The following is a 62,571-nucleotide window of genomic DNA, read 5'->3' as shown; positions in this document are numbered from 1 at the left end:
ACGGATTAAGCGCCCTGCATCTAGCGCAGCAAGATTACCAGCTGAATTGCAACATAAAAACCGTCGATGGAAAAGGCGCAACGTGAAAACAGAAGGAGTTACATGGGACGCACACCCATCAACTGAATCTGGAACATATCGACAAAGTGTCATCTAGCACTTGGCTTGTGAGGTGTGACCTTTTCTGTGAGACAGAAGGTTTCATGGTAGCCATCCAAGACCGGGTAATTGCGACGTGGAACTATCGGCGGTGTATATTGCGTGAAGACGTGGAGGACCGATGCAGAAAGTGCAACTCAGGAGGAGAATCGATTGAGCATGTCATTGCCGGCTGTCCAGTGCTAGCTGGGTCAGCGTATCTCGATCGCCACAACGACGTTGCCAAAATTGTTCACCAGCAGCTTGCACTGAGGCACAAGTTGGTAGAGCGATTTTTACCCTGCTACCGATACCTCCCAGATCCGGTCCAGGAAAATGATTGCATAAAGCTGTATTGGGATCGCGAAATTATAACGGACATCCTCATCCGTGCCAATAGTTAACTGTAACGTTACACCAAAATGTTCAGACAACATTTTCCACCAAGGTGACGAAGTAACAGGTCGGCTGATAAATGTTTGGCCTGACATATGCTAAATTTTAACGGGTTGAAATGACCGTCCTCAGGGTGAACACAGTGGACGCCCAAAAGAGGTGGTTACAGACGAAAACATTAAAAAAATCCACAAAATCATTAAAAGTAACCGTAATGTGAAGTTGATCGAGATAGCTGGCACCCTAAAGATATCCAAGGAACGTGTTGGACATATCGTTCACGAGTATTTGGATATGAGATAGCTCTGTGCAAAATGGGTGCCGCGCGAGCTCACATTTGACCAAAAACAACAACGAGTTGATGATTCGCAGCAGTGTTTTGAGCTGTTTGAGCGTAATAATTCCGAGTTTTTGCGTCGGTATGTTACCATGGATGCGACATGGCTTCACCACTGCACTCCAAAGTCCAATAGACAACCGTCCGAGTGGACTGGTCGCGATGAACCTGCTCCAAAGCGGGGAAAAACGCAACAATCAGCTGGCAAGGTTATGGCGTCAGTTTTTTGGGATTCGCAAGGAATAATCTTCATTGACTACCTTAAGAAAGGAAAGACCATTAACAGCAAATACTACATCAAGTTGTTGGAGCGTTTGAAGGACAAAATCGCTACAAAACGGCCACATTTGAAGAAAAAAAATTGTTTCATCAAGACAACGCACCGTGCCAAAAATCAGTTAAACAATGGCGAATATTCAAGAATTAAGCCATGAATTGCTTCCCCATCCCCCGTATTCCTCAGATCTGGCTCCCAGCAACTATTTTCTTTTTTCAGATCTCAAAAGGATGCTCGCTTGGAAGAAATTTTCGTCGGATGAAGAAGCGATTGCCGAAACTGAGGCCTTTTTTGAGGCAGAGGACAAATATTACTATAAAAATGGTATCGAAAAATTGAAAGACCGCTATACTCGGTGTATAGCCCTTGAAGGGATGTATGTTGAATAAAAAAAAAGAAAATTGCAAAAATTTGTGATTTACTATCGTAGGCCAAACAATTATCAGCCCACCTGTTATCATGATCTGGCAGAGGAGTTGAGGCAGATGTGGCATCTGGAGAATATCCGCATTGTTCCGGTAGTCATCTCGGCGACCGGAATTGTCCCTATGGCCCTCTTACGTTCCCTAGACGAGCTCGAACTGCAGAGAGAACTACCCAGGATTCAAAAGGCGGTGATTCTTCGAACATGTAGTACTGTAAGATGGTTCCTGAATCACCATAACTAACATCCGGTGCAAACTCATTAACATTAAGAAAACTGGTGAATGAGATCCACAGAGCCTAACCCCCTTTGGCATTTGAATAGCCCGGGGTAGGTGAAATGTTCCCAGCATATTGCTGAGAAGTGACAAAATTCGGATACTAATAATAGTAATAATAATAATAATAATAACCATTGATCTAAACTTGATGTAGGAATAGTTTATACTAAAATATTATTCTGTTCTCAACGTTCATTGAGTATAGTTGTGTATTTAACCCTAAACTCCTTTATTAACTAAATATCCCCAAAAAGTTCAACGATATCCAGGGTGGTCGAGAGCATGTGAGATTACCACCTGGCGTCGCGCAATGCGTTGCGATACGCTGCATCGGAACAAGTAAGAAGCCCTATCAGGTACACTAGCAGAGAAAACAATTGTAGTTATGTATTTTTACATTGTTCAACAGTAATTCTATGTGTAGCGGCCAAGGTCAAGGTGTGTGAACATGTGTGTGTGTGTGTGTGTGTGCATCTTACAGATCGCAAGTAAGAAGCCCTATCAGGTACACTAGCAGAGAAAACAATTGTAGTTATGTATTTTTACATTGTTCAACAGTAATTCTATGTGTAGCGACCTTGGCCGCTACGATTCGCATAACGTGTAATTGCGACTGGAGGTGCTGATAATGATGTGAGAGAGATTGGCGCAGATCGATTGGAGAGAGAGATCGGATAATCGAGGCAGAAGCGATGGCGGAGAGAAGGGGGACTTCGGTGACGGCTTGTGTGTAGTTCGGGTGTGTTTTGAGTGGCGGTTAAATTGTAGCGGGAAATAAAATTAATAAAGTTAGTTATAATCGTTAAAATACTAATCTATAGTTGTTTCATATGTTTTATTATAAGCACACATACACATCAATGGTACACTCTAAGGAACACTAACGAACATGTTATATTCATATGTGATATATGTAACGAAAATAGCATTTGGGAGCCCTGCAACGATAACTGGCATATCGGGCGAATAGTACCACGGGAGAAAGGTGCAGCGAACGAAGAAACAGCGAACCCGATCGTGGCCGGAACACGATGTATACCACACGCGTGTGTGGGTGAGTGTTCGAGAGGCCGAAAAGGATGCGATTCGGATTAGGGATATCTCCTGATCATTCACAAGAGCTGAGCTTTTTTCTTCATTATTTTATCTTTCTTTGCGGGGATTAAAGTGCGTAAATAAAGTGTGATTGAAAGTAAAGTTATACTAACAACCGCCTACTATCGCGCTTATTTGTGCTAACAATATACAATAATTATTTTATCGCTTATATTATACTATATTATATCATAGTAATGCTTTATCTTATTATACTTGGGCTTCGCTGCGAAATAAATAATCATGTTATTTCTTTTTTCCGTATCAATCTCGAAGATTCAGCTTTTTTTTCAATTTCTTCATTCAACATCGATCAGACAATTTCGGTTCCTTTTCAACTGTTTTCCATTGTCTTTAACATAATTATTTTCTTGCCGTTGTATTGAAATTGAACTTGCGTTTATAGTTAATTTGTTATCAGTATACAAAGCCCGATGGCAAAGTGTAGCTACAGTTGTCGAGATAGAACAATTGCTTATATTAGTGTTATGAGTCACTCGTGCAATACAGGTATGTTTTCCCGGTTTAGTTTCCTAAGTGCATAGCATTACAGGATACCCTCGAGGTACTACGATTCGGAGATACGACAATTTTGTTGTTGACAGATCTTCTTCTATTTAGCGAAATGTGCCGGCCTATGCAGGATTTCGAGACTTATGCATTACCACGCAGTTGGATAGTAAGGTCTTGCTAAAAGGGTACGGTCCATATGAGGCTTGAACCCATAACGGGCGTGTTATTAAGTCATACCAATTGACGACTTTACTATGGAACAGTTCACAGCTGTTTTTTAGCTGAAATTGATAGATTAGAACAAAAAAATCCGCATTGATACAAGGTTTTGCGGCAGAACTCAAGACCGCGGAACACTTTAATGAATTGGCGGAAATCAATCGCAAAACTGCGGAACGATACGCAAAAAGTTGACAATACCGGGATCGGAGGATTTGTATCGCAAAACTGCGGCACACTTTTTCTGGCACACTTTCTCACAGCCTAGGGACATATAACTTGGAGTTGGCAGTTGGAGGCTGAAATCATGTAAATACTCCATACAAAACCACACATAAATCTAGCCTGCAATTTACAGTCTAGATTATTCTAGCCTCAAAGCTAGAATTAGATTTGAGTACCTGCTCGAAAAAATGGCACGGTGGTGTTTACATTTACCCCAAGGTGCATTAAAGAGATCTGGTGACGGAATCCAAAATCAAAGTGTATGTAGTCCAGGGGGTCTCAGCATTTTTACAGGGTTTCACACTTTATCTCAAGACCGCGGGACCTCTTCCCGAATCTGTCTTAGCCAAAGCCAAGATTGCGGTATGATGCTTGAAATCGTTGATGATACCTGAAAACGTTGATGATACCTGAATTCATCGGATGCAATGCTGAATCTGCGGCACATTTCTCGAAACACACTGGTCCGCGCCGAGGACATGCGGTCGAATATTTTTTTACACGGATAACCTTTGTGTACATCAGTCTATTAGAAACACTCAATTATCCTTTTCGTTTTTTTAACCAAAAAAAGACAATTTAATAAAATGAGTGAATGCATATTTGTTTAATTAAAATATTTACAAATGTTAAGAACGTAGTTTGAACTGTTTAAATAATCTTTTCTGGTAAAAACACGAAAAAATAATTCACTGTTTTCAGTACACTGATGTACACAAAGGTTATCCGTGTAAAAAAATATTCGACCGCATGTCCTCGGCGCGGACCAGTGTGTTTCGAGAAATGTGCCGCAGATTCAGCATTGCATCCGATGAATTCAGGTATCATCAACGTTTTCAAGCATCATACCGCAGTCTTGGCTTTGGCTAAGACAGATTCGGGAAGGGGTCCCGTGGTCTTGAGATAAAGTGTGAAACCCTGTATAACCATTTTTGAATACCACTTTTTCTCAAGACGGGTGAAAGCTTTTACTCAAAGCTTTCTGGAGGCTTGACGAATACACAAAACTTGGGATAAGCCCACCTGTATATTAAACTCACTTAGATAGCTGCTCGAAAACTGCTATACAATGCATACAGCTGACAGGCTGAAATTTCAGCCTACGAACTAAAAACGGAAAGGGCCCCATTAATTGTACTTGCGTCTCAATAATATTTCTGTTCTTTCACGTGATTTGCAACCTGCTATAAACAGTACTGAGTTTGACAATTATTGGCAATGAATTAAAAAAGATGAGCATAAACCATTAAATATAGTCGCTTATCCGGGGGCGGATTAACTGGGTGGAGGCTTAACCATGCGCATGAATTTGACAGCTGTTCAATAGTGACGAACATTTGCAGAGAAAGTCAAGTTGATAAACAATGGTTTTGTTTGTATAGATATATTTTCGAACTTTATTATTTTTTTATATTAATTTGACATTTCGTGGACCGTAAACCGTTAACCGGCAACCGTCAGAATAATCGGATTATCTTTGTTCTTTAGTATAGCCGTACAGGGTTTTCGAAATCACTTTCCAATCTGGATAACATTATTCACTGCTTGCAAAATGTGTTTCAACAGCTGACACGTGTTGTATGTGCTTCACAATAAAATTTAAATTTTTATAAAAAGATTTGCTACATAATATAAATAATTTTCAAATGCCATCGAAATATGCAAAAAAAACTAAAACATGTGTGTGATACAAATGCAACATTTGACATCTGTTGAAAACCATGTTGTAAGTCACATTTGTAACAGACAACTTTTTAATAAAATCAAAAGATAATGGGTTTAAGTAAACCGAGACTACCCGGTATAAGGTAGTTTTGCAGGTCACAAATGACTTGCAAAGAAGAATGTGAGATTTTAAGTATAGAGTTGATTAAATTATAAAATGCGGCCAATCGAGGGGGGGGGGATGTTCCAGGTTGGGATTTTCCCGGTTCACTATTCACTTCGAGTGCCGATTATTCATACTTCAATTCCAAATTATTATATCATAAAGCGTTTTCAAAAATCGTTATCTAGAGGATGGTAAGTAAAGACGGGCATCAAGGGAAAGATGAACACTTGTCATAAATTATGATAAAAGTTATTAGAGAATTATTCAACAATATAGTATCCAATCTGGAGGTGTGAAAACACATTTTAGAATCATGAGCTATCGGAATGGTTGTTCTTCGATTCTCGGAAAAGGTGAGGAAGGCAGCAATGTTTATCCATAACGCTAATGAAGAATCGATGGGTTAATGCAAACCTCGTGAAAACAAAGGAGCAAAGATCGGACTACAGAAACCACGCCAGAAGCTCAACCTGCGCGTATCACTGTGGGAACCTCGTCAACCGAGCGGAATGAAGGTTGAGGCCCCAAACAAAAATGCAAAATACCAATGTACAGGCGATGCCCAAGCGATTCAAAACGCTGCGAAGTAGTAAGAAAAATAGAATATGAAGTAGCCTTCTACATCCCGTTCTACTTTGGTTGCTTAGAGTCAGAAAAATGTAAAACATGTGGGTTCTAGGAAAGAGCTAAAAATGAGTTCTCGAGAGTGTACACACACACACGCGACGACTCACTCACGCTTCCATTCTGTTCAACGCCCCCCCCCTCACTCCCCCACAGATCTATTTTTTGATCATCACTTCTCCATCGACGGCGGTCGATGTGACGATGTGTGTTGTCGCGTGTGTGTTGTCGATTTGGTCACAAAAACTTTTTCTTCACACCAAATCTCTTACTTGGAGGAGTGTCGGCGTTCCGATTGGACCATCGCGACTTTGATCAGTGTGCGCGGTTAAAACGACCTTTTGTATTGTGTCGTACGTAGCGTGCGCGCCAAAATTTTAAGAGTGCGGGGAGAGTGTATGTGGGTGTGTGGGGATGAGGGAGTGAGATACAGAGACAAATTTGACACTGCAAACAAAACACGAGTTTACAAAAGATGAGTGCAAGGTAGTACGAATTGGCACACCATACCAGAAATGCACAAGAACCGATATTGGTAAACGTAAATATTGCAGCAGTGCGAATGAGAAGTACATATATTGCGTATCATATGTGAGAAACGGGATACGGGAATTGGGAACAATAAACAAAACATTCCGTTAACTGAAAATGCATTTGGTACGATGGTAAACAGTGATCGCAAAAGTTTGTGATAATTTCCCAGTTTTTTTTTTTTTTTAGAATAGGGTAACTGTACCAGTATTCGGCAGAGTACTTTTTTGCGGCAGGGTAACTAAAAACGTGTAATTACGCAAAAACGCGTTGAAATTGGTTACAACACATATTTTTTAAATATAAATATGCTCATTTTTTGTTTATATACGAAGTATCACATCATTTCCTTACATATTTATCAAAATATCAAACAAAATTTGCAGTTTTTCGGCATATTTGCTGTCAGTCAATAGTTCGGCAGGTTTCATGATTAAGAGAACCAGAGTACTAACACAATGAAATTGTAGTTTTTATGAAAGATTCTATGGTTTTAAAATTTATTTTAGCCTGATTGGAATTTTAAAATAACGAAAAACAGATAATTATTCACTTTAAATGCTGCCGAAAATAGGTACACGGTGAATGTAGATTTTTGACAAATAACACCACAAAATTAATAATTTAAGTACTTGTCAACACCAATCTTAGGAAAGTGAGAACGTAAAATCGTATTGAACATTTATGTCTATCTATTGGCATTGATTAAAACATTTACCGACCCATATTCGAGTTGCCAAAAATAGGAGCACAGCCTGCCGAAAATAGGAACACACCCTGCCGAAAATAGGAACACAGCCTGCCGAAAATAGGAACAAAAACTTTAATTGCATTTTTACGAATGGCTGGTATTATTGAATCCGTTCGTAGCGGCGGCGTACGTCCCGACACTCATTTTTTAACGTACTAGATGGTTGCTACAGTTATTCACCGCGGCATTGTAGGAGCGGGCTCAAGAAATGTGTTGCTATCCCTAAAATTTTATGTGAGCGCCGTACGTTCCCGCTACGAACGGATTCAATAATACCAGCCAATATCTCTAAAAACTACATTAAAATCGGCAAATAAAAAATAGACACATAATCGGCCTCAGCACAATTTTTCGATCGATCCGGCTGTCATTTTGGTGTCAGTTGACACTCATTTCGCCGCCAAAATGTTCTTTTTAATAGTCTTTTTGAAAACTGGTATACCATGACACTCACGAGCAAAATGAACTATGCTACAAAAATTCGATCGTTACGCTTTGTATGGGGAAAAATCCGCGACGCATTGAACTGCGGAAATTAGCGAATATCAGAAAAATGCGATAGATCAAGGTTAATGGTGTTTAAAAACGTTATGTAAAAGCAAGTTGGTAATTGTTTTGGTTCTTTTTCAATATTTTGGGTGATAAAAAATCATTTACTAATTATATAAAAAAATGGTTTGCCGACACTAAATACTGAACTCGATAGGAATCGACTTCATGTAAGAGTATGAAAGAAATAGTTATACTGTCAGTTTTACGTGAGCGCCTATCGATTTTTTTCGATCGAAAAATTGCGCTGAGGCCGAATACGATAGTTTATCGTTAAAAATAATGTCACTTTCATGAAAAATAATAAAAATTATTAAAGTAGGAGAAGTTTTTATGAAACTGTTGTAATACTGGTACATTTACCCTATTCCTGTTTTACCGGGTTTTCCCGGAAAAATAAAATTCCCAGCTAATTCCCGGTTTTACCCGATTGAGTGGCCATCCTGTACTTATTATTGAATAGGTTAATGAAAATTCCATTGATTTTATTGGTTTTATCTATGATTCGCCTACACATTGTTTTTGAGTAAGGGTAATATTTTGAAATAGATTGATTATCATACATTTCCCTACATTTCTATAATAGAACTGATAAGCTTTAAGCTCCTTATCATATGACTTAGAAATACATTTAAAAATTTGATAATTTGGAAGTATTAATTTATTTTATCTCCCTTTAATTTCCAAAGCATATTGAAACAGCCTTGAACGACACTAAAATTATGTTTTTTACAAAGTATTCATAATTACTATATATTTATTAAAACAGGGGCTTCAAAACTACGTAGTTGGGGCCAAATGTAGCCATGAAAGTCAATCATGCGGCTCGCGATTGCTTTGAAAAGGTTGAAATAATTTATAATTATCAGTAATTTTTATTAAAATATATATTTTAACTATTTTAAAACGACACTAAAAGTATTAGAGATCTAAAAGTATAAGTCAGTATTAGAGAACTGTGGAAATATTACATTTTCAGTTTGAAATTTGTTATAATAATAAGATTTTTAATTTCGTTTAACTAAAAGTAAAGCCAAAATGACCCTCAACAACACTACTTGCGAAGCAATGCGGCCTGTGAACTGAAAAATTAGAAGACCCCTGTGTTAAATCATTCAAAGTAGCTTTAAATGAGGTACTGATTCATAGAAGGTTTCAAAAATAAAAATAAAATTTACCATTGAATAGAATACTGGGTACAAACTTTTTATTTGATTTGATTTCATAGGTTTGTGATTTTTTAAGGTGAACATTTTTCTGTAAAGCTGCCTAACATGCTTTCAGGGACAATTCAAAATGACCAAGAGCGTTAGCATAAAAAAATATAAAAAATGCCTAATTTATATGGGTTTGCCATCGCTCGCATCGGCAAAACGTTCATGCACTATCATTAACAGTAACCCACGAGCCAATTTGACAGTGATAATCTATATCAGTGGAATTCTAATCGTGGTGGCCAAAAAAGCAAAGTAACTCCGCTCAGAACCGTGTGCGATAAAAAAACGGTACGGCCGAAAACGGAAATCTTGCAGTAATTTGTGGACATCGGACAGCACGTTCCGGCACCTAAAAAATTTTGTCACTTTTAAACAACAATCGGAGCATCTAACGAAAGCTGGACTTCGGATGACCGACGACCCTGGGTGACAAAAAGCTCCAACAGATTCTAAACAGGAAGACCGTTGGAAAAGTAGCTTAATCACAGTATGCGCTTGGCCGCTAGGTCGATGCAACTGACCAAACAGTGAAAAATTAACTGTGTAATATGAACGCAGAGGCAGACAATGACGCCATAACTCGCAGTGATGATTTAGGAGCGGGTGAATATCGATGTGATACCCTAGTCAGCAAATCGGTTCAACTTCTCCCAGCTGCGTCTAATTGAGAATTTCTGTACTATGATACGTAAACAATCGTTAAACAATTTTGTCGTGAAAACTGCAGAGGAATTGATAAAAAAGAAGGTAGAACTTAAACACCTCCCCGCGTGTTTTCGTTTGCCATGGCGATGTTTCCGTTTAACTGCCGGACGGCAGCTCTCATAGGCGTACGTTTTTTTTAACAAATTTGAATAATAAACTTTCATGGGAAGTTTAAGAAAAACAATTATCTGTCTTAGTTTTTTTTCCAAAGCCATCTTATTTAAGTCCGTTTTATTAGGGTTTACCAAGTCACTTTGCAATGTGTGCTACACATATGATGTGCTATTCAACCCACTTTTTCTTCAATGCTACAGCGGAGTAAAGGTAATCTTTTATGTTATGCAAAACAATACGATTGTTTCAACAAAAATAAAAAGCACTTACAATTTGCAGGTATAATAAACATCGCGGACAATTCCAGCTAGGAACCCCAATAGGTACGTTCGGCACGGCATATCTTTATTCGCGAAACTTTCCCCTTCCACCAGAAACAAGTCCAAAAAAGATTCGCCAATATTTTTGCGTTTACACACCACGAATCTTACCAGAATACAACGATCGTTGAAAGAAATGCAAAATATACAACCGTTAGAACATAGAAAACTTGGAAGCAATCGAAAACTAATGTTTAAACACGAAAAACACGATATTTTTCTCGTCCTGTCAAAAGATTGCAGGCAAATATTTTTGTTATCCATCCAGCGATAGATAGCTTGCATTACCTGAAAAAGATTCACCACAGGCTGCTAGACTTCCCCTACCTCAGTGAGAAAGTGTGTTTGACAGATATTTTCTGGCAGAATATGCCGTGTCTGAACGCGGCTAATGAAAAAGCTTCTTAAATGCGATGAAAATGCGTGCGGTGGAATAGAACATTAGCCGGCATCGCGAATAAATGAACACATTTTAACAGTCGTTTAAAGTTCATTTTGGTTTGACCGAATTCATTTGTTGTTCATTCCTGTTAAAATAAACGATCGTCAAAACAGTTAACGACTGCTCAAAATGGCATATAGGCCAACACGGGGGAAAAATTCGAGCAGTACAATTAAACGACTGTTAATTTGTATCGGATACGCTCTTGACATTCGTTTGTTTAACGACCGCATAGGACCAGTCGTTAAAATTAACAAATGAACGTAATGCGTTCGCGATGCCAAATAGCAATTTTTAACGACTCTGGTTAATTTTTAACGACTGTTAATTTTAAACTATTTCTTTCGCGATGCCAGCTATTATTTCGAGCCAATTGAAGTTGCACATCAGAATATTCATGGAATGAATTGAGCAGCACACATCGCAAAGCGACTTGATAAACCCAGTAAAGCAAACATTAGCCGACATCGCGAAAGAAAGAGTTTAAAATTAAGAGTCGTTAAAAATTAAGCACAGTCGTTAAAAATTAACCAGAGTCGTTAAAAATTGCTAAAATTTGGCATCGCGATCGCATTACGTTCATTTGTTAATTTTAACGACTGGTCATATGCCACTGTTAAACAAATGACTGTCAAGAGCATATGCGATGCATATTAACAGTCGTTTAGTTATAATGCTCAATTTTTTCCCCGTGTTTGCCTATATGCGATATCGAGCAGTCGTTAACTGTTTTGACGTTTTATTTTAACAGGAATGAACAACAAATTAACTCGGTTAAACCAAAATGAACTTTAAACGACTGTTAAAATGTGTTCATTTATTCGCGATATCAGCTATGATTCGGCATCACAAATAAATGAACACATTTCAAAGGTCGTTTGAAGTTCATTTTGGTTATACTGAGTTCATTTGTTGTTCATTTCTGTTTAAATAAACGATCGTCAAAAGAGTTAACGACAGCTCGATATAGCATATAGGCAAACAAACTCAAAAAATCGAGAAGTAATATTAAACGACGTTTCCCAACCCAAGAGACACTTGCTTGAAATTATTTTCCCATATCTGCTCGATTTGTATATAATACGCTTGAAATTGTGGATTTGTGTGTGATTAAGTGTGTTGAAAGCGCCAAGATTTTGTAAATTAGACGTTCTTCTATCGATGGACGATGCCGTCGAGCTCATTTTTCATTCATAGCTATGATTTTTTGATGAAAAACAAAAGTTAATTTTGCGTGACGTTATTCTATAAAAATGGGCATAATTTAAGTTTAAAATGGCTACATGATCAACAATAACGATAGGAAACATCAATTCCAACATTTTAACAATTCTTAGTAATGTAGCTCTCGAAATGATCACGATTTCTTATCGGGAACAAAAATGAAATTGCTGGTTATGCAAGATTTAACTGGTCAAGACGGGTATTTGTAGAACATTTAGATTTGCTAGTTATGAGCATCTACATTGAAAAATTCGTTACAAGGGGTTCGATTGAAAATGCTGTTTTAAATATTGCTTAATGTGCCACAGTAGCATCTTCAATGGCTCCTTCCTCTTCAAGCTTTGACAAAAACTTCATCATACGAGTTTGCGGATCCATTTGACGGGCTAAATCAATCAAATCTAATAGTTTTTTGATTCCGACAAAAATTCGACGTCCTTTTAAACGTTTGTAAATAGCAGCCAGTTCATTGCGACCGAACACGTCTGGTTCCTGCTCGAGTACTGCAATTAAATGATCCGCAGTAGAAAGGTTCGGTACATGTAGTACTGCAGTAAATGCCGAAAGCATTTCCATATCCTCTAACACTTGCCTAGAAATATTATATGAAAGATAGAATGAGTAAATATGACTAACATTTTCATAATTCAAATGCTTACCTTCGGCTAGTCGTACACAAAATGAGAAGTTTTTTCCCTTTTGGAGGAGACTTTTTCAGTAATACCAATAATGCTTGAAGCGTTAGATTAGAGTATCGAGGACCAATTGGTCCATAATCTAACAGTCTCTCGATATTATCCACTAGGATACAGCTGAATGTGGAGCGATAAGCGTCGTCGAAGTACTAATATTAAGGATAGATTTTAATATTGATGATTTTTTTTTGTTTGATCGTAAATATACAGGTAGTTCCCAAGATACGCAGTCTCTGTTATACGCGGATTCTGAGATACGCGATATTTGACAGTTTATTAAGCAAAGGATGTCAATAGAAAAATAATTTCTCTTACTGTCAAATGTTAAAATTCATTGAAAAAGGTACAAAGTGTAATCTTTATTCAAAATCATATCGAAAAATTAATGAAGTAGCTAAAACCACCCGTTACAAGCAAAATTTTAAGGAAATTTGCTATATTTTGACTGATGTGTTATTCGACGTGAATTGGAAATTCAAAACACGTGCTTTTTTCTCGGTCCCGATTTATAGCGTATCTCAGGGACAACCTGTATAAGTATACAGGGGGTTCCAAGCTTGTTTCGTTATTCCCGAAAATTATTGGCTGTTTCCCATACTTGTTGGAGTGTTCCCATGATGTTTTGGGCGTTTCCCAGAATATTGTGGTTAAATTGTATTGATGTCTAATCGAACGATACCAATAAATCGTTGGAACAAACCAAAACTGTATGGAAAACGATGAAAAATCGTGAAAAGAGCTCCAAAAATTAATGGGACCAACCAATCAATCATGGGTAACCCTGTATTTAGAATTCGTTACTTACCTTACGTATTTGCAGACATTTAGCACCCTCGCTAAAACCAACCATCTCATCAGGACTGCATACTTTTACGAACGGAAAATCAGAAAGTTTCGCTAGTTTAGCAGCCAGCGCAGTTTTTCCCGCATTTGGGGGGCCTTCTAAAAGCACTGAAACTAATCCAGAACCTTCTGTTCCTCGAGCTTGTTCTGTGTAAAGAGCACCATCTTCAAGAATATGAGCCACTGGTAGGCCCCAATTGATAATGCCCCTTGTTAAATAGTTTTCTAGGGCTTCTGCTGCTGTGCCAAAAGCCTAAAATAATGCAATATTAAATAATGATGAAATTTAATTATTATATATTGAACACGCATTAAATGGAACATTTACAATTCTTTTAAAAAGTTGCGAAATTGAACCCTACACAGTTTAGCCCGAGCAGTGCTGGAGGTAGGTGAGCGCGCCTTTATAGTTTTGTCCGAGCTATGCTCGGGCCGTTCTTATCTCCTTTATTTTACCTCCATCGCTTTGCTTACTACGGTATATAGGCTAGCAATGTTCGTACGTATGAGTTATTTTCGCATATGAGTATTCGATATAAAGAATAAATAAACTACATATAGCCTGTATCGCGAACAAATGAATACATTTTTACAGTCGTTTAAAGATCATCTTAGTTTAACCGAGTTCATTTGTTGTTTATTCTTGTTAAAATAAACGATCGTCAAGACAGTTAACAACTGCTCGATATCGCATATAGGCAATTATAGGGAACGAATTCAAGCAGTACAATTAAACGAGTGTTAATTTGTATTGTATACGCTCTTGACGATCGTTTGTTTAACGACGGCATAGGACCTCGTTAAATAAACTCGATGCGTTAGCGATGTCAAATAAACGTGGTTAAACCAAAATGAACTATAAACGACTGTTAACATGTGTTCATTAATTCGCGATGCCGGCTATAGTTTAAGAACGATTCGGGAAAGTTTTCCACGGTCTTGAAATAAAATGTGAAAGCTGGTCGTTATAAATAACGATGGTTAAAAGCGTATGGGATATATATTGAAAGTCTTTGATTGTACTGTTCATATTTTTTTCCCTGGCTTTACCTATATCTGATACCTATTTTAACGATCGTTAATTTTAACACTATTTAGCGTTTATTTAGCACTATCAAATATAATAGCCAGTTATGTTTCCTGGGGTGGCAGGAATAATTGAATTTAAATATTAATATCTGGTAACAGATAGGGCGTATTATTTTGAAATTTTGCCAAAAGATCACCAAATGTTAAATAACTTTGTCATGTGTGAGATTTGGGCAATTTTTGTGTTTTTCTATTATACAGAATAATTCATTGATACCCATAAATGGTCAACATATATGAATAATGTAAAATATTAATGCAAAATAATCTTAATGCGAGAATATTGATGCAAAATAACAATTCCTGCGATGAATATAAATAGTGCAGCCATATGTATTTTTGTTTTAACTAGTTAATTTGGCCCGGTTGCAGGGTTTCGCAACAAAACCTCAGACTTATTTATTGACTGCATAGAGCATTTAAAGATTTTCATGCAAACATGTAGATAAGCAATCCTGATATCTTTTGATGTCTTCTAAAAAATACTCTTTATGATCGTGTTGCTATCTTGATACAGATTTCAATCAAATTCTTATCCCGGATAATAGCCCATATTTTTCCATATTTTTGTCTTATTTACAATAAGTGGTACATATTACTTTTTCAATTAGATTAGCAATCGTGATCCACTTTTATCCTCAGTTTATTTGACTATCGGCTAGACTCGTGGTCTACTCGTACGACTTAACAACATGCCCATCATGAGTTCAAGTCCCTATAGCACCATCTGCCCATACGTATGACTGACTATTATCCTACTATGGGTTATCAAAAAGTTATTGAAAACCAAGCCCCTCTGTGGTACAGGTAGGTCTTGACCAACTACGGTTGTTGTGGCAAAGAAGAAGTTTGACTATTCCATTATCATTGGCCATTTTTACAACCGCATACGAAATACTAAAATTTAAATTAATCGTTCTGAACTTATGGAGTAGCTACTATTTAACATCGCTCGAGATACATAGCTACACAGATATAAAATTTATGGTCGTGCGATCGAACATACCGACCACATTAAGGACCTAGGAGTCATACTCGATACAAAGTTGACATTTGAACGGTATACAAATGAAATGATTTCCTGGTGTAATCATCTGCTGGGGTCTAGTCCGTATGACAAAAGAATTTAAAGACCCAGTTTGCATCAAGTCGCTATACTGCAGTATTGTTCGTCCTGTAATGGAATATGCGTCGATGGTTTCGAAGCCAGCAACCCTACGACAAGTTGAGAAACTTGAATCTGTCCAGCAAAGACACTCGCGCTTCGCGATCCGTCTTCTCCCTTGGTCGCCAGACAGCCAGCTCCCGCCATGTAATTTGAGGCTCTTGCTTCTCGGTCTCCAACCAATCTCCGTTTTTCACCGCATAGCGCAACAACAATTCGTGGCTGCCCTGCTAACGAACAACATCGACTGCCCATCCCTACTCGGGCACTTGTATGCGCCCACCACCTCTCTGCGTTCTAGGTCATTGCTCACTCGACGACGAACTGTATACGGCCACAATGATCCACTTAGTTCGATGAGTAGGGCATTTAATGAAATGAATCATTTATTCGATTTTTTCAACACTTTCCTATATTTCAAAAATAGCTTAAAACATGGGTTTTAACGGTGAACACATCTCTATGTGATTGATGTCCTACCTTACATTAGATTAGAAACTAAGATCATTCTCCGGGATCATTGTTATCCATTTAATGTAACGAATAAATAAAAAATAATAAAAAATAATTTAATGTCATGACATGTTCATATGACATATGGGTCTGAATTAGTGATGGGAATAGTTCCGAAAATTGAGAAACGAAACGAACCTGCCAATCTGAAGAAAAAAGAACGGAATGCGGAACGCAGGTTCAAGATAACCTGTCATGTTTACGCATTTTTCAGTTGCTCACTGTATTAACTTGATATCTTGAAAGTATTCATTTAACATTGTGTAACATCTTTTATGTGCAATAATCACACAGTTTCAATTGAAGCAAAGCTAAATAACAGTTTATTGAATATGTAAAACTATTCCTCTTAAAAGAAAAACGCTTAACTTAAGTATACCGCTGTACAGTGCATTTTATATTAACAGGTCGAGATATGTTGTTGTTTATGTTTTTAACTAATATTGATCATTTTTCTCTTTTTATTTTTCTAATTAATGATTTAAATTGGAATTGTTTTGCAACGCACACTACACTTATTGAATTAATATTTCTCAATAGAAGCAGCTAGCATCAAATCATCGGTATATAAGAAATTTACGGTGCACTAACGGGGTTTCCATTTGTCTAGTAGTGCACTTTAAGATTTCAGGAAAACATTCAAGTGAGTTTTTTTGAATGCGCAACGGAACAGCTTAGCACCAAACACATAGCAATTCATTGATTATCACAATCCAGTCAAAATAACTCACCAATGCTAATAATATCCATATGGCAAATAAGAAGCAATTCATTGATTGCACTTACCGCTAGCGCTGGATTGTCTCTTTAAATTTTGGCGATTAGCTTCTCACTTCATCACAAATCTCTATCCTTTTCTGGCTTCAAAGCGCTGGTGTTGTACCGTTATCTCTGAGAGAATATGGCGTGCGCTGTTATCAGTCACATAGACAGAATGTGTATGTGTATCCATACAGAACAGCAAACGAAAAGAGAACGACGTTCTATACCGGATCGAAAAAAACGCTGAGACATTCATTTGTACCTAGTTTTGCAGCTCCGATGGATTCACAAAATTCACAAACTTTTCAAGCGAGTACAAAATTGTCTTACTTTTTATTTAAACGTTTTGAAGCACACAACAAAACACTACTACGCATGATCAAATGGATCACTGGGAATAATTTGATAATTGTTGATCAACTTTCAACACGTCGGTAGAAGAAAACAATTATTTCTTGCAATTTTAAAACCTCAATGTTTCAATACTCTACCATTGCTGGAAGAAAGGAAACGCCGCAAAGAAATAAAAATCATCCAAGCAACCATAGTCGGTTACCAACACCGTTCTATAATGAGTAACTTTTTCCTATATGAAGATTCTATAGTGAGCAATCGTCACTTATGAGCGTAACGTGAGTATAACATGTGAGCATCACCTTTTACTTCGTTTTGCACAGGGAGATTCAATAACACTTCCCTGAATGAATGAATACTTAAATGTTTATTGGTATTTTTCTTTTAAGTTCATGAATACATTTGCATTGCGAGATTTAGCGTTACGCTCACTTTTCTCCGCTGTGGAGGTTTTTGCCAGGAGGCAGTTTGATTTTGATTTTTAAAGAGTATTAGGCTTAGAGCCCTTTGATTACGTCAAATTAAACTGAACTAAAATTAAAATAACTTATATACTTTACACTATTACTATAGAGGAGCAAGAAAAAAAGAATGAATTCTAAAAAAAAGGAAAAGGAAAAAAGTGCTAATAATTATACAAAAAGTGCACTTCGAAGGGAAGAAAATAATGTTAAGCATTTTACTTAAAAGCGTTCTGTTATTATATAACCAATGACATCAATTGGATGTATACTGGTTATATTATACAGTTATTCTAAACTGGTCCAGTAAGGGGTATCTGCAATGAGTCGTAAAAATGGTTTGACCCTACTTGAACCCTGCTGTTGGTAGGAGCGCTACTTTTCCAAACCGGAACACACCTCCTTGGGGATAGTTGATAGCCACTAAACATGTAAACCAAAAGTGCTTGGCCCAGGGAAACATATACAAAAATGGTCAGGGAAATAACTTTGTCATGTATACGGTTTTGGCTATTTTTTGTTATATTCATTTTTGTATAATGACTCATTTATACCCATTAATAGTTAAAATGAGAGAATATAAACGCAAAATAACAATTCCTTCGATTAATATTGTGTAGTCACATCGATCTTAGTTATAATGTGAGTTTTCAAAACATCTCCTATACAGCACATATTATTTAGAATATTATCTAAATGACAACATACATTGTTTACATGATCGCTTTTCAATGAAACATCTTGTTGGGAACAAATCTATACTTAACATTTAACTGTTGTTTTGCCGATATAATGATCAAAACAAAGCAAAACAATGAAAATACGACAATAGCAAGCAAAATTGTATTAAAAATCATTAATTTCGTCATTTTTTAGTTTGTTTATATTCAGTAATACTTCCCTGGTGGCCATGGCTATCATATATGATAACCATCAAAAATGTAAATAAAAAGTGCTTGGCCCCCAGGGAAACATAAACAAAACTGGTCTGACAAGTGTTAACAGGAATAAACAACAAATGAATTCGGCTAAACCATTGATATTCAACCTTTTTCCAGCTTTTCTCATACGTAGGGGGTGCATGTAGGATTTCATTCGCCACTCACAAGTTCATGGGTGGGGGAAGAGCGAGGCAACCCATGGTATTAGGCGAAATTTTGATTAAAAATCCTTCTCTCCCTCCACCAAATTTAAAATTCCCCCTAGGAAAGAGGGGGCGGGGGGATTCTCCACAGGTTGAAAACCGCTGCGCTATACCAAAACGATCATTAAATGATAATTAAAATTTGTTCATTGCTTCGCGATGCCGGTTCCCAAGCGAGTCAACACGCTCGAAAGTAGTAAGGAAAGTAGAAATGAAGTAGCCTTCGGCCGCGGGGCCACGGGGCTTTCTCAAGCTGAGAAAACATTCTCAAGCACTCATTTAAGTTTCTCAAGCACTCAAAACTTGTTCTCAGACTCAAGCCCGTGGCCGTCGTCAGTTTTTTCTCACCCTGAGAGACTGATATAGACACTCAAGCTTTATTCAGAGCTTTAAATAGAAAAACAGTTTTTAATCGCATATTTTTTTAACGTTTTCAATTATAAACATCGAATACATTTTCCAAAGTGATTTCCGATAAACAAATAGCACAATTCTCCATATTTCAGTTAGCCGATCGCTGCATCGTCAACTTTCTCAAAGATTCTCAAAGATTCTCAAAACCGATTTTGTTCCGATTCGACAAACGCTGAGAACGAGGTTTTCTCAAAAGCACTCATGAGTGCTTGAGAAAATGAGCGTTGAGAATCCCCATGGCCCCGCGGCCTTCCGATTCAACAAACGCTGAGAACGAGGATTTCTCAAAAGCACTCATGAGTGCTTGAGAAAATGAGTGTTGAGAATCCCCATGGCCCCGCGGCCTTCTACTTCCCGTTCTACTTTTGTTGCTTAAAATCAGAAGAATTTAGAAACATGTGGGTTCCAGGAAAGAGCAAAAAATGAGTTCTCGCGTATACACTAGTGATGTGCTGTATGGAGCGCACTCACGACTCCGATCCGACTCCGACTATTGTTAGTTCGATTCCGACTCCGGCAAAATGGAACCACTAGATCCGCCCGGAGTCGGAGTCGTTCGGAGTCGTTCGGAGTCGACCAGAGTCGTCCGGAGTCGACGACTCCGAACGACTCCGAACGACTCCGAACGACTCCGAACGACTCCGACTCCGAACGACTCCAAACGACTCCGGACGACTCCAAACGACTCCGAACGACTCCGAACGACTCCGGACGACTCCGACTCCGGGCGACTCCGGACGACTCCGGACGACTCCGAACGACTCCGGGCGACTCCGAACGACTCCGAACGACTCCGAACGACTCCGACTCCGGGCGACTCCGGACGACTCCGGACGACTCCGGACGACTCCGAACGACTCCGGACGACTCCGAACGACTCCGAACGACTCCGGATGACTCCGACTCGGGACGACTCCGGGCGACTCCGGGCGACTCCGCACGATTCCGAACGACTCCGGATATTGCAGCGCGGACCTACCCTCCGGAGTCGATTCCGAATTTATCGGAGTCGGATCGGAGTCGACTCCGGATTTTTGCCAACTTTACCCATCACTAGTGTACACCACAAACACGCACGCAACCGACTCACACTCACGCTTACCTTCTTGTTCTACGCCCCTCCCCCTTCTCATTCGCCCCACAGATCTATTTTTAGAACATCACTCACTTCCATCGACGGCGGTCGATGTGACGATGTGTGTCGTCGCGTGTATGTTGTCGATTTGATCAGAAAAACTTTTTTCTTCAGACCAAATCTCTGACTTGGAGCGTCGGCGTTCCGATTGAACCATCGCGACTTTGATCAGTGCGCGCGGTTAAAACGACCTTTTGTATCGTGTTGTATGTAGCGTGCGCGCCAAAATTGTAAGGCCGCGGGGCCACGGGGCTTTCTCAAGCTGAGAAAACATTCTCAAGCACTCATTTAAGTTTCTCAAGCACTCAAATCTTGTTCTCAGACGCGAGCCCGTGGCCGTCGTCAGTTTTTCTCACTTTGAGAAACTGATATTGCCACTCGGAGCTTTAAATAGAAAATATATTTTTGATTGCATTTTTTTTTTCAATTATAAACATTGAATACATTTTCCACAGAGATTATCGAAAAACAAATAGAGTCAACACGCTCGAAAGTAGTAAGGAAAGTAGAAATGAAGTAGCCTTCGGCCGCGGGGCCACGGGGCTTTCTCAAGCTGAGAAAACATTCTGAAGCACTCATTTAAGTTTCTCAAGCACTCAAATCTTGTTCTCAGACGCGAGCCCGTGGCCGTCGTCAGTTTTTCTCACTTTGAGAAACTGATAAAGTCACTCATGCTTTATTTGGAGCTTTAAATAGAAAATATATTTTTGATCGCATTTTTTTTTTATTTTTTTTTTTAATTATACACATTGAATACATTTTCCAAAGTGATTACCGAAAAACAAATAGCACAATTGCTTATATTTCAGTTATCCGATCGCTGCATCGTCAACTTTCTCAAAGATTCTCAAAGATTCTCAAAACCGATTTTGTTCCGATTCGACAAACGCTGAGAACGAGGATTTCTCAAAAGCACTCATGAGTGCTTGATGAGCGCTGAGAATCCCCATGGCCCCGCGGCCTAAGAATGCGCGGAGAGTGAATGTGGTTTTTTGGGGGTGGGGGAATGAGATACAGAGACAAATTTCGCTGCACATTAACAAATACATTCTCACTGCACGGGTTGAACTGCGAATACTCAGTTCTGAGAGAATATACTCGAGCGCTCGCACATGAGTGCAAGCAAGCGGGGTATAGAGGATAGAGCGAGACAAACGATTATTTTGCTCCAAGGTTTCTACTGATAATGATGATAAAAAAATAGTAATGATAAACCACCAAGCATAACCATATGGACAATCGTTTTTCGATTTGCGGAAAATCCGAAGAAGATAGATAAAACAGTGTAGACATGAATTGTGAAAAATACTATTTCATATATTTCCATATATGTGTCCTAAATTTTAGGACAATTTTTTCATTACTTAAAGGGTTTCCCGCGATTTTTTTTTGGTTGGTTCCATAATTTCTTAGTTGCTTCCCTTTTTTTGTGTGAGCCCTCGATTTTTTAATCATGAAAAAATTGTCCTAAAATTTAGGACAAAGTTTCCCAGAATTTTTGGTTCAATTGAATTGATGTCCAATCGGACGATACCAATAAATGATCTAAATCAATGGGACACGATAAATAAATCATGAGACGAGCCCAAAAAATTGTGGACACCGATTAATAAATCGTGCAAACCCTGTATTTAAAAAATAAATTTAGGGTCCTATCATAACTATAACATCATACACACACATATGGAAAGATTAGTAAAAATTGTTGTTATTTATTTTTTGGTTTATGAGTTTTATAACAATAATTGTAATATATTCTTTAAATATCAAAAGCATTATTTTTTAAATTAATTAATGTTTTCAAAACACAAACCAAACTCTGCAAAAATAAATGCTATAAATGATTTGGAATTGACATCATAGCTTTATTAATTTAGTTGATAACGGTTCAAAACTGATGATTAAAAATAATTAATAATAATAATAAATGTCAGGAATTTATGAACCATAAGATGTAAATTATAAATACTTACAGGTTTGATATCGTTTTCAAAGGCATGTAAGAAATCTTCTCTAGTGACCATCAACTTTTCCATGGCCGCAGGATCCACTTCGACCTTCGAAGCTGCTTTTATTAGTCTATTCATTGCGGTTGATTGCGCTGCACGTACCAATCCTTCCAGTTCAGCACCGCTAAAATTTTTAGTCTTTTGACCAAGCTCGCGCAAGTCTACGTCAGGAGCTAACTTTTTAAACTCCTTCATGCGTCTAGTATGTATATTCAAAATTTGCACACGACCTTCTTCATTAGGAAGACTGATTTCCATTTGAACTTCTAGACGACCAGGTCTTAACAATGCTTCGTCTATCATATCTCTTCGATTGGTCATTCCAATTACCAAAATGTTGTTTAATTGCTCAACACCATCTATTTTTGCCAACAGTTGGTTGACAACCGTATCATGCACACCAGAATTTCCGCCGACAGTACCACGAGCTTTACAAATTGCATCTATTTCATCGAAAATTATTATGTGTAAACCACTTGCTGGTCCAAGCTGAAAAGTAGTTTTAAATTAATAAGATTTTAGAAATAATCCGTTCTTAATGCATAAATACAATTAGAAGCATTCGTGATTAGAATAATGTTTAACGGAATAAGTTTATTGCATTTTTCTTATTAAATATCTACTTACTCTTTTTTCTTCCTCTTCGGCATCAGCGAATAGTCGACGCACATTAGCTTCTGATTCACCGACATATTTATCTAAAATCTGCGGACCATTTACTATCTTTGGTTCTCGAGCATTTAACATTGTTCCAATTTGTCGCGCCATAAGTGTTTTACCAGTACCAGGAGGTCCATATAGAAGAATGCCCTTTACGTGTTTACATCCCAGTTGTTCAACCACCTCTGGTGGGAAAACACGCGAAGCAAAAGCACGTCGAAATATCGCATTAAATTCACGATCCAATCCACCAATGCCCATTCTTCCAAAATCCCAATCAGGATTAATGATAGACTGTCTCACAGCCGTTACCCGACCTTTAGAACGTCCAACAAGATTTAACCCAGAGCTTTCAGCTTTTTCAAACGTCACAACAGTGTTTGCAAGCAATCGACCAAAATTTACTCGTTTAGGTTCTACCGGACCGTTACCAGATCCACTGGATGATGCACCACCAGCCATGGCTGCGGCATCAATTACCTCAAGAGTTTTCACTGCTAGGCATAGCAATTTTTTATCTTGAAAACTGAAAACCAATGGCTGTCCAACCGTAACAGCTAATCCTGCAAACTGAAGCAAAAAGTCTCTTGCCATTTGATCACTATCGTATGGCTCATGTGTTACACTGAAAATTTTGAGAGAAAAAAAAACAATGAAGAGCTGGACTTGTAAGATTAAAAATCTAGAGTAAACATGCTAATACTTACGTTTTTTTCTGTAGAAAATCTACCTCAAGAGCAATACTGCAGAGAACTTCAGATGATCGTTCGAAATGATATGGTTTGACGCTAATGTCTTGATTGATTGAAAGTGTCGCCCACTTCCGTTGAAGTAATGAAAACCCTATGGTTCCAGGATTAATTTCACCAGAAACCGTACGTTCGATGTAAAAAATGAAATGCTGACCAGGTGCTGTAGATAGATCAATATATCTGTAAAAAATATAATTTTATCGGTATTATATTAAATTATCGCTATTATAGAAGGTCGTTAGAGACTTCACAAGTTTTGTTAACCCGATAACGTAAATCTGATTTAAAGTACCATGAATTATTTAATATGAAAATATTACCTGTAGGAGTATTGTTGAAAAATATTGGAAAAGTGTTTTGATACTAATATTTCATCAAGGCATGATCTACCAACTACTATCACTTATACCAGCACATTTATGATCCTGGAAACAACAAGTCTCCCGCATAACGAGTAAGGCGCTGGTACGGATTAAACTCGTTGTATGATATTGCATTTTATTATGGGGACTTAGTCTATCACAGCACCAGTTTCTCAAATCTTTTCTCAAGTGTAACTGTTTTATAGTTTTACTCCTTGGACATTTTTTATTCCCTCAATTTTTATTGTAATAAATGATAATTATTAATTTCTGATTGTAATTACATGCAATAAGTGTGGTTGAAATTAACTACATCAATAAAAAAAAACCGCAAAATAGAACACATTCCGTCACTCTCATCTAACAGAAAGCTGTTTAACAAAAACTGGTCCCCGTTTGAATAAATAGCCGGCATCGCGAGATAAAAAGTTAAAAATTAACAGCCGTTAAAAATTAACCAGAGTCGTTAAAAATTGATAGAATTGGGCATCGCAAACGCATGGAGTTTATTTGTTAATTTTAACACATTTTTAATCCCTCAATTTTTATTGTAATAAATGATAATTATTAATTTCCGATTGTAATTACACGAAATGAGTGTGTTTGAAATTAACTACATCAATAGAAAACCGCTAATGTATCCAATTTGTGGAAGGGCAATGGAGGAGCCGATATAATGACGAGCTATACGAGATGTACGGCGACCTCACTGTCGTACAGCGTATTAAGCTCGCCAGGCTCCGGTTTGCTGGACATGTACGCATGGAAACGGACGACCCAGCCCGTAAAGTCTTTTTAGGCCGTCCACAAGGACATAGGAGGCGTGGTAGGCCCAAATTGAGGTGGCAAGATGGCGTGGAGGCGGCCGCCATTAAGGCCGGGATAACGGACTGGCAGACGAAGGCGCGAGACCGTGAGCGGTTTCGGGCACTCCTGAGGCAGGCCAAGACCGCAAAGCGGTTGTAGCGCCGGATAAGTAAGTAAGTGATAGAAAACCGCAAAATAGAACACATTCCGTTACTCTGATCTGACACAAAACTGTTTGACAAAAACTGATCCCCATTTGAATTAATGTCCCCGTAATGCAAATGTATGTCAACATGCTTCGTTCAGTTTAAAGTGTCAAACAAGAGAAAAATAGTTATGCTAAACACGCATCATAAAATTAAATCTGCGTTTTGAACACTTTTTCTCAAATGATTGAGTCACATAATTGGCCTTATAGTGTGCCCCTTAGTGTTTGAATCATAGCGCATGTGAAGTTAGTGTTCCGATTGTGTGCGACATGATAAGTTACGAAAACGGAGCAGTGTCTAGGTCGATCATGTGTTAGAGCGTGTAGTGTATTTGTATTCGTCAATTAAGTATACAGGTAAGCATAACCTTTACTCTTGCATACCGTTCTGTTTGGCACTCTCCCACGATGGAAATGTATCCTAACTCTGATTCCGACATGGAAGAGAAAGAAACTAAAATAGAGAAAGCCTGGATGTCCGCATAAGGATCCCCAAGCAGCAAAAAACATAGTGAGTGATAGTGTAGGGAGCTTCTGATTAAATTCGTAAATTCGCTCCGACTCTTACATTCTTAATGCGAATCCGACCCCGAAAAAATTATGTTTCGAATCCAGCTTCTTCCAATCTAGACCCAGATTGCTCTGACTGAAATGGGATCACTCAGTTGGAGTCCAAATGGCTTCGATTGAATCCATTTTACTAGTACGATTAAATAGGGTAAATGTACCTATAGTGGTGGTAGTACCAATAGTGGTGGTATTGCACTAAAATGCGGTTCATACGGCAAATTAAAAGTTATTAAGTTATTTACGTTAGTGTGAAATGTTCTTTAGCCTTTTACAAAGGGTTTAAAATTTAAATGGGGCCATTCCGTTACTTAGTGACCGAAAAATCCATTATTTTGTGAAATGAGTCAACATTTTTCCAAAATCCTTAGGATTTCATAACGAAACTCATTTTTCTGTTAACGTTCTAAATGACCACATAACCACGCAATTACTAGTTTTTCAACATAACTGTTATGAAATATTATTGTTTTACCAAAATTATTTGCCTTTTGACCATATTTATGCATTTTTAAGTGTTTTTTACCATAGTGCCATTATAGGTACACAAAACAGGCATGTTCCTATAGTGGTTATAGTTATAAAATCAATAAAAACGGGTCGTTTTAGATTTTTTCGAGGATATTTTCGACATGTCGTACTGTTTTCACTAAAATAAGCAACAGAAATGAGTTTTATGTAGGAAATTTATCAAAAACAGGCCAAAATTCGCTTATCTGCCTGAATGAAAAATTGACTTCAAATCAAGCACACTCTTCCGGGTTTAGTTTGACGACAGGTGTGATGCAGTACTTTAGTCAATAGTTTCATCGATCAAATTTATACATTTTTTTTACGATCAAATTACGGAAGAAACCAATATTATGGCAGTAATCCTTGCTATTCACACGAAAACAGCTTCTAAACTAAGTTTCATTGATATTATACACCGTTTTTGATGCATCTTTGTTTACCACCACTATAAGAACACAATAAGACGACTATAGGAACCATACCACCATTATAGGTACAACGAAGCAGCCACAAAAAATTGTATTTTTTCGTAGATTTGATGTATTTCAAGGTGAAAATGGTTGTGATTGCGAAGATAACACATATTACAATTGATATGTGTTAAAATATTCAGAAAATGTCCTTCCTGACACTTTAAATCCATTAAAACATATCGATACCACTACAAATTGCACCACTATTGGTACATTTACCCTACCGTGTTTAATTTGTGTAGCAAAATACTTACATTACCAAAGAAAGCTTGCAAGCAACCCTAGCCCGTAGCTTTAATTTTTGTCTTCATAGCTACACACATCCATCTATCAAAATACTTCTTTCAACCCTCAATTGTCCAAATGCTGATTAAAAAACAGTAGAACTCGTTCCTTTGATATCTTCAACTTTGAACCGTTGAAGCAGCGCGAAGCGCAAAGCGGCTTTTAGACTTGTAGCAACAGAATATCAACCGAAGGTTACATATTACTGTAGCATATCTGCTATACAGAACTTATTATAATACACAATATCAACTATAGACACATTGTAAACCCAAATCACACCATTGCAACACATTCACTATAACACACTCAGCAAATCAGATCATACCATAGGAACGCAACCAGAAGAATTCAGACCATACCGTTCATATAAAAACAATTGTGACACACTTAACAGAACCAACCGAAACGTACAACATAAGCAGGAACAGTTTATGCATTATAACCCAAAGCAGGAACAGTATAAGCATTAAACCCAAAACAGGAACTTAGTGACAAGAACCATCGTTCTTGTCAACAAAAGACAAACGTAACTAGCTGAGTGAAAACAAAAACTTTCCAGCATACAATCCGGAAACAAATGTGAGAAACCCTTAACTTCTTTTGAGTATAAATAAAACCAACTCCGATCATGGCAGGTCAGATTCGTTCGGACTGTCAGGATAGGACTATGCCCATCCTACATCTATCGACTTCTCATTTAAAGAGTTTTGTTTTGTTTCCCTGCCCAAGGTAAGGCTTCTAAACTCCAACTAAAGTAAGGAAAACCTCCTAATGGTTTCAATGATTGCCTGGACGATCAAGTGTCGAAAGTCCGCTTCGAAACAGTATCCACCTCAGTTCTGCTTAATTCAGCAAACGATGACCTTCCTTAACAATGTTTGAAGGCCACCCTGGCCAACGCGAGTTCAAAGTTACTACATGGCAACCGTGTCAAAATCGAACATACCGTGACTATCTCAAAACATACCACATTACGATCCATGATCAAAAGCAACAGTCAGTTAATGGAGATGAAAAGAAATATTAATATTGATTCCATATGTTTGTCTTTCAAATTGGATTTTTAGCTTATTTTCACAAATTTCATGTGAGAACATGTTTGTTCTCATTGTTGCAAATTGTTGTGTTCTCATGTATGCAACTCATTGCGAGCGCCTACACGCGTAGTCCAAAACAGCCGAAGTCATACAAAATCATGAAAAAGTCTGCGCCCTTTTGTTCCGGCATCCTCGTGAAGTTTACCGAGTCGAACCGAATAGTTGTGTTCGATAAACATGTGTGCGTATCAGGTAGCAGCATTTGTAGTGCTTACCTGCCGTATGCCGCTGTGATACCGAGCGAGACGCATAGACAACGCGTCTAGAGGACATGTGTAGCCGTGAGGATTTTTTTCTGTGTCTCTTTTGCCTTGTCCTTGCCTTTAGATCCTGATGAGTGAAGCATGCACACCTTTCGGGTATGTTCGGGGTATAAGCTCTGTCCCTCTCATGTTAATGGTGAAGATAGAATCGTATGCCATCGGTTCTGCATTCGAGCGTGGGCAGGCCCGTGGACGCCGTCTGTTCGCACGCATTGGGACAATCCGCAAAAACGGCTTCAAATAGATTTTGAAAAATTCTCATTTCAGAAGCTTTACATTTTACTTTAGCAAACCTTTCATGAATATGGTTTTGTAGTTAAAATAAAAGATCACAAGCATAGTCAACTGAAAACTCTGCTTGCAAGAAGAAACCTTCTTGATACTTCTGACACTCCGGAAAATGCATTATTTTTTTTTATTTGTTGTTGTTCTAAATTTGTAGCAGAAATAAGATTGTCTTGCTTTTGCAGTTTTAGACTCAATCTATATGTATAAAAATCTCGTGTCACGGTGTTTGTTGCGAGCAAACTCCGAAACGGCTGGATCATTTTCAACGAAACTTTGCACACACCTTATGGTGGTATGAGAATAGGTTTTAAGACTTAAAAATCGTTCAGATGTTACACTAAATTTAATTTAAAAATGATTTTCTAACTCCCATACAAAGAGCCGGATTGTTGTTGTGTTGTATACGGCACTTTGACACTTGGTGTGAGGAGCCTGGCGGTTTACACTTGATCATCGAATTCTGAGGGGATACGGGCACGATACGGTAAAAGTAAGGCTCAGCCCTCTACGTTACATTGGAGAAGCGTTACATCCCTTAAAATATTCCCAAGCAGCATTTTTACTACAGTTTTGTCATCCAGGCGACCGACCAGTGTACATTATTTGAATAAAAAATATTTTAAATTGAGATGAAAAAAAAGTTAATTGCTGTAAGATGAACCGATTTCAAGGAAATTTAATTTTTAAATAACAATTAAATAACAGGTTTAATATTTTTCATTGTTGCATTATGATTAATGAAAAAAAGTCTGAAAGAAGGAAGCTCATGAACACCCCAAAAGCTTTCAATTGGAGTAACATTTTCTATGATTAGAAAACATAAAATATTAAAATATTTTTAATTAAATTATATATATGAAATATAACTATTACCTTTTCAATCTATGTTTCTGGCCATTTTGAATAAAAATTACTTTAGATGCAAGGGCTCTTTTTAAAATGAGGTTAATGAAGTTAATAAATACTTGTAAGTATTTCATTATACTACTTTATCAATAACTGGGTAAATAAATAAATAATCATTTTTTTTATTATTTACATCTTTTATTTATAAGATTCTTAAAATTATAATTCTTGAAGTTGTGACAACTTTTCTAATTATCAACAAAGCTTTTCTAATTATCATATAAAAGTAAACAATAATAAGACATGATTATCTATTAAATTGCTCATCCACGGCGGTTAAAACAAACGTTCAAAAATGTTGCTTGGGTTTGTGATTAACAGGCGTTACGCGTAACGCTAGCGTAACGTAGAGGGCTGAGCCTTACTTTTACCCGGTTTTCTATCTGTCATTCACCATTTTGTTAATCTCGTGCTACAAACGAACACTTTTCAAAGTGATTTTGTGATGTGAATTTAAAAGTGTGAAAAATAAGTTAAAATGAGTCAAATAGCGTGAAAAAAACCGAGCAACAGTAGCGTGCGATTAGGCACGGGTATGGAGTGAGGTTGAGGCTAGGAAACTTTGTCAACGTACGTAGTCTGTGCTCATCCATACGTCGCTCAGGGCAGTTCAGTTGCCTGCGTCCACACGTGATGTCCAAAACAGCCAAAGTCATACAAAATCAAGAGAAAGTCTGCTCCTTACGAATAAAAAGTATTCTCTTTTTTTAAATTTTTTTTAAATAGCTTCAGTTTTGATGGTTGGGTTTGCGTTCCGGAATCCACTCGACCGTTACCGAGCCGAACCGCTCACCACTCAGTTTTGTATTTGACGCTCAGTGATTCTCTTGAGAACAAATGATGTAGGAAAGAGAGAACGAGAACGACATGTGCTACCGCCGATTATCGCAACGAAACAAAAGAGTGATAACAATCGCACGAAAAATTGTCCCTCTCATCGCTCTTTTGCGATGCGCTACATGTTCACTCGAAAATCTGTGACGTCAGGCCGGTGGTCAAAGTGTTAAAAATTTGTGCGTATCAGGTAGCAGCGGTTGTACTGCTTTCCGGAAAGCTAGCTTATGGTGCTCAAGGTGAAGATATAATCGTAAGCTATCTGCTCTACATTCGGGCATGGGCAAGCCCGTAGGCGTCGTGTGTACGCGGGCATTGGATCAACCTTTGCCGGACCGTTCAGATTTCCAGGTCTCATTTTCGGTCTTCTTCACGAGGTAAGTATTCTAACACTCGACCACGTAATGTCTAATCAGGGTTCACTCAGGCTTTTTCCCTCTGTCCACTTTACAGAACCGTGCCTGTACCAGTGCCCGCTCCATATCCGGCTCATCTTTCCTGTACCACATCCAGATGCTGTGCCCCGGTGGTTAAACCGGCGCCCGTTCCTATGCATCCCATCACAACCAAACTCTCACAAGGGTAGGGTGTCTTCCTGCCGCCCTACTACAATGGTGGTATCATGCTGCACAATTTTGTACACCGACCATCATGAGCACAAGCCGCTATGGCTATTTCTCTCAAAAAATAATATTCTTTCTTTATTTTACCTGTACCTCGTTACGAAAATAAAATCACTAAAATAAAAAAACAAGATGGTTTTTATATTTTGCCGAAATCTCGGTTTGCTCTAACCGAAAATCTCGGTCAAACGTAAACGATGAAATAAAATTTCATTTGCATTTTTTTATTCGAGGCAACAGAAATTTAACTGAGATCTTTGCCGAGATCTTAGTATTGCAGATCTCGGCAAACCGAGATTCGGCAAACATTTTTAAGAGTGTGCGTCTTCTGTACGGTCAATAATTCCCTGTCCGAGTGATAGTACATTGCTGTTGATTGTTTGATTTTGAATGATTTTTAATTATTTTGAAAAGTGCTGGCCTCATAATCGATATGACAAATGCGGTTATCACAAAAATAATAAAGAAATCCTCAACTCATCATATCTACCTCCTAGCCCTCCACCCCACTCATTCGTGGCCAACTTCAATTTGGAACTATAGAATAGGCTCGCATCATCGAATTTACAAGGTTCTTCATCATTTTTGTTTGCGCTTCAAATGCCTTTTGATTTTTATTTATTGTCTAAAGGCCAAGAGACATTGTCCGTTTTCGCTAGTGTAATTTCAATTTTTTCAATAGCGCATCTGACGGCGGCTGATGGAAGCTTTTTTTTGGTCATCGAGGGAATGGTCGTGCCCAGCCCAGGGAACGAGGTCAAATATTAGGGCCGGGCTACATTGATCGTAATCGCAAGTGTAATTTCGATTTTCACTAGCGCATCTGGCGTCGGCTGACCGAAGCATTTTGCCAAACAATTTGGAGCCGCCCCAGAAAATACTTTATTTTTCCATGTTTTTTACTTTAACTGGACTGGAAAAGCTTTGTAATTGATAGATAAATATGTTGTGCAAGTATTTCAACAGTTTTTGCATCAAAAAACGATGAAAAAACTAATTAATTTTGAGATCCAACACGACCATTCCTCCGACGACCAAAAAAAGCTTTCACCAGCCGCCGCCAGATGCGCTAGTGAAAATCAAAATTACACTTGCCAGTACGATCAATGTAGCCCGGCCTTAACAAAGTTATGCTTATTCCTTGCACGTTCAGTTCGATGGCAGGCCCCAGGGACTGCCAGTGAACTTTCCAGTATACCGGTTTCACAATCAGCTTGCGTTCTAGATACCGGCGGAAAGGAAAGTTGATGAAAATCAGCGCCGGGATGAACGTGATAATGCGAATTAGGGTTCTGCGCGTGAGCTGGCGATTCCTTAGTCATTTTTACGTCTCAGCGTTTGAACTCATTGCGCTTTTTTGGTTTGATTTTTGAAAATGCAACTTCATCGCCGCAATGTTTGTTAACGGTTTTTTTAAGCGCCACAGCATTGTCCACACGACAGAAAGAGATAGCCCTATGGAGGGAAAAAGCACGGACGACGGCTGACAGCGATTGGCCGTCTGACGCACCAACACATCCAAACCTTCGACAGCGCGCTCATGGGTATGAGGTGGAGCCAGGGACGGGTAGCTCGAAGAGCTGATTGTTCAATTAGCCGTTGGAGAGAAAAGGAAGGCATGATTAAATTCTTCGAACGCCATGATTTCGCCTGTCGCATTGTACAGCGGGATTGATCGTACTCTCTGGTGTAATTTCGATTTTCACTAGCGCATCTGACGGCGGCTGACCGAAGCATTATGCTAAACAATTTGTAGCCGATTCAGAAAATATGTTATTTTTTCATGTTTTTTACTTAAACTGGACTGAAAAAGCTATGCAATTGATAGATAAATATGTTGTGCAAGTATTTCATTTTCCCATCAAAAAACGATGAAAAACCAACTTAAATTTGAGATCCGGCACGACCATTCCCTTGATGACCAAAAAAAGCTTCCTCCAGCCGCCGCCAGATGCGCTAGTGAAAATTGAAATTACACCAGAGAGTACGATCAATGTAGCCCGGCCTTTACAGGGTATCCCACGATTTATTGGACGGTTCCCATATTTTATTGGGCTCGTCTCACGATTTATTTATGGTATCCCATAGATTTTTGGTTCGTTTCTTTAATTTATTGGTATCGTCGGATTGGATATCAATACAATTGAACCAAAAAATTCTGGAAACCGACCAATATATCGTGGGACCACATTAAAAAAATATGGGTAGCAACCAAAAAATTATGGTCACCAACCAATTAATTGTAGAAACCCTGTAATGTAGCTGCGTTTCGTATTGTTCTAAACACTATTCCAAAGAAAATATCAACTTCAGGACTTGTTTTGGTGTATTTCAGTGAGTTGGAAAGTGTGCAATAATTGGGTTCAAAGAGTGCAATAAAACAATTCAGAGTTTTCGTAAGTGTGTAACGATTGGATTTTTGAAAAGGTTAAAAAATCAGTAATTCTTGACATTATTCATAATTATCGTGCCTCAAATGAAATATACATATTATTTTTTAAGCAATTATCATGCATAATAGACATACATAACAATAATATTGAAATTTTATCCATCTCAAACATATGAAATACATTCACTGTTCCCTTGAGTGTGCAACAATTGACAAATTACCGTATACCGGTTACATTAACCGGCATCGCGAATAAATGAACTCTTTTCAACAGTCGTTTAAAGATAATTTTGGTTTAACTGAATTCATTTGTTGCTCATTCCTGTTAAAATTAACGACCGGCAAAACTGTTAATGACTGCTCGATATCGCATATAGGCAAACACAACAATGGGATTTGTGTGATTCAATTGGTTGAACAATATTTCGTTTGGGGTGTAGCCTGTTGCTGTATGAACAGTCGCGTTGTACAATGAAATCGATATGGCGATGATATCTATCGTATTCATGTCTAAAAATTTGTGCTTTTTTGTGTTGTAGATTTCTATTATTGACGAATGCATTTTTTCAAACTGGCCGTTGCTTTCTGAGGATGATGCGTATGTCAGTGAAACGCCTAAACTGCTCAAGAAATTTTTTAATTGTACTGATCTGAACTTCGTTTCATGATCAGTGACTATTTGCATTGGAGTTCCAAAACTACCGAAATATTTTGTTAGTGCACTTTTAACATCTATCAAGTTTTTAGTTTCAATTGGTATCATTTGTGCGAATTTCGAAAACGCACTATTGAATGAAAACTTTTCGAGTTAATGGAAAAATATCCATGTGAACGCGTTCCATTGGCTTTTTGGTGATCGGTCTCGGCGAGATCTTGATATTATACGGCTTCCGCTCATATTTGTGTTCATTGAATACGATGCACGTGTTGACTGCTGATTTGATATGCTTTTATTTTGGGGAAGAAAAATGATCTCTTCATTTGGCTTTCGACTTCGTTTATGCCCCGGTGAGCCCTTTCGTGTTCCTTTGATATGAGCTGGTTTTGTTCTTCGATTGACGCCACATCTTTGACTTGTGAGTGTGTCATAATCATATAACCGCAGCAGTTAAAATGATTCTTGAACGAATTTTGTATTAATGGTGTGAGACATTTTCGAATTATATTGCCTTTTGTTTTCCATTATGGTACTTTTGCAGAATGTTTGTTATCATATTTCCATCGTATTCTGTTCTTTTTATAATAGTTCTTCTATAATGTGGGAAACGAGTTTCTATTAAATCCTGATCTTGATCGCATTGCTCGAATATTATTTGATTGTGGTAATAATTCACGGGCCTTTCAAAAAAATAGTCTGATGTATCTGCTGAATGAACTGTTTCTGTAATATTTATGTTTTGTGCGTTACTCTCACTGGGAAGTTCAGTTTTTCTGCTTAGAGCATCTGCAACTACATTAGCTTTCCCTTACACTATATACTACAGAATATTGATAATTCTCTAACTCTAACCTCCAATTTAGAATTCTATTATTTTTCATGCATGTTTTGATAAATGGTTGAATGAAGAATTGATGAAGGATGATTTCCGAAAAGATACAGGGTTTTCAATGATATTATTGACATGTTCAGCGAGTTGTTGATTCGTTCGGGCATATAATTGACACTTTCAGCGAGATATTGAATTGTTCGTAAGCAGGCGTTGACAAGTTCAGCAATTCTGTAATGTTGTCATTTGTTTTGTTTACACACTGTGCCGCAGGGTTCAATTTTTCATTCTGAAAAGTCCTAAAAGTAGCTAATAATCATTTCCCAAGCTGTTTAATTCATGAATTAGTTAAAACAAACATATTTTTACGAAAACCGTTTGTTTACCTTCTGATGAGAATGATCCAAGCTGCAGTCCAAGGGGTACGAAAGTGACAGCTCTATAGTATCGCCGAACTTGTCAACGCCTGCTTCCGAACAAATCAATATCTCGCTGAAAGAGTCAATTATATGCCCGAACGAATCAACAACTCGCTGAACACGTCAATAATATCATTGAAAACCCTGTAAGGTTTGTAGTTTCGAATCGCCCTAATGATTGCTAGAGCTTTTTTCTCGATGGTAGAATAATTACTCTCTGCTCTATTCAGTGTTCGACAAGCAAACGCGATTGGCTATTCGAGTTTGTTTTGGATCTGGGAGAGTACTGCACCTACGGCAAAATTACTTGCGTCAGTAGTGAGTATAAAGGGTAAAGAGAAATCAGGATACGCAAGTATCGCAGAGGCTATTATTTTTTTTAAATTTGCTGAATGATTCTATGTATTCTGGGTCTGTGGTATTTATAATCTGATCCTTTTTTAAATATTTAGTAAGAGGTTTTGATATTTTAGAATAATCTTTAATGAAGCGGCGATAATACCCGGACATTCCAAGAAATTGTCGTATTTGTTTTTCGTTTGTAGGTAATGGCCATTCTAATATTTTTTTATATTTATCTGGATTAGGTTTTATGCCTTCAGGGGAAATGATGTGGCCAATGAATTTAGTTTCCCTTCTTAAAAATTCACATTTGTCTAATTGAATTTTAAGGTTAAATTGTGATAATCGTGCAAATACTGTTGAAACATTTTCCAAATGTGATTCTAAACTGTTTCCTATGATGACGATATTGTCCAAGTAAACGTAGCTAACTCTACCAATGAGATTCGATAGGATGTTATTCATCGCTCGTTGAAATGTGGCCGGTGCATTTTTTAGCCCAAATGGCATTCTAGTGAATTGAAAATGGCCATAATTAGTAGAGAATGCCGTTTTTTCACGATAATCGGGGTGCATTTCAATCTGGTGAAATCCAGACCTAAAATCAAGTATTGTGAAGTATTGGGATTTACCCAAGCTGTCGAGAATGTCTTCGATTTCTGGCATGGGAAATTTATCGCCTTTTCATTCACCTTTCTTAATCTATAACAACTCTAATTTTCTCTTACCCAGATGCGTCCATTTTTTTTTGCACTACCCAAATGGCTGAATATCTATCCACTGCCAACTTACCTGTTTCTGCGCAAAGTGTTAATCTTAGTCCTATTTATAATTATAAGAAGGCTGACTATGCTAGGCTGTGTGTAATTTTTTCCTCTATTGATTGGTCATTTTTGTTTGAATGTACGTCCATCAATGAGGCTGTAACACAGTTCAATGCTATCCTTATCACTTCCTTAAACTCCTGTTCTCCTCCCTTCAGACCACCTCCTTCCCCTCCATGGTCCGACCGCCATCTGCGCTCTCTGCTTAGGGATCGAAATCGGGACACACGTGCTTACCGGACTTGGCGTTCACCGTACACGCGTAGGTTATTTAAATATGTAGCATCCGCTTACAGATCATATAACAGATATCGCCATAAATTATATGTTTTGCGTCTTCAATCTTGTTTCCGTTCAAATCCTCGAGCGTTTTGGAATTACATAAACTCTATGAGAAACAATAATGGCCTCCCTACTAGTATGTCATTTGGTGATGTGCTTGCTACGTGCCCGAATGACCTTCGTTCGCTTTTTGCTGATCATTTTTCGTGTGTCTATGAAAATGGTTTAAATAACTCTGCAAGCTTTGAGGCCAGTCTTTCATTCACCCCTCTCAATGTCCTGAATGTTGAATTTGTTTCTGTAAGCACTGCTTCTGTTTTACGTGCGTTAGGTAACCTTAAACCATCCTCAGTGCCGGGTCCTGATGGTATTCCTGCTGCTTTACTCTTTCATTGTCGTGAAGCACTATCCCTTCCTGTTTCTTTCCTTTTTAATCTCTCTTTGTCCACGGCTACTTTTCCGAATATTTGGAAACAAGCATGGATTAGGCCAGTTTTTAAAAAGGGTGATCGTGGTTGTATCTCTAATTATCGTGGCATATCTATTTTATCTACGTTCAGCAAAGTCTTTGAATCTGTGATTCGTTTACCTCTTATGGAAATGGTTAAATCGTGGATCATTCCAAATCAACATGGCTTTATGGCTGGCCGCTCCACCACTACTAATCTTATGGAATTTGTTTCCTCAGCACTCTCAAATATGGACTCAGGCTTGCAGGTTGATGCTGTGTATAGTGATTTTAAAGCTGCGTTTGATAAAATCCCCCATTCTCTGCTCATTGCTAAATTCAAGAAACTTGGTTTCTCTCATTTCTTTCTTGAATGGCTACTATCATTTCTATCGAATTGGTTTTGCTGTGTTAAATTGAATGACGGGTTTTCTTATGAGTTTCATTTTTCGTCGGGTGTACCACCCCAGGGTAGTGTCTTGAGACCTTTACTTTTTATTTACTTTCTTTTATTTTACTCTGTTGTATTACAGATTTTCCCACGATTTATTGGACAGTTCCCATGATTTTTTGGTGCGTTCCCACGATTTTTTGATCGTATTCCATAGAATTTTGGTTCGTTCTCATAATTTATTGGTATTTTCCGATTGGATATCAATACAATTTGACCAAACAATTCTGGGAAACGGCCAAAAAATCGTAAGAACGCACCCAAAAAATATGGGAACTCACCAAAAATTGAAGGGAACCAACCAATAAATCGTGGGAAACCCTGTAAATCGTGTTAATGTCATTCGTGATCTTGGGGTTCTCCTTAATGCAAAGCTATCATTCAATCAACATATTGAGCGCACCTTTAACCATGCCAATGTACTAGGAATGATTTGTGCTATGGCAAAAGATGTGCGTGACCCTATATGCCTTAAAGACCTTTTCTGTAGCTTAGTCCGCCCTATTTTAGAATACGCTAATATTGTGTGGAGTCAGCTCGGTATGGATTGAAAGGGTTGAAAGCGTTCAACGCAGATTCACCCGTATTGCCATTAGGCGTCTTTTAGGGCAATCGGGTGCTTCTCTTCCCCCTTATGAAGTCCGGTGTAGTATGCTTGGTTTGATGACCCTGCACGATCGTCGCTCTGCTTCTCAAGCTTTGCTTATCAGCGGTTTGCTTCGGAACGAGATTGATTGTCCTTCACTACTTAACAGAATACCGCTGTACGCGCCTGCTCACTTTCTTCGACGCCGCGATTTCCTTCAAATCCCGTCGAGAAGAACGCTTTATGGCACCATTGATCCGTTTTTTCGATCCCTCCATCGCTTCAACAGTGCCTCTGGTGTGTTTGATTTTACAAATCTCCCCTCAATCCCTTCGCCCCCTTTTCCTTCAGTTCTTTGACTCCCTTTTTGTTTCCCCATCCTAAATCTTTCATCTTACTTGTGTTGCCTGTGTTACAAATTGCTTGCTGTCTAGTATATGTTTGTCTAGTTAGATTTAAGTATTTGTTTGTTATCATTAATTTTAAGTTTAGTCAGTAAGTTTCCCTATATTTAGCCCTCTGAGGCAGATAATTGTATTTAAATAAATAAATAAATAAATAAATAAATAAATAAATAAATACAGTAGCAAAAGGACATTTTAACGTGTCACATTTGAATTCACAACCGACACATTTTTATATGCTATTAGGAAAGAAACCGAGAAAATTCGTGAGTTTTTCTCACAATACTCTCAATTCCATTCCATATCAATTTAATATACATTTTCTTGCAATTCAGTCTGGACGATTGATTATTAATAATTCATAATTAAAATTTGAATCGAAAAGTACTCTTTGATGTCAAACTGCTTGTAACGAGCTTTTGGTTCTTTGTCAAATCGTTTTATATAATAGGACTTCGTTCCTACACAGTCCTTGGTTGTGCCGGATCTCAAATTTGGTTTAATCGGATTAAAGTTAATTTTGGTTTAACTGAGTTCAATTGTTGTTCATTCCTGTTAAAATAAACTAGTGTTGGGTCATACGATTCATTTCACGACCCGACCCGGAGTCGGGTGCAAGCCAGTCGGAATCGATTCCGACCCGTGGGTGCAGCGGGTGCGCTAGGTCGGAGTCGGAATCAAATCCGACCCGCGGGTGCAATGAGTTCGGGTCGACCCGAAAGATCAGTAGGTGCGAGAAAGCATAAGCGACTCCGACCCGTTGGTGCAGTTCGGGTCGGGTCGAGTCAAGATAGGTTCAATCCGACCCGACCCGACCCGAACTCGCTGCACCAACGGGTCGGAGTCGCTTATGCTTTCTCGCACCTACCGGAGTCGTTGCACCCACTGAACCTACTTGTACCTTTCGGGTCGACCCGAACAACTCCGGGTCGCTTACTGATGGCTCCGACCCGATAGGTTCGGGTCGACCCGCCCATTACTAAAATAAACGATCGTCAAGACAGTTAACAACTGCTCGATTTCGCATATAGGCAAACACGGGGAAAAAATTCGAGCAGTATAATTAAACGACTGTTAATTTGTATCGCATACGCTCTTGACAGTCGTTTGTTTAACGGCGGCATATGACCTATCGTTAAAATTAACAAATGAACTCAATGCGTTCGCGATGCCTAATTCTAGCAATTTTTAACGACTCTGGCTAATTTTTAACAACTGTTAATTTTAAACCATTTCTTTCGCGATACCCGCTAATTATAATGCTTTTGGAGTCCAGTTTCAGTAAAAAACATGGAAAATAATGTTTTTTTTAAAGCGGCTCCCAATTGTTTGATAAAATGCTTCGGTTAGCCGCCACAAGACACGCTAGTCAAAATCTAAATTACACTGACGAGTAAGAGCAATGTACCCCACAGAAAATCTACAATATAACCGAATTTCATTGCCTACATTGCCATTGTCGTATCATGAACCAATAACTTTGTTTCAAAAATTGTATGATGTATTTGGTGCAAAAATGACCAAAAACTGCATTCTCCTGGCCCGCGGCATCTGATCATTTTAGTCAAGCTAGTCCTTTACGACAATAGTTTACTGATTGCAATGCATTTCAAACTAGACAGCATTGTTTATGACTCTGTATTAGTGATGGGCGGGTCGACCCGAACCTAACGGGTCGGAGCCATCCGTAAGCGACCCGGAGTTGTTCGGGTCGACCAGAAAGGTACAAGTAGGTTCAGTAGGTGCAACGACTCCGGTAGGTGCGAGAAAGCATAAGCGACTCCGACCCGTTGGGGCAGAGAGTTCGGGTCGGGTCGAGTCAAAATAGGTTCAATCCGACCCGAACTCGTTGCACCAACGGGTCGGAGTCGCTTATGCTTTCTCGCACCTACTGATCTTTCGGGTCGACCCGAACTCATTGCACCCGCGGGTCGGATTTGATTCCAACTCCGACCTAGCGCACCCGCTGCACCCACGGGTCGGAATCGATTCAGGCTGGCTCGCACCCGACTCCGGGTCGGGTCATGAAATGAATCGTATGACCCAACACTACTCTGTATCAACGAACTGGAATTCTCTTTCACGAATCACCGTGCTGTTTATTTTGCGCTCAAGGCTATGGTAGACTTTTGGGCCAGCCTTGCTTATCATGACAAGGTGGTCTTAAAGAAGTTTAGCAGCTTAAGGCGCTTCAAACATTTTCCCCAGGGGAAAATCATCTGTGCAAAGAAAAGCGGATTACAGATGGAAGAACATGATCTTGGCCGGATTTTGAATCCTCTGTATTTAGTATTTTGGCATTCAAATTGTATTTAATAATCGTATTTCATTCAAATAAACCCAGCTTTCTCATTTTGCCATTGATACTATGACTGCCGTCCAGTTTCACTTTGAGTATCAGAATAAAAGTTGGAGCTAAATTAAACTCATCGTCCTCTGTTTGTGATTTTTTTTTTTTTTGTCCAATATGTTAATGTAACAATTGTTCGAGCGAGAAGTTTATCGATTTCGATTCTTGGGTGTGTGGTGTTCGCCTGTACAAATTAAGTGAATTGGAAAGGACAGCTTTTCTCATCACTTGAGGTCTGCGATGTTAAGGGTTAATTAGGGTCTCAAGTAGATAGTTAGAGAGCTTAGAAGATAACGAGAGAGTCGGGCAGGACACGCATAATGAGCGCGAGAAATGCATAGCCCCGCGAGAGTGCGTAGGTGCGTGAGAAAGGACAGGTGCGCGAGAAGGAATAGGCGCGCGAGCGTGAGCGAGAGAGAGAGAGAAGGTATAAATAGGAGCATCCGAACGGATAAGTTCTCTATCTTAATACTCCGGTATACCGCGACAAAACTGTTCTCATGCACACGATTAAAGTACAATAAAAAGTGATTGTAATTGTAGAAACTTGTAAGGTGTTTGACACAGAAGTAAAAATAATGACGATTTAAAAAAAAATCATTTACTCAAAATCCGAGCCAATAAGGAATAAAAACGGGCGAAATCCGCGCTAAACGCAAACTCCGCGCGAAACGCAAAATCCACGCGAAACGCAAAATCCGCGCTAGCTATAACAGTGTGTAATCAGTAAGTCTCTGAAAGCCAAGCCCACTAGTGGTACAATTTATTATTATTTATTTATTTATTTACGTTATCGGGCAATAGGCCTAAATAACAGATACAAATTCTTAATTAGTAAACAACTTAAACATAAATAACACTAGCCCTTTATATCTGACGAAGGCGAGAAACAGGGATATGAAAATCTGCAGATGATTCAAGTCTATTGTAGCTGACACACATTTTAATTAAAGGGTCGTTAGTGCCAAATGAAGAAGATCGAAATGGGATCCTGATTAAAGACCTGCTTCTAAGATCCCTAGTAGGTGCAGAAAAGCTGATCAGATTTAAAATTTCAGGTGCATCAATAAGCCCATTTAATAATTTATGCATGAAAATACATTGAGCATTCTTTCTCCTGTGTCCTAAAGTTTCGAGACCAAATAACTGACACCTGACATGGTACGGGGGGCGTGGCATTTGGTTTGACCAAGGAAGACGATAAAACATAGCGCGTGTCACCTTTTTCTCAACCTTTTCTATCATGTCTATATAGGTCACTGGGTTTGGACACCAAACAACGCAAGCAAATTCTAGTATAGGACGGACTAGGGCACAGTATAACGATTTAAGAAAGAAAGGATCTTTAAAATCGGAAGAAGCACGTAGAAAAAAACCCAACGTATTTAATGCTTTTGAGACGATTGTGTGGAAATGGCACGATAATATAAGTTTACTGTCTAACATTATTCCTAAATCACGAACTACAGATGACCGCGGCACACTGTCTTGACCTATTTTGTACTTAAAAGTTATTGGAATCCTTTTCTTAGAGAAAGTAATGCAGTTACATTTTTGTACATTCACAGACATTTCGTTATCATGGCACCACGTCAAAAAATGGTTTACGGAATCTTGAAGTATTTCGCAGTAATTTGAATTTTCAACAGCAAGGAACATCTTAAGATCGTCTGCATATAGTAAAACATTGACGTTGGGAACAGCAAACACAATATCGTTAATAAATATAATAAATAATAATGGCCCCAATATGCTTCCTTGCGGAACACCAGAAAAGTTACAGAAAGGGTCAGAAAAAGTTTTTCCAATTTTTACATTAATGCAACGGTTCGTTAGGTAGCTTTCTAACCATGCTAAAAAATTTGAGTGTACACCATATTTTAATAATTTAGCAAGCAATACAGGGTTTTCGAGGATTATATAGACATGTTCAGCGAGTTGTAGATTCGTTCAGACATATAATAGACTCTTTCAGCGAGATATAGAATTGTTCGGAAGTAGGCGTAGACATGTTCAGCGATTCTGTAGAGCTGTCATTTGTTTTGTTTACACACTGTGCCGCAGGGTTCAATTTTTCATTCTTAAAAGTCCTAAAAGTAGCTAATAATCATTCTCCAAGCTGTTTAATACATAAATTAGTTGAAAAAGGCATATTTTTTCGAAAACCGTTTGTTTACCTTCTGATGAGAATGATCCAACTTGCAGTCCAAGGGGTACGAAAGTGACAGCTCTACAGTATAACCGAACATGTCTACACCTACTTCCGAAAAATTCTATATCTCGCTGAAAGAGTCTATTATATGCCTGAACGAATCTACAACTCGCTGAACATGTCTATATAATCCTCGAAAACCCTGTAAGTAGTGGTTGACCTTGTCAAGGGCAGCGCAGAAGTCGGTATAAATGACATCAACCTGGAGGCCCTTGTCAATACTGGAGTAGCAAAATTGAAGCAAATGAAGCAGGTTAGTTTCAATCGAACGTTTAAGCATGAAGCCGTGTTGCATAACAAATATAACAGGCAGGAAAGCGTAGGACATGTGGCGGAACATAACTTTTTCAAACAGCTTACTACAAGCACATAACATAGAAATTCCGCGAAAATTGCAAATATCAGATTTGTCTCCTTTTTTAAAGACAGGAAACATGTAAGAAGATTTCCATATTTGCGGGAAGCATTTCGACTGTAAGGATTTGTTGAAAAGTTGAGTCCGAATAGGCAAAAGAGCAGCCTTACAGTGAATAAGATTTGCACTGGGAATGTTGTCCGGCCCAGAGGCATACGAAAGCTTCAGTTGCGATATGGCAGCATCGACCTCATCTTCACTGATAATAGATGCGGATAAGTCAACTGCGTCGTTGATTGCGGAAAGTGCTGAAGATAGGTTGAGAGGTTTCGAAGAATTGCAGGTGTACACGGAAGCGAAATGTTCTGCAAAACCTTTGCAGAGGTCATCTACACCCGAAATGATGTTTCCCTTGAAGTTCATTACAGCTGGAAGACGGTCGCAGGATTTCTTATTTCGTATGAATTTCCAGAATGCAAGTGGATCCTTTTTGAATATGAATTCGATCTTTCTAACGTAGTCAGCATACGCAAAACGGTTTAACTGTTTGTAAATCCGAGCACCGCGAGCAAAGTTTGCTTGGTTGGTGCTGTTTCGAAGACTGCGCAGTTTTTGTTGGGCATTAGATCTCCGGCGTTTGGCGACGCGTTACTAGCCCACGGTGGTTTCGATGGAGGATTAAAGCAGGGAACAAACTGTTCGAATAATCCTTTTAGATGATTTGTGAAGCTTAACACGCTATCGTTGATATCGTGGTTAGACTTTAATAATTCCCAATTGGTTTGAGTTAGCGCTATTGTTAATTCATCAAATTTTGTACGTCTAAAGTTCAATTATCTCCGTTCTGGGGACTCAGAAGACGACAAATTCTGTTGCGGAACCATGAAGCTGGTAAGTAGAGCAGGGTGATGTGGATCAAGTTCAACTATAGATTCTAAACTCAGTTCTAATGGGCTCAATCGTTCAACGGTCTGGTCATCCGCAAAAATTAAATCAAGTATAGTATTGTTACAGTTGGTGATTGAATTAACTTGCTGAAGGCCGGCCAAATTAATTTCGTCGAGGAGAATTTGGCAGGTAGGATGTATGCGGGAGTTGCTGAAGTCAAGCGAAGGAAAATCGTTGCGAGTAATCCATTTAAGATTGGGTTGATTGAAATCTCCGAGATTAATCAAATGATCGTCTTTATATTTTTCCCTAGTTTCATGTAGCGTAGTACAGAAAGTATTTATAACATCGGGGTTGGCATCTTGGTCAGGAGGGAGGTAGAATGAGCCGATGACTAGGGAAACATCCAAAACTTTTACACGCACACAAAGACACTCAATTGATGATGTGTTAGTAGTGCACAGCGAAGCCGCATATTTGTTATTCGTGGCAATGAGAACTCCTCCACCAATACATTTGTCACTATTTTATGGCAGAGCGATCCAATCGGAAGGTATTGTAGCGGTGGCTGTCAAACAATAGAGAAGATGGGTAACTATCGGTGAGCCAGGTTTCGGTAAGAACGATCACATCCCACTTGGAAATAGCTGTACTGGTAAAGCATTCGGTATTTTTAGTACGTAAACCTCTAGCATTTTGATAGAAGATATAGAATGGATCCTTTAGTGAAACATCGTGTCGGCGCGGACACGTTATTGTTTGTGTAAAAAAGGTGATGCGGAAGAGTTGCCATCAATATTTATTTGCGGTTCTGTTGTTGATGCAGCGTTTGTTTGAATAACCGCGGTAGAGATCGAGTAAGAAGTAGTCGGCTGTGGTGATGTGATAGTGTTGGTGAGAATCATGTCCTGGTGAGTAGTGTTTGTTTTCGCAGGTTACCGAACAGCTGATTGAGGATAAAGCGGTGCAGGAAAGGTGAATCCCGAATATGGTGTGGATATTTTTAGAGCGCGTGGGCGAAAGTTAAATTCTCTGTAAACAAAACCACACGGCCAAGTCGTGGGAGAGAGCGCGATCTCTTTTTGTTCAGAAAGGACACCAACTTTAAATGATATGTATGTGAGAGCGTCTTGACCGATAACAATTGTTGTACCAAATAAAAAGAAGAAGGTAACAAACAACAGAATGGTAGAAAGTCGAGTCAAAGCTATCGGTTGTATGAAATGAATCTCGATGGGTTTTACGCACGTAAAGAAAACACATTAGCTGGCATCGCGAAAGAAATGGTTTAAAATTAACAGTTGTTAAAAATTAACCAGAGTCGTTAAAAATTGCTAGGATTAGGCATCGCAAACGCATTGAGTTCATTTGTTAATTTTAACGATAGGTCCTATGCCGTCGTTAAACAAACGACTGTCAAGAGCGTATGCGATACAAATTAACAGTCGTTTAATTATACTGCTCGAATTTTTTCCCCGTGTTTGCCTATATGCGATATCGAGCAGTCATTAACTGTCTTGACGATCGTTTATTTTAACAGGAATGAACAACAAATGAACTCAGTTAAACCAAAATAAACTTTAAACGACTGTTAAAACGTGTTCATTTATTCGCGATGCCGGCTATTGTCAAGGAATCATTCATATTTTAAAATATGTTTGCCTAATTTAGAATTCATGCACCAAAAAAATGTTCAAGCAGTGCAAAGCTGTAATTTATTCTATCTGAATAATGATTACTATCATTGAGACAATTCGGTCTTTAATGGCAATTAAGACAGTCAACCTTTACCATTACTTCATTCCTGAAGCTTCTAAACCAGCGGTCGGCAAAGTACGGCAGGTGAGCCAAATGCGGCCCGCCTCAACATTAAATCCAGCCCGCGAATGGATTTGTATAAAATGTATAATACATTGTGACGAGCCTATAAGACAGTTTTCGTTCAAATCTAACAAGTAATTCAAAAGATATACGCTTTTAACCACGAAAAACATCATTCTTCCATACAAAATGCATGGCCTACCCGGATAGGCGGTTGTACGGTTACGTTGAGTTTTTTGGTCGTACACGAGACGGTCAATTTCGACAGCCCTATCGAGATGAACGTTTTCCTATGTTTTCTACATTATTTAACACATTTTGACACATGTTATGCACAAAAACAGAAAGAAGAAGAGTTAAGCTTTAAAATGATGTGTCGTTTAACTCATAACTCGTTTTATTCACTGACAAATTAGCGTTTGATAATGCACTCCAATTTTTTTTAATTTCGTTCACCACAGTGCGTAGCGCCATCTGTCAAATTCAAGCCAAACGAAACGTAAACAATCAATGTAATTATTATACGTTACGTGTACGTAATTATATGAAGTGATTACTTAGCATCAAAGCTGTTATTTGCTTGAGCGATAATCAAAATCACAGAAATACTTAACATTTATAGATCATGGTCTTGATTTCACATCCGTACCGTAAAAAGCACCAGAAATACATAGCATTTTGATTTGTTTGTTTTGTGAACAACTCGTTATGATAGGTTCCACTGTAATTGTAAAATACCTTCAATAACTCGGACACCTGAATTCCAAACTCTTTCAAGACATTTCAAACCTAACAACATTTTTTATGACGTCGGCTAGAAATGACCTTGCCGCAACGAGCTGGAATAGTAATCTTTGTAAAGTTGTAAAGTTTAAAATAAAAAAAAAACTTACTGCTTTTTTAAAATTACAATATATGCGCCAAATAATGGGAAATCAATAGTTGGGAGGCTATTGAAAATTCTAAGTCAATACAAGCAATGAATCAAAAGTTATTGCTGATTAAAGATGAAAAAAATACCCGTGTATCCGGTTGCCTACTTAAAGGTCAAACCCTTTTGAAATAGCTGAAAATGTTAATGATCCACTCGCTCAGCAACGTACTCATGTTCATCGGTGAAAAGCTATTAAACACGTTCGGCCCGATGGCAGGCCAAAGGGCCTGCCAGTGATTTTCCCGTATGCCGATGGAAGGGGCTTCCCATTGGTCTTTTGCTAGGGAAACAACAAACATTACACACAACCGTACTCCACCTACATGTACAGCAGTGGTGCGCAGATGAAATAATAGTTTTCTAAGAATTATTGTGGTCGATAAAAACCTCATCCCATGCACAACAATGTTGATGAACAGGGTAGAATTGAAATTATAGCAAAAAAAACTCAATTTGGCAGCATACATTTTAGGTTCAAAATCATCCACTAACATTCTACATGCCGGCGCAACGGAAAGTTGATGAAAATCAGCACCGAGCTGAACGTGTTAAGAGAGTTAAATGATTATGTTTAAGTTGTCAATGAATAGCAGCTTACATTAAATATCCCAGAAAAGGTGATGTTCACTCAAAGCGTTTTAGATTACTGGTCTAAACGAATGCAATAAATGAAATTATCAGATTTTTTTTATAATCTTACTTGACATCAGCGGGAAAGTCGCCTGCGTTGACTATAGCTCTGTTCTTCAGCGACAGCTCATCGGTGGGACATTTTGCTGCTTTCATAATCTAATAAAAAAAGATTTGAGATTTTAACGTAGGATAATTCAATTACAAATATTTTACATGCAAAATAAATCTCACCATTGCCATTGTGAAAATAGTCTAGCCAACCTGGTGTACGTAATAATCGAACGACGGTGAAATTAAGTTTACTTTGGTATGTTTCTCTAAATCCTCTCCAGTGAGTCTAGAAAGAGTGCTAAAATAATTTACAAATAATCTGATGTTGAAACCTACACCCAGTTTTAACAATTGAATCGAGACTGTACAAACCAGTAACTTATGAATATAGATTATTCCATAATCAGAAGTACAACCAACTTTCTTATCTAAACAATTTAACCACGAATTATTGATCCAATGCGAATGGAAAAATTCGTTGCTAAAATGCAAAACCACAAAAACAGAAGAACAGCTGCGCATGCACATCAAGATGATGACATGACCAAAGTTTTATGTGAAATGAGGGGCCATCACAATCATGGTGAATAGGTTGAGGCCGCTACCAAACACACCCAAGGTGTATTAATGAGTTCAGGTCAAGTACCGTAAAGATATCAGGTCAAGTTAGGCGGCGCTCTGGGACCAATCGAACGAGACAAACAAACACGACTCTGTTCGATAGGTGCTCTGTCAGCTGTTCGATGTCTTATAGACCTGTCATGATGCACTGCAATAAGCCTATCTTATCAACTCGAAAATGAAGCATTTTCATAGTTTAAATGGACATCCATCTGCAGGGGGAAGATTCAACAAGTAATATACTAGTTATTCATATCAAAAATAACATAAAAATCATTCAAATTTATTATTGAAAAATGTAAACAAACGTCCATGCCAAAACACATACAGTGCATATACATGCATTGTGTACACGTAATAGTTTTATACGTTTCAAACCTGTATATTTGATGTTATAATTGATTGTGAAGCATTGCAAATATTATTGATAGCTATTCTAAATATTTAATACGCAATTTTAAGAAGAAAAAGAGACAAACTACGTAAAAAAAACTTGAAAATGTCCCGCATTGAATTCTATCTACTGTAGCTGTGAAGTGTTTGACAGCCAAGGTACTCACAGCACAGGTGGGTATCGAACATCACAGACAGAATCAACTGACATGTTCGACTCGAGGTTTGTCTTGTTTGTTTGTTTGTGTCTGACAGTGCACCTCCATTTGATTATATGGGTTTGTTCCAAGGATAATGTATTTAGAAGGTTGATTGTTATCGCTTTTGCTGGGCGACATTGTGGGGGACATCTGTCATTCTCTGCATACAAATTTCATTACCCCGCACCAGCCCTCCCCGATTTTTATACCGGAGCCCCCGGAAGAGAAATGTCAAGTCGAGAAATGTCATTTTGCTCTGAACAACTTCACCTTGTCATTTACAACACCTTGGTTTGTTCGTGTCTTATGTCGTGTTCGATTGCTGCTAGAGCGCCGCCTTAGGCGGCGCTCTGGGACCAATCCAACGAGACAAACAAACACGACTCTGTTCGATAGGTGCTCTGTCAGCTGTTCGATGTCTTATAGACCTGTCATGATGCACTGCAATACGCCTTTCTTTTCGTCTCGAAAATGAAGCATTTTCATAGTTTAAATGAATATCCACCTACAGGGGGAAGATTCAAATCATAATTTACTAGTTATTCACATCTATAATAACATAGAAATCATTCAAATTTATTATTGAAAAATGTAAACAAACGTCCATGCCAAAACACATACAGTGCATACACATAAATTATGTACACACAATACAGTAGAACGTCGATTATCCGGGGGCGGATTAACCGGCGGGCGGCTTAACCGTGCGCATAAATGTGACAGCTGTTTAAACGTACAGCGAACATTTGCAGCAAAGTATATATAATACAGAGGTCGAGTCGTCCAGAACATTTGATCAAAAAGCGTTGGAAAGTTTTGACAGCTGGATGAAAAAGCTTCAATAGTTTTATCGTAGCATACATTGAGGTTTTAGTTGTTGTGCATGCAGTGGTCTGAAAGCATTTTCGGTCATTTTTACATCGTTTGTTTGTAATATTGTACTTTAAAAAGTTGACGAATATCAAGAAAAGATAGAATTATAGTAAAATTATCAATTACAACAAGATCAGTGCCCGAAATTACGACGAAATTTTGTGCAGCTCTAGAGGGTCAAAGCTAAGAGGCCAGATTTCTCATTGTGGTCATTTTTAAGTGATGAATTACTGAAAAAACTACTCCATGCCACGTTCATGAGAAAGAAATGTATAGTTAAACTAAGTTTTGAGCAAAAAATGCACAACTAGCCCTAAAAAGTTTATGGTTGTTTGGAATCGTTTGTGAACGCTTTTTCATCTAACTGTCAAAAATAAGCTTTCAAAATGGTGGACCAAAATCGAGCTATGCATCGACCTCTGTATTATATGGACTTTGATTTGCAGCGATAATCAAGTGGGCAACCAGATTTTTGTGTAGCTCTGAGGTGTCTAACGCCAGGACTCCACAGAGCATAACACGGAGCTCAACATAACAACTGACAGCTGCCAAACGCTTCCCAAAACGCTTGGGAAAGGAGGTAAAGCGTTTCATTAACTTTCGGTCATCGCAGTAGGCTGGTAATTTTTCTACGAGCAATGAGTGGCCTACTAAGGATGTTCAAAATATGATACCAGCAATAAAGCGTTTTCTGAAGCGTTTAGCAGCTGTCAGTTGTTATGTTGCGCTCCGTGTTATGCTCTGTGGAGTCCTGGCGTAAGGGTATTTTCGAAATTCATTTTTGTTCATGAACAGCTGTTAAACCTGTGGTTATTGATTAAAATAATATTTTAATAACGATTAATCGATTTATTCAAGTTGGATTAATCATAAAACTAATCAAAAACTAGTAATATAATAATTTTTATATGAAAATGACATTTCTTGGACCATTATCCGTGCAAATCGATTAACCGGCAACCGTCCGGTCCCGAGCTGCCCGGATAATCGACGTTCTACTGTAGTTTAAATCCTTTATATTTGATGTTATAATTGTTTGAAAAGTATAACAATAATTATTAAAAGCTATTTTAAATATTTTGCACGCAATTTTAAGAAGAAAAAGAGACAAACTGCGTAAACAAACTTAAAAATGTCCCGAATTGAATTCTATCTACTGTAGCTGTGATACGGACGTCACACGAAGCGTAAACTTTGGCGTAAACTGAATTTCAGCCATACAACCCTGAAATCTTTTGACAGGAAGTTTACGCTCTCCCATACAAATCAAGCGTAAACTTTTTGAGTTTACGCCTCGTGTGACGTCCGTATGAAGCTTTTGACAGCCAAGGTACTCACAGCACAGGTGGGTATCGAACAAAGTGTATGAAGACCAGGTGGTCTCGTCCCATACAAATTGACAACTAATTTCGGAATCAAATAAAGCTCCTTTTGACAAAATGGGTGAAATGAATTTCCATAGGAACCGTTCGCTTTGTTCTTAGGCACTGGTCTAATCTTGTTGCGCGCAACATTGTTGCTGGCAAAATGTATGGATTTTGACAGCTAGCGCAACTTTGTTGCATGCCAAATTCAATCCAATTTGATTTTTGTGTGGCAACATTTTCTATTTACCTTGGGCATGGTAATCGGGTGTATGAAATGACACAGCAGCAGTGTGCGTTTTGTTGACATCCACTAAATTTGGATTTTAAGCATTTATAATAAATTTTTTGATGTATATTTTGTTTTTTCAACACTTTATTCAACAAGTGAATGATAAAAAATAAACTCTGAGCTGTTAATAGGCAATTTTTTGACGCTAAACAATGTCAAAGCGAAATGTTGCCAGCAACATTCATAGACCACCTCAGCGAAATGTTGCCGAGCAACAATGTTGCGCGCAACAACATTAGACCGCTGCCTTAGCAACACATACGTAGTACACATTGGTGTCCTCATGGACGGCATTATTTTGATCCAAAAATGGATTTTAATTAGTTCAGATTTGGTTTAGCTTACAATAACAAATATTTTGAGTGCTTTTTAAGGTATTTCAGTACAAATAACGAAGATTCTAGGATTGTTTGTGTGTAAGGCAAGTCGTCAGATCAGGCAAGGTATTTCAGCGCAAATAACGAAGATTCTAAGATTGTTTGTGTGTAAGGCAAGTCGTCAGAAAACTTGTTTGGGGAAATGTTTTCACCCATGCTGTCAAAAAGTGACGTTCAACTTTTGCTATAAAAATAGGCTATGCCCTACCAGCATTAAACGGCTTTGAAGGCATTCAGAAGGCATTTAACGCCTTAGTCGCCTTAGAAGGCGAATAAAGATTTCAACCGAAACTTTCATGGCTGTAACGGGTTCTCTTCCAAATTTTTCAACATTTTGATTCAACGAGAACAGATAACTTGCCGCCATCTTAGTTTATTTATATACTGGTTTTGCATCCTTACTATTGTAACTGCCAAATAGAGCAGTGACAGCGCTTTTGGTTCCGAACCGAGAAAGCGTGTGTTCAAATCCTGATTTTTATAATCTTTTTTTCTGTGTTTTTAAAATAATTTTTTCTCGCTATAATTAATATAAATAAAAATTATGTGAAACAAAATTAAAATAGTACCTTTAAAAAAACATAATATTTACACTATGTTCGCCCTTCATTATCAAGATGGGAGAAATATCCCTACCCGCAAATTTCGGTTAAATGCCTTCTAATCGCCTTGTAATCGCCGGCGAATTGAAGGCGATCAGCAGTGCATTTAGCAGTAATTAAATGCCTTTGAAATATGTCAATGAAAAATTTCGCTTTTAATTTGAAATTTAAAATTGCAACTGTCAAAAGAAAACCTTACAAGCGTCTTCAGCACTGCACTGTTGAAGTGTTCCCAGATATGAGCGTGAGATTCGATAGCACGATTTACGTGTTATGTTCTCTTCCCAAGCGCCACAGATTAAGCTTAAACGACTGGAAAATTGAATATCCATAGTAAAAAAATGAAAGCTCCACAGCTTCATTGGTTTGATCAATAGATGGCGTATTACAACTCATCATTATATTGCTATCCTTTTCTCGCGATGTGTTTCGACAAGTTTCATCTTATCATGATCTATATAGCCTTCTAACTTTCTGAGCAAAAATCTATATGAATGGTCGTGTGGTCAGATACGTGGGTATCAACACCATCGACCATTACCCAAATCTCACTTGCTTCAGTGCTGGTGGTTTCCGTTGGAGTTTAGTATTTAAACAATCGTATCACCGTTCTAGTTCTAGCGATGCATAACTTCAATGCGAAACCATACAACAGTACAGAAGAAATGAGAAAGCTCTCCTCCAAGCGATGAAGCTCAACTGGTTGGGGTATCCCACCAACAGAGAGCGCCACCATCTTTTTCGCTATTTTTAGAATGCATGAGTCGTTTGCCGTCTGCTAAACGAAGTCTTTCTATATTCCGTTTAGGTAGAGAACTTGAGTCGTTTAGAAGCCGTTTAGTGGTCGTTTAGTGGATTTGTGGCACTTGGGTTGCGTTAAGCTCTGAGCTATTTCACTTGATTAAAGATGGTCTGCATTATTCGGTTGTTAAAGACCAACCCGTTGAAAGGTGTTAAAATATCAAACTCATTTCGATAACTCTAATAAAAGGAGAAATTAAATACATATTTCTCTCATCCTGATAATGAAGGGTGAACATAAAGTAATTATTATGATTTTTAAAAAGGTATTATTTTAAATTTGTTTCACATAATTTTTATTTATATTAATTATAGCAAGAAAATATTAATAAAAAAAATAAATAAGCACAGAAAAAAGATCATAAAAATCAGGATTTGAACACACGCTTTCTCGGTTCGGTACCAAAAGCGCTGTCACATCTCTATTTGGCAGTTACAATAGTAAGGGTGCAAAACCAGTATATAAACAAGCTAAGATGGCGGCAAGCTATCTGTTCTCGTTGAATCAAAAAGTTGAAAGATTTCGAAGAGAACCCGTTACAGCCGTGAAAGTTTCGGTTGAAATCTTGCTGAAAAATAGATTGCTGCTAGAGCGCCGTCTTATAAGCCCGTTTTGACAGCTAGGTGAAAGAAGAATCGACGAAGAAAACTGACAGTTAGTTTTCCGCGTTTGGCGAACGCTTTAAGTTCTCGAAGGAAAATTTTCATTTAAAATCACGGGCAGTGTTCTAATAAACTAAAATATTCACCCAAATTGATCTCTACCAAATATTGACCATGCAAAACGTAAACAATCCATCAATACATATACAAGCGGATAACCAGGGAGATGATCGCCAAAACTGCTATAACTACAGGCGGTCCCCGAGATACACAGTTGAAAATTTTTTCAACATTTTTTCAGCTCCGTGGCCACGCGCTATATAATGAGGTGTACAGGCGGTCCCCGAGATACACGGTACCTCTTATACGCGGATTCGGAGATACGCGGTTTTCTAAATTTGACAATTCTTTGAGCAAATTGTACTGATTTGACACATCAATTGCAAATTGCCAAATAATTTCCGTTTTGATCGAATGTTAAAAACTATTTCAAAAGGTTTAAAACAGTTATATTCAGTCAGAATAATATCAAATAATTCATAAAGTGACTAAAACCACCCCTTACTTGCAAAATTACACGAAAATTAGTGATATTTCAGCTGGAAATCACGAGATTCGACTTACGCGGAAATTCGAGATACGCGGTATTTTGCAGCCGTTTTCGGTCCCCATTAACCGTGTATCTCGGGGACCGCCTGTACTCGATATACGCGAATTCGCAGTACGCGATTGCTCTAAATTTGACAGCTCCATGTGTTTTTTGCAAATATTTTAATACTTTGAAATATTTTATGCTCTTTTTGAATTTCCTTAATGTCCTTTTTGCATTTTGCATTAAATTTATGCAAAAGATACCTGTTTTACAACAAAAAACTTTAATGCATAACTCTGTGGCGATATTTTTCAACCCTCGAACTGGTAGTGTAAACTATTTTTCCATACAAATCCGCTATACACGAAAACTCGAGATACGCTATTGCGCTCGGTCCCGTACGATAGCGTATACCGGATAATGACTGTACATTGCTATCCTTTTCTAGCAATGTCCCAAGCGAATGAAAAAGTCACTTTTCGGCTGTGTTTTCGATTGATATTTCGTGCACGATTTGACAAACGAACATATATGTGCCGAAAAAAGTCTGAATCTCGTACACTATTTCGTTTGTCAAATCGTGCACGAAATATCAATCGAAAACACAGCCGAAAAGTGACTTTTTCACTCGCTTGGGTAGAAGAGCGAAATGGTTCGAAAGGAAGAACCACACATACAGTCATATATTGCTTGTCAAATTATGAGAGTGTATGAGTTATCGTCCGAAAATTTCTGCTTGGGGTGTTTCGACAAGTTTCATAGCCTATATAGCCTTCTAACTTTCTGACCAAAAATCTATATGAATGGTCGTGTAGTCAGATACGTGGGTATCAACACCAACGACCATTACTCAAATCTCACTTGCTTCAGTGCTGGTGGTTTCCGTTGGAGTTTAGCATTTAAACAATCGTATCACCGTTCTAGTTCTAGCAATGCATAACTTCAATGCGAAACCATACAACAGTACAGATGATATGAGAAAGCTCTCCTCCAAGCGCGGAAGCTCAACTGGTTGGGTTATCCCACAAAAAGATGGCGCCACCAGCTTTTTTGCTTTTTTTAGAATGCATGAGTCGTTTGCCGTCTGCTAAACGAAGTCTTTCTATATTCCGTTTAGGTAGAGTGCTTGAGTCGTTTAGAAGCCGTTTAGTGGTCGTTTTGTGGATTTGTGGCACTTGGGAAAAACGTTGGGAACGTAGAAACCGCGTAACTCGGGAACAGACTGTATACAGACATGTTCAGCGAGTTGTAGTTCAGTTCAGACATACAACAATTATTCGTAGTACGCGATACTCGATATACGCGAATTTGCAGTACGCGATTCCTCTAAATTTGACAGCTCCAATTGTTTTTTGCAAATATTTTAAGTAATTATATATTTATATAAATATTTTATGCTCTTTTTGAATTTCCTTAGTGTTCTGAATGCATTTTGCATTAAATTTGAGCAAAAGATACCTGTTTTATAACAAAAAACTTTAATGCAAAACTCTGTGGCGATATATTTCAACCCTCGAACCGGTAATGTAAACTATTTTCTATAGGAATCCGCTACAGGTGTCCCCCGAGATACGACTATATTTGGGACCGAAAAAATGTTCCAAAGCAAGGCGTAAGTCGAAAAAGTCGTATGTCGAATATCTATGAATATAAAGTTTATAACAGAAGTTGAAGAGTTGGAATTTATTATATCGTGTATTTTATTTAAAATAATGTTTGATAATGTAATAATTATATTTTAAAAACCGTACACAATATAGATATTCAAGATAGGGTAGTTGTGGAATCTTTGGAAATGTGTGTATAATGGTTATCCCAAGCGCCACAGATTAAGCTTAAACGACTGGAAAATTGAATATACATAGAAAAAAAAATGAAAGCTCCACAGCTTCATTGGTTTGATCAATAGATGGCGTATTACAACTCATCATTATATTGCTATCCTTTTCTTGCAATGTGTTTCGACAAGTTTCATCTTATCATGATCTATATAGCCTTCTAACTTTCTGACCAAAAATCTATATGAATGGTCGTGTGATCAGATACGTGGGTATCAACACCAACGACCATTACTCAAATCTCACTTGCTTCAGTGCTGGTGGTTTCCATTGGAGTTTAGTATTTAAACAATCGTATCGCCGTTCTAGTTCTAGCAATGCATAACTTCAATGCGAAACCATACAACAGTACAGAGGAAATGAGAAAGCTCTCCTCCAAGCGATGAAGCTCAACTGGTTGGGGTATCCCACCAACAGAGAGTGCCACCAGCTTTATTGCTATTTTTAGAATGCATGAGTCGTTTGCCGTCTGCTAAACGAAGTCTTTCTATATTCCGTTTAGGTAGAGAACTTGAGTCGTTTAGAAGCCGTTTAGTGGTCGTTTAGTGGATTTGTGGCACTTGGGTTACACTACCCAAGTGCCACAAATTCACTAAACGACCACTAAACGGCTTCTAAACGACTCAAGTTCTCTACCTAAACGGAATATAGAAAGACTTCGTTTAGCAGACGGCAAACGACTCATGCATTCTAAAAATAGCGAAAAAGATGGTGGCGCTCTCTGTTGGTGGGATACCCCAACCAGTTGAGCTTCATCGCTTGGAGGAGAGCTTTCTCATTTCTTCTGTACTGTTGTATGGTTTCGCATTGAAGTTATGCATCGCTAGAACTAGAACGGCGATACGATTGTTTAAATACTAAACTCGAACGGAATCCACCAGCACTGAAGCAAGTGAGATTTGAGTAATGGTCGTTGGTGTTGATACCCACGTATCTGACCACACGACCATTCATATAGATTTTTGCTCAAAAAGTTAGAATGCTATATAGGTCATGATAAGATGAAACTTGTCGAAACACATCGCGAGAAAAGGATAGCAATATAATGATGAGTTGTAATACGCCATCTATTGATCAAACCAATGAAGCTGTGGAGCTTTCATTTTTTTACTATCGATATTCAATTTTCCAGTCGTTTAAGCTTAATCTGTGGCGCTTGGGTAGACTGTAATTTAAATTTCCGTTTACATATTGACAACACTGTTAACAAGGCATATAAGATGCTAGGTTTGATCTTTCGACAATTCCGATAATGTAATTATTTCTTAAGTCGTTGTTTACTGGTCTTGTGCGCTCGTTCGTGGAGTGTTGTTCAATTCTTTGGTTCCCGACTCACCGTTCTAATAGACATAGAGCGAAAACGTCGCGAGCTACAAAATGTAGCTCATAATTTCACTACGCGTAGATCAAAGTAGCTCTTTTGGCCCAGCAAACCTACATGTTTTTTGTTTAAAAACATAAAATTGACTTAAAATGCATTCCAATCTATTTTTTGCATTTGGTATTAATTCGGCACGTAAAAAAACTTGACAATTCGATTATTTCGGTCGAAGCAGATATGTCGCGTGAGACGAATAGCTCTGTTTGCAAAATTGAGCTACTTTTTGTCGCGCGAGACGTCGCTCTGTGTCTAATTGAACGGTCAAGCGCCACAGATTAAGCTTAACCGTTGTGTCAATGACCAAATTTACACCTTCATCTCTACGACCGGCATACTCGGGTATCCCATACATTGTGTATGAGGGATTAAACTTTTTAGTGCTTAAACTTGAATAGGTTCTATTCTAGTGGTAGGTTTTGAATAAAATTTGACATCGTGTTATAGGTAGAATTTTTAAAATTCATTTAATAATTTTTATATAACCTTAAACTTATGATTATTCGTTATGGTACCAATAACAAGTCAATAATACTGCATATATTATGGAATTCTGTAACTTATTTTCAACTTTTTTAAGTGTAGTTCAAACGCAGGAAATATTTTTAAATTATTTTTTTCAAACTTTTCCTTATACAGCAATTATCCGCAGTACGCAATTCCTCTAAATTTGACAGCTCCATGTGTTTTTATATTTTAATTCTTTGAAATATTTTATCCTCTTTTTGAATTTCCTTAGTACTCTTAATGCATTTTGCATTAAATTTGTGCAAAAGATACCTGTTTTATTACAAAAAACTCTAATGCAAAACTCTGGGGCGATATAGTTTAACCTTTGAAACGGTAGTGTAAACTATTTTCCATAGGAATCCGCTATACGCGAAAACTCGAGATACGCTATTGCGCTCGGTCCCGTACGATAGCGTATATCGGATAATGACTGTAAATATATAAGCTTAATTTACATTCAGCAAAAGAAAAAAGAGTAAGAAAATAAATTTTTATTTGATTTCTTTGATTTGAGTCTCCACAATGATCACACTTTGTTATAATTTTGGAGTGATGTGCACAAACTGGTTTCTTACATTCATCACAAACTTTTCTAGTAGACCGTTTTTTAACACAAAGGAAACAAGTCCCGGTGTGCTTAACTCTACCACGAGCGTCCCGTTTAGTTGGAGTAATTGTTTCATTAGTAACTGGTGCTTTTATAGGACCTCTTTTCATAACCACTACGTGGCCCGAAGTGACGCATAATATGTATATTATTTGATTGAATTTCTATTTCTGGCGTTGCCAAATGTTCACACAGTTGTTGAATGAACATACGTCTCTTGTTTGTAGACGTGTTATACTGAGGATTAGTTTTCTTTGTACAATATGAATGCAGCAAGAGCTGCTACATCTAACATATTGTAAAAAAGCCAGTGGCCACCCAAGTGCCACAAATCCACTAAACGACCACTAAACGGCTTCTAAACGACTCAAGTTCTCTACCTAAATGGAATATAGAAAGACTTCGTTTAGCAGACGGCAAACGACTCATGCATTCTAAAAATAGCAAAAAAACTGGTGGCGCTCTCTGTTGGTGGGATACCCCAACCAGTTGAGCTTCATCGCTTGGAGGAGAGCTTTCTCATTTCCTCTGTACTGTTGTATGGTTTCGCATTGAAGTTATGCATCGCTAGAACTAGAACGGCGATACGATTGTTTAAATACTAAATTCCAATGGAAACCACCAACACTGAAGCAAGTGAGATTTGAGTAATGGTCGTTGGTGTTGATACCCACGTATCTGACCACGCGACCATTCATATAGATTTTTGCTCAGTAAGTTAGAAGGCTATATAGGTCATGATAAGATGAAACTTGTCGAAACACATTGCAAGAAAAGGATAGCAATATAATAATCAGTTTTAATACGCCATCTATTGATCAAACCAATGAAGCTGTGGAGCTTTCATTTTTTTTCTATGGATATTCAATTTTCCAGTCGTTTAAGCTTAATCTGTGGCGCTTGGGCACCTATTGGTTTTTCTTTTCACTATTTCCATGTCATAGTGAAAAGTAGACATGAGGATAACGCACTTTTTTTTGTTTGGACGTATGAACATAAACATACATTCTCACTGAACTCAAATAAGGTTGATTCAGGTATCCTTCCTTTTGGGTTGACGAAGAATTCTGGAACAAAAGTACATTTTTTGTTCACAGTGCCCAAGATTGATAATTTATAGTCTAGCATAAGAGAGAGTGCTAAATTGAACGATGTACCCATTTTCACCTTTATGTTACACATTTTACATTAAACTTTGCGATTGCTTTTCCTGGCTATTACAAATTTTCATAAATATCACATCATAAAATAATTTCACTTATCGTACGATATAACAATAATGTACAATAGCAAAAACTAAACTTAAGTAACAAACATGCAAATTTGCATGAAAAATAATAAATTAGTTCCGTAACACCTGCAATATTACTGATTTGAAATGATGCAAAAGTGAGTGATCATTAGTTGAAAGATAACAAAAATCAAAAGAATTTTTAAAATTCTATCAACTAAACAAAGGCAAAGAATATAATTTTGTTCTAGAAGCAAAGTTCTTTCTTCAACTGAAACTTAAAACGTGATCTTTTAACTCGTCGTTTACTGCACTACTTTATTGCTCAAAATCTCACAACGTAGCAAAGTAAATTTCGCGGCAGATTGTTAAAAAATTTCACGTACGCTTTCCTGTGCTTTCTGACCGTTCAGTTAGACATACAGCGACAACGTCGCGCGTGACGAAAAATAGCTATAAATTTCACTTTGTGTAGATCAAAGTAGCTCATTTGACTCAGTCAACCAACTTGTTTTATATTTGAAAACACACGAAAATAGGTTGAAATGTGTTCAAATCTAATTTTTTGTGTTTGGCATTAATCTGGCTTGTAAAAAAACTAGATAATTCGATTATTTCGGATGAAGCAAAATTGTCGCGCGCGGCGAGTAGCTCTGTTTGCAAAATTGAGCTACTTTTTTTCGCGCGCGACGTTTTCGCTGTATGTCTATTTGGACGGTGACTTGATCTCATGGCGCTAGCGCGATGTCCCTTTTTCGATTCGCGCGGCGAGGTTTTTTCTGCTCCCTCCAAGGTGTTATAAATGACAAGGTGAAGTTGTTCAGAGCAAAATGACATTTCTCGACTTGACATTTCTCTTCCGGGGGCTCCGGTATAAAAATCGGGGAGGGCTGGTGCGGGGTAAAGAAATTTGTATGCAGAAAGTGACAGATGTCCCCCACAATGTCGCCCAGCAAAAGCGATAAAAATCAACCTTCTAAATACATTATCCTTGGCTCCCTCTGGTAACGGCAAATCGGCGACGTTTCGGTTCGGCTGTCAACGGCTTATCAATAAACTCAAATTGTAAACAACAATTTGTCTCTTTTCGCCGACCTCGTTGTTTTATACAACAAATGTATACACTTTCTTTTCAAATTTAATGCAACTCCTACGACTAGAAGAGAAGTTATTAAAGTTTTAGCATAAAATGAATGAAACATCCCCATACAAAATGTATGGGATACCCGGATATGCCGGTTGTACAGGTAAGGGGTACAAACAGTATATCGAAGAAAAAACATGTTTCGAGTTTTTTAAAAATTATTTTTATTTTGCTCGAAAATAAAGAGAATAAAATAGTCTAAACATACATTAACAATTTTTGTCGCTGTGACTTCTCTGTAAAAAGTTATTAAAGATTAAAAATCGAAATCATATCGGGTATCCGGTTATAGAGTTGACGGTTAAACGACTAGAAAATCGAATATCCATAGAAAAAACGAAAGCTCCCTAGCTTCATTGGTTTGCACAATAGATGGCATATTACAACCCATTATTATATTGCTGTCTTTTTCTTGCAATGTGTTTCGACAAGTTTGATCTAATCATGACCTATATAGCTGTCGTGATCGGTGGACATTTTATCTTTCACTATCGTCTGATTTACTTCACTTTTACTACAATTTGTTCTTTCTTTTTTTTTTTTACTTTATTCGGTCGATTTCGATCCTCCCTACTACCGTCCTTCCTCTCCAACTTTCTTTTCTCTCCTATTTCGCCCGGCCTGTCTTGCGCTTGACGCTCTTTCGCCCTTTCAAGCAAATTGCTTGATTAATTTATATCTGTTTCCAAGGGTAATTCAATTTTTTGTTTTGAATATTATTCTTAGCCGTTCCTATCAATATTAATCCTTTTCATTCAACTGATATATTAGTTTATCTACTGCTTCTTTATTTCTTTTAGTATTTTAAATCATTATTATTTTTTTAGTT

General features: G+C 38.0%; 1 protein-coding gene across 2 annotated transcripts; it reads right to left on the bottom strand.

The window, feature by feature from the left end:
* Positions 1 to 5,272: 5,272 nt before the first annotated feature.
* On the bottom strand, positions 5,273 to 48,886 carry LOC120952637 (vesicle-fusing ATPase 1-like). 2 transcript variants are annotated; one of them, XM_040372064.2, is made up of 9 exons: positions 48,685 to 48,886; positions 48,497 to 48,614; positions 48,333 to 48,421; positions 24,164 to 24,388; positions 23,424 to 24,081; positions 22,761 to 23,285; positions 13,713 to 14,003; positions 12,872 to 13,056; positions 5,273 to 12,804 (listed from the first exon to the last, which is right to left on the bottom strand). In XM_040372064.2, exons 2-9 carry the CDS (start codon positions 48,503 to 48,505, stop codon positions 12,507 to 12,509), a joined length of 2,280 nt encoding a protein of 759 aa, XP_040227998.1. In that variant the 5' UTR covers positions 48,506 to 48,614; positions 48,685 to 48,886; the 3' UTR covers positions 5,273 to 12,506. The 2 variants fall into 2 exon arrangements, with proteins under 2 accessions (XP_040227998.1, XP_040227997.1); XM_040372063.2 differs by having other exon boundaries at positions 48,689 to 48,886.
* Positions 48,887 to 62,571: the final 13,685 nt, after the last annotated feature.

The sequence above is a fragment of the Anopheles coluzzii genome, chromosome 2, assembly GCF_943734685.1.
Source record: "Anopheles coluzzii chromosome 2, AcolN3, whole genome shotgun sequence".
In the NCBI taxonomy this organism is placed as follows: domain Eukaryota; kingdom Metazoa; phylum Arthropoda; class Insecta; order Diptera; family Culicidae; genus Anopheles; species Anopheles coluzzii.
The sequence above is the reverse complement of the archived record's forward strand: the minus strand, read 5'-3'. Positions and strand labels throughout refer to the sequence as shown.

What these genes read in the sequence shown, in the direction of transcription:
- LOC120952637 (XM_040372064.2), bottom strand. An exon ending in TTGAAAACGATATCAAACCT is followed by an intron (nt 14,004 to 22,760) that starts GTAAGTATTTAT and finishes GCATTATTTTAG; the next exon opens with GCTTTTGGCACAGCAGCAGA. An exon ending in AATGTCTGCAAATACGTAAG is followed by an intron (nt 13,057 to 13,712) that starts GTAAGTAACGAA and finishes CCTTAATATTAG; the next exon opens with TACTTCGACGACGCTTATCG.